We start from the raw sequence: 58,481 nt of genomic DNA, 5'->3' as shown, positions 1-58,481 counted from the left end.
AGATTCTTTTATACATTATTACTTTAACTACTCTATTAGTTAATGCTTGTATTGTTTGTCTTGAATTTTTAATTTTTGCCTGGATTTTAGCTTCTTACAAAGTAAAGATGCCTAAAACAGACTTACAGGCTGCTGTAGGCTATACTTATGCACAAGGCAGATGAACGTTAAGTATATATACAAGTTAGGTTTTGTCCACTTAACATAAATTTATAATTACCTGGAAAGGCAGACGCTCAAGTACAAACTTTCTCATTAGATTGCCCTATCTGTAAGCAGGTAACCCTGGGCTATATAAAAAAGGTAGCTTACAAAAAGAAAAAGAAATAAAAAGAAAGGTAGCTGAAGCAATCCAGAGGAGACAAATCAGCAAGCTGCCTTCTTCCATGGCTTCTGCTTCAGTTCCTGCCTCCAGGTTCCTGCTTGTGTTCCTGCCTTGACTTCCTTCAATAATGAACTGTAAAATGGAAATATAAGCCAAACAAACCTTTTCCTATCCAAATTCCATTTGCTCATGGTGTTGATCACAGCAAGCAAACCTGGCAAGTCTGTTAAGCAAATAATAAAGTTCGCAGAATTCTGAGACTGACTTTAGAAACCCTTTAATTCAAAGGTCCATCCAACTAGAAGGCCAGTTGGAGTGTGTCAGACAAATTTATAGAGACTGTGGTATCCACAAAGTAGTATCACCTTTAAAAATCCTTTGTCTTTTTCTTCCTGTCCTTCCACCACACCATCTGATCTCTTTCTGCTGCTCCTGAAAAATACTGGCTTGGTGGTTGGCCCTTAAAAATGTTCCTTCTAGGAATCAGAGGAAGGACTGGAAGAGCTTGAAGGGGCTCAAGACCCCATATGAACAACAATGCCGAGCAACCAGAGCTTCCAGGGACTAAGCCACTACCCAAAGACTATACATGGACTGACCCTGGGCTCCAACCTCATAAGTAGCAATGAATAGCCTAGTAAGAGCACCAGTGGAAGGGGAAGCCCTTGGTCCTGCCAAGACTGAACCGCCCAGTGAACATGGTTGGGGGGAGGGCGGTAATGGCGGGAGGATGGAAAGGGAAACACCCATATAGAAGGGGAGGGGGAGGGGTTAAGGGGATGTTGGCCTGGAAACCGGGAAGGGGAATAACAATCAAAATGTAAATAAGGAATACTCAAGTTAATAAAGATAAAAAACAATGTTCCTTCTTATCTGAAATCTCCCACTTAGTTCTATTAACAGACAACTCGATTTGATTGACACTGTCTCAGACTTGTCTTTACCACTGGCCCTCTGGTTATCCTGACCAACTATTACATCAACCACTTTTCCTTTTGTCTACAAATTTTGATTTTTAAAAAAGGGACTGGAAGAACGCAAAGGTAGAAGCATTGTGTCATAATTTAGAAATAAGTTCTTGAGCAAGGAAGTAACTGAGGGAGGAAGAAACTTCAAAGGTGTAACACAGCCTCTTAGTGACATGACTTACACGGCTCTCATTAGTCATTTAATGTCTTGTCCTGCACTTCTCTACACGCTTCTACTGCTTCAAAACATCCCCACACTAACAAGTTGAAAGTCCAATGTGCTCCGTGTAGCGTAAAGTGCTCCGTTATATTACACATTCTTAAACAGTTTCTGATTCTCTTCAGAGATCTGCAGTGCCTATCCCTCCTCTGTCAAAAGACGAATTTTATTCATATTTTCAAATCCAGGTCAAATGTTGCCTCCTGTACAAAGCCAATTTCCAACCACTCCTCATCTCCATAGTGATGGTCAGGAGCCTTTGTGAACTGCAATTGCAACATTCTCTGATTACAGTCCACAGAAGACTGGCCGGAAATGGAGAATAATTGGATTGCTGTCTCTCCAAGAAGTCCTGAAGAGGACTTATCTCTGTATATCTAGTGCTAGACCTAGCATCTGGCACTTAAATAGTGAACATGCTTTTATCAACACAAGCTACTCCGCCTCAGAGGCATTAGCAAAGTCACAGGTCGAAACGCAAAGACTCAGGGAGTGCTTGTGAGGCAAGCAGTTCAGCAAAAAAAAAAAATCTCTGGAACAAACATTTCTGCAACTGTGAAAAATTATTAATGACAATTATTCCAAGCTTCTGAAGATTGCCAGAGTGCTTGCAATCATTTATTCATCAAATGTCTAAAAAGCTTTAATAAGGAGAAATTTGTGAGAAACAGAGAACTGACATTTTAGATGGGTCTGTGCCCACCCCTTCCCACCACACTCCACATGCAGGTGACAGTGACAGGTGGGAAGGTGGGAGATTCCTTCTCCATCAGCTCAGTTCTTCACAAGGCATATTCAAGCAGAGCAAGAGCCACGCATGTTTCCACTCAACTCGTATACCGCAGAAATCGTCCTTAGGCCAGTTAATGGAGAGCAAACTCCGAACATCTCACCCTCATCTCCTGCTCTATACACATAAGTATGACCTGGATATATGCTCAAATTCTGTGCCGTCAATAATTAACAATTGATTTTAAAGCATGAGTTATGCTAATCAGAGTGTATTCCCTAAGAAGAGGGGTCTGAAGAAAAGCAATTTTAAAAATCTGAGCAAGAAGCTAGGTGGTGGGGGCACTTGTCTTTAATCCTAGTACTTGGCGGGTTGATGAAGGTGGAGCTCTGTGGGTTCAAAGCCAGCCTGGTCTACAAAGCTAATCCAATACAGCCAGGGTTACACTAGAAAAATTCTGTGTCAGAAAAAAAAATCTGAACACAAGTTAGTAGAGGATTCTTATCACTGGATTAGTAGCATTTCTAACTTTATTCCAGATAAGTCACTAAGCAAAACATGAGCAAACAAGAGAAAATATGAAGACTTGACAATCACCTATTGTAATTGACATGTAGAAGCTTACTGCTGAATAAGCTCACCATTTCTAGTTCTTTGTAAACTCTGACTGGCGGGTTAAACTCAACTGTTCTGGCTCAAACTCCTCTCCAATCTGACTCACTTAATCTGGTATCCCAACATCTCACTAAAATGTTCTGCTTGGCCTGAAACTAACTCTGCAATGTGTATTGCAGAGCAATAGTGATAAAAAAAAAAACTGCCTGGTATTGGTACAGAAACAGACATGTTGATCAATGGAATAGATTCAAAGACCCAGAAATAAACCCACACAACTTTAGACACTTGATTTTTGATAAAGAAGCCAAAACCATAGAAATGAAAAAGGAGTAAAGCATCTTCCACAAATGGTACTGGTCTAACTGTATATCTACATGTAGAAGAATGTAAATAGATTTATCACCCTGCAAAAAACTCAAGTCCAAGTAGATCATGGACCTCAACTTAAAACTGGATGGATACGCAAGATCTAATAGAACAGAAAGTGGGAAATAGCCTTGAACACATTGGTACAGGAGATAGTTTCTTAAATAGAACACCAGTGATTCAGGCTCTAAAACCAACAATTGATAAGTGGGACCTCATGAAACAGAAAAGCTTTTGTAAGGCAAAGGACACTGTCAATAGGGCAAAACAGCAGCCTACAGATTGGGAAAGAATCATCACCAACCCTACATCTGACAGAGGACTAATATTCAAAGTATGCAAAGAATACACAAAGATAGACACCAACAACCCAATTACCTCAATTTAAAAATGGGGTACGGAACTAAACAGAGAATGTTCAACAGATAATCTCAAATGGCTGGGAAACACTTAAGTAATTGTTCTAAGCCCTTAGTCATAAAGGAAATGCAAATCAAAACAACTCTGGGGTTCCATCTTATCCTTATCAAAACAGAGATCAAAAACTCATATGACAGCACATGCAGGCAAGGATGTTGGGCAAAGGAAATACTCCTCCTTTGCTGGTGGGAGTGCAAAATTATATAACCACTTTGGAAATCAATTTAGTGGTTTCTCAAAAGAGTGGGAATCATTCTACTTCAAGACCCAGCTATACTACTCCTGGGTACATACCCAAAAGATGCTCCATTGTCCCACAAAGACACTTGTTCGACTATATTCATAGCAACTTCATTTGTCATATCCAGAAACTAGAAATAGCCCAGATGTCCCTCAACTGAAGAATAGATAAAGAAAATGTGGTATGGAATACTATTCAGCCATTAAAAACATAGACATCATCAATTTTGTAGGCAAATAGACGGAACTTCAGAATTCCATCCTGACTAGAATAAATCAGTCCCCAAAATGACGTACATGGTATATACTCACTTATAAGTGACTATTAGCCAAAAATAGCAACAACAACAGCAACAACAAAAACAGGATACATATGCTACACCCCATAGACCTAAAGAAGCTAAACAAGAAGGAAAGATCCATGTTGTACAGGTCCTGAAAGTACACAGATGCCAGCCTGAAAGAAACCAAGCCAAATTATCAGGCCTTGATAAAACAGATTAAAGAAATACTTCTCGTGCTAAAAACAGACTAATGAAATTTCTGACCACTAAACTAGCTATATAGAGGATAGTTAAAGGAATATTTAAGTCTGAAGAGGAAAAATACGCCTTAGGGAGCACAAAGAACAAATAAAAGATAACACTGATTTGAAGGAGGCCTTAAAAAATGCAACAAAACAATAAAACAACAGGAATTAATAAATACTTTTCAACAATAACTTTTAATACTAATGGACTCAATTTTCTACTAAAAGAGACAGAGACTAAGAGGGTTAGATGGATTAGAAACCAAGATTCATTTTATTTTATTTGTTGCTGTCTCCATAAAACACATCTCTCCACCAATGATAGATACCACCTCATGGTAAAAGGGTGTGAAAATTTGTTCCAAGCAAATAGAACTAAGCAACAAGAAGTCATATCTATACTAAGAGCTAACAAAATAAAATTAAAACCTGATATGAAGAAGTAAAGAGGAATACATCATATTCTTTAAGGAAAACAATCTACCAAGGAGAATATTAGAATTTAAAAATACATGGATCAAATGTATGTGCAGCAACTTCATAAAACAAGCACTATTAAAATCTAAAACCACAGATTAATCCAACATAGTAATAGTGAGCATCTTAATACCTGCTCTCCCCAATAGTCAAGTCAATAAATACAAAAACTAAAGCAGAAAATCATTGAAGCTAAATGACAAAATAAAACAGATGAACTTACCAATTATCTAGAGAACATTTCACCCAAACATTAAAGAATACACATTCATCATCCCATGGAAATTTTTCCAAAACTGACCACATATTATGAGACAAAGAAAGTGTCAACAAATTTAGAAACACTGAGATAACATTTGTCATTTTATCTGACTACACAGAATAAAGCTGGATGTCAACAGCAACAAAATCTACAGAAAGCACACAAACTCATGAATGTTGAAGAACACACTGCTGAAAATTAGGTTCAAGGAAGAGATCAAAATGGAAATTTTAAAACTCCTAGAATATAAATATTTTAAAAAATGAAAACAAAACATCCCAAAAGTTCTGGACATGATGAAGACAGTTCTACAAGAAAAGTTTACAGGCTTAAGTGTCTAGAGTATTAAAATTAGAAATATCAAATTAATAAACTCAATAATACACCTGAAGGCCTTGGATAAACAAGACAAACACTACCCAAAAGAGTAGGCAAGAAGACACAAGGAAAATCAAAGACAAATTATCAATAACAGCAACAAAAAAAAAAAACATGCACACACAAAGAATCAATGAAAAGAGCAGTTGGGTCTTTAAAAGGAGTAACAAAACTGACAAACTGCTATCTACATTAAGAAAAAGAGGGAGAGAAACCCCAAATTAATAAGATTAGAGAGAAATGAGGCACTGTAGCAGAGGAAAATGAGAAAATCAGGATATACTATAAAAAGCTATATTCCATTACTGGAATAACTAAAATAAATGTATGAATACCCAAACATATTTGATATAGTAAAGTTAAATCAGATGAAATAAATAATTTAAGTAGGACAATAACAACTAGTGAGATAAAAATTTCTCAACATAAAAAGCTCAAATGACCAGTTAGATTCAGTGCAGAATTACATCAGAGTTCAAAAAGGATCTGATACTTTATTACTTTAAAGTAATACCAATACTCTTCAAATTACTCAATAAATTAGAAAAAGAGAAAACATATGAATTATTTTATAAAACCAGTATTACTTTGATACTAAACCCAAATAAAAAACTCAACAAAAAGTTATAGGCCAATCTCAATAATGAAAATGGATGCAAAAATTCTCAACAAAAAAACCCTGCAAACCAGCAAGCAGTGGAGCTGACCCTGATGGTGAGCTGGCCCCAAGGATGTGAGCATGGGAGACCTGACCCAGCAACTTTGTACCTAATTTGTACAAAGTAGCGTGTTAGGGAGAGATCCCCTACCCTACCCTTACCCTGAGGGTGTGAGAACAGAAGAGCTGTCCCTGACTCTCACCTGCTGTAGCACTCAGGAAAGTAGGCTCTGCACATTGATCAGGAATTACAGTAGAGATGTCCCTGGACAAAAGGGTTACAGTGCCACCAGATGCATGAGAATGGAAAAACCAATGGATTGACCAACTCAGAAACTTCTCAGGCCCAGATGCAGGACTTTGAATTGGCCTACCCTCATATCTGTCCTATCAATGGATTGCATGAAAGGGCCAGTCCTACAGATCCAAAACTAAAGGATCTTCATGACACAGGGCAACATCAGGATACTCAAGAGGAGTCACAACAAAGTTCCAATATTGATAGAGTAGCAGAAGCCAAAGACATATACCATACCAACAAGTCATTGCAATGAACATTTGCAAGCAAAGATATGTGGACAAAAGGTATACTGTGGGACATACTGTGACACATTACAGCTTCCATAATATGTTTTCTTTGTTGTAGATGGGGAGAAGTTGCAAGGGTGGAGGGCAGTTACAAGTGGAGGAAGAGAGGAGTGGGATTTTAATGCAAAATAAAAAAAGATTTTTAAAAATATCTGTAAGCCAAATTCAAGAACTCATCAAAATGATCATCTACCATGCTCAAGTTGGCTTCATACCAAAGATACATATGTAAATCAATAAATGCAATCCACTACGTAAGACACATTGAGGGACAGAAACCACACCACCATTTCCATCATTTTATTAGATGCAGAAGATTAGATCCAATAACTCTTCATGATAAAAGTCCTGGAGAATCTATGGGTTCAGCAGGTATACTTACCTCAACATAACTCAACATAATAAAGAAAATGAATATCATACTAAAATGGAGAAAGAAAATAATCATTTCCACTAAAATCAGGAACAAAACAAGTTTGTCCGCACTCTCCACTCCTGTTTCATGCTTGAATTCTTAACTAAAGCAATAAGGCAAGTGAATGAGATAAAGTAAATATAAATATGAAAAGAAATCAAACTACCCTTATTTGTAGATGAACTAATTCTATGCACAAAAGACCCTAAAGACTGCTAGGAAACTCCTAATGATGATAAACATATTCAGAAAACAAGATACAAAATTAACACATAAGGAAAATCATGGGGAAGGGGCAAAAAGATTATAAGCACCAGAGGGCTAGGACATTTGTTCTGAGACAACATCTTCTCTGTATGATAGGGAAGTTACACTCATAAAATCTCAACACTATAGTTGACTAAACAAGACCTGTACAATGACCTTAGTTGACATGTGAACATGAGCAGGATAAATCCCACAAGGACCAACTTTGAGGTTTTCCTAACTCTGCCCTTGTGCTCAAATACTGCATTCCAATAACAACTACTGGGAGTGGTTAAAACAAAAAGTCTACTTATATACATACATAATGGAAGGAAATTAGAGAAACAATCCCATTCACAATATCTTCAAAAATTAAAATAGCTAGGAATAAATCCTACCAAGCAAGTGAGTTGTACAACTTTAAGATACTAAAGAAAGAAATAAGATGCTAGAAGAAGGAAAAAGCACCCATGCTCTGGATTGGTAGGATTAATATAGTCAATATGGTCATGACCCAAAAACAGTCTACAAATCCAGTGCAATGATGGTGTTGATGAAGATGAAGATAATGGTGGTGATGATGGTGATGGTGATTATGATGCTGTCAATGCTGTTGATGGTGGTGGTGGTGGTGGTGGTGGTAATGATGGTGATGGAAGCCATCAAAGAGGAGAAGAAGGAAGGAAAGAAATAGGAAACAAAAAGGGGATAAAGAAAAGGAAAAGAGGAGAAAATGGAGGGAAAAGAGGAAGAGTCCTACCAATGTCATCATTTATGGATTCAACCCACTTCAAATATATTTTCTATTACTTTCTCCTCTAGTAACTCATATCCGATCTCATAAACTAATGATCATTTCTCAGCCATCCCAAACAATTTCCCTTGTATTCTTTTATTACTTTGGTTAAAATATATTTATATGTGTAGATGTATCTGAGTATATACATCATTGAAATATGAAATTCACCTTTTACTGTAAATTTTTAGCAGAAACATTATGCAAAGCCTTATTACAGAGCAATAGATATTTACCTTTGTTAAATCAGAGATTTCATTGAAAATCTGATTCTGAGATTGGAGAATATACACATGGTACCCAAGGTCACATTTTTTGTTCAGTTTCAGAAAATTCTCAAAACCACTAAAATGAGTTTCAAAATCTACCAGGAGCCTAACGCTCAGAGTTACCTCTAAAAGTACATTAGGAATTGATCTCTCTGAGACATTGACATCTCCTATTGACATGCCCATTCTGCCAAGTGAGAGAGGCAGGAGACTCCAGAAGGAGATGCCCCTGTTCCTACAACCTTTAACTTTCAATAGCCTATTGGGAGGAAATAAAAACACAGGTGGGTAAAATATGTGTCTTCCACATGCTTTAGTGACTGTGAAAACATATAAGACAAAAGTGAAAAGAGTTGACATGAAGTTAAAATAACTCGAATATCCCCATACTATACAAGTGACTACCCTGATGTATTTTCTAATTCTATCTCACACTGAACATACCCTGAAAGGATTACCTGTTATGTATTGTGTGGAAGCATGCATTGTCAATAAGAACTGATGACATATTAGCAAAAGTCAGGGAGTAGAAGGTCTCTATCAGAGAGAGAGAGAGAGAGAGAGAGAGAGAGAGAGAGAGAGAGAGAGAGAGAGAGAGAGAGAGAGAGAGAAACTCTGGGATAGGGTCAGGCATGGATGGGAAGGTTCACCCCAGACTCTGAGGAGGTTGGACATATGAAACTGAGGAGAGGTAACCAGCCATGTGGTAGACATAAAATAGGATAAACAGGTTAAATAAGTTTCAAGTTAGTAGGGGAATGAGTCTAATTTAAGGCCATAAGCATTCATATAAATAATAAGCCATCAAGTTGTTATTAGGAAACTGGTACGCAGATGAAACAACCTGTGTTATAATACCCAAAATTTGTCTCAATCACATGCATAATGACCTACTCAAGAAAAAAGAATAAGATAAAGACATAGAGGGGCTTATAAGAAAATACATGGCCAAAAGGGACACATGATTTAAAATGCACCATCAGCCTTTCTCTCCCACCCCATGTCAACCTATCTACCCAGAAAAAACACAAGGACATTTGGCAGGTTCGTATCATTGAAAATTATATTTGACATTTACAGTGGACCACTCAAAGCTATTTGCACATAATTAGCCACTCCTGACCCAGTTACCACACAGCCTCCATGGAAGGTAATCATTCTTAAAAGATTTCAAGAGGGAAGAAGAGGACACCTAGGATACAAGTGTCATTTCCTGAGAAGAAAATCTTCTTCATTTTAGTAGCACGGGAACTACAAGGATGATGTGGTTTTAAAAAGATCTGTTGCTTCTGATGTCAGTAAAGTGTTCTCCACCTAAATATATGGTCAGTCAGGATGAGTCCATGGAAGCAAGAGCCTTTCTTTGCTGAAAGTCTTTATTTTCAACCATCAAATGGTAAATCAAACATTTTGAAATACCTAGTAAGGGTCAAATGATGGAACTGAGAGTCTCAGATTGTCCCTGGGATTACTTAACTGAAGTTATTCCTGCCATCATCACTGCTAGGTCTACACCATTCAAAGACAAAAGTCAAATGCTGAAAGGCCAGGAGAAATGAGAGCCAAGAGGACTTTCAGTCACAATGCTCACCCATAAGAATAAGCCATCAAAGTACTACTCAAGAGCTGTTATGTGGCGGTAATGAGCAATAGAGTTGAAATCTTAGCTTCTGCCTTCTGTGGGGAGCTCAAGTAGAAGAATGGCCTAAGTGCTTCAGCCAATTTACAACAAAGCTCTCTATTTTGTCCACTAGAGAGATGTGAAATGCTTGTGAGCAGGAAAAACATCACCCCAGACTAAAGTTCTCTGATGAAATGAGTCAATCTATTAAGAAATCCTCCTGTCCACAACTGGACATTTGGTATCCTTTGCTTCTGTGTATCTAAGTCAGTAAACAATAGAGTGCTAAGCATGTAGGGAGGCCTTGGGTAAAAGGCTCCTTTTATATTTAACTCATCTATTTGGGCTTAATCTAGGCCATAATGACATAGCTATAAAAAACAAGATGAAGGAATAAACACAAATGATGAAATACCTAACGTTATGATTGCAATGTGTGTTGATATAGGAAATGTAAACTAAACCCATAAACTTACTGTGATTACTAGATTTTTTTTTTCTAGAGTAATATTAATACAGGAGAGATTCATGGTAGGATGACACGTGAGTATGTCACTATATAGCACAGAGCATATGTTAATGGAGCATAGATATGATGTAGACAACTGTTATAATCAATATTCAGAAAGTACCACACGCTAGTCTTGTTCCCAAGGTCTATCTCTCATAAATGTCTAGGCAATCACATAGCAGTGAATTTTGTTTCAAAATGACAAAGAACAAGAAAATTGAGAAGGGCTCTCATCTGTGAGAACAAAGAGCACTGCAGAATGCTGCCCAGTGTGCATGGGCTCTGAACTCACCACTATACTTGGTGCTCAGTGGTTTGGGTAATCCACAGTGATGTCATCACTTTCTAGTGAGGATATAGATAATGGCACTCACTTGTGCTAGGGATACCTGACAAGGTGAACCATGCAACTTCTGTGAGGCTCTTGCTTTGTGTTATAATGGGTGGGAAATGGCAATGAAATGGGTCTGTAACATCTGCAGAACCAACCCCAACACTTTTGCTGATGCCAAGAAGTGCTTGCAGAGAGGAGCCGAGTATAGCTGTCCTCTGAGAGGTTCTGCCAGAGACTGACTAAGACATCTGTTGGCAAATATAGCAACCATTGAAATGAAACCAGGGACCCCAATGGAAAAGTTAGAGGATGGACTAAAGGAGCTGAAGGGGATTGCAACCCCATAGAAAAACAGTAATATCAACTAACCAGACACCCCAAAACTCCCAGAGATTAAACCACCAACCAAAGAGTATTTTTGAGTCAGTCCATGGCTCCTACTACATATGTAACAGAGGACTGCCTTATCTGGCATCAGTGGGATGGAAGGCCCTTGGTCTTGTGGAGGCTTTTTGCCCCAGCAAAGGGGGATGCTAGAGGCCAGAGTAGATGGGTGGAGGAGAGCACCCTCTTAGAAGCAAAATGGAGGGGAAGGAGGTAGGGATTTGCAGAGGGGAGATTGGAAAGGAGGACAACATTTGAAATATAAACAAATAAAATATTAATAATGCTAACAATAACAAGAAGAAGAGGAGGAGGAAAAAGAAGAAGAGGAAGAAGAGGGGGAAGAGGGAGAGGAAGGAGAAGAAGAAGAAGAAGAAGAAGAAGAAGAAGAAGAAGAAGAAGAAGAAGAAGAAGAAGAAGAAGAAGAAGAAGAAGAAGAAGAAGAAGAAGAAGAAGAAGAAGAAGTGAATCTGTAGAGTAGGGAAGGTCCTCAGAGGTGAGCTTTTAGTCATGAAGGAAAGATGGCACAAGGGAAAACAGAATAATAAGCATGATACATATTGATACATAACAGGTTTAACCACATCTTCTTCCAGCTGCTTACGTGAAAACTCTGCACCTCCTTCCTCAATACCTTTATTAAGACAAAGACATATATCATTAAAGACAGAGAAATAATTCCTATCAACAGTAAACTTTCTTTTCAACATATTCAACAAGTAGGGATACACTGAGTCCTCACTATTAAAATTTTCTTTTTTTTGCAATTTCCTTCTCTCTTTTTTCTTTTTTTCTTCTTTTCTTTTTCTTCCTTTCTTTCTTTCTTTCTTTTTTTTTTGGAGCTGGGGACCGAACCCAGGGCCCTGTGCTTGCTAGGCAAGCACTCTACCACTGAGCTAAATCCCCAACCCAATTTCCTTCTCTCAAATGTTTGTGTCATGAGAGATCATGAATGGCAAGGAGATTGTTATGACAAGTGACTTCCAATAAAAAGCCAATTTTATTTTTAAAAATTCTATGAGAAATGATGGACAAAAATTCCCTTATAAGGTATGTAGTAAGTACTGTAGTCCTATGGAGCAAATGTGTAGATATTTTTAAACATTTTGCACAATTTTTGCATTTTTACCTGATGTCATTGTTTCTTGTAATAAAACCTTTTCCGATTGAAAACTGCCAGTGTTGTAAACTGATCTGAAGAATGATTTTTGCAAAATTAAAATTTGGTGAAAATTTAAAAAAAGCTAAATTTTATACATAAGAAACTACAAAAATGATCATCTCAAAAATAAACAGGGATGTACAAAAGGAAGGAAAACTCTGAGATGCCTAGAGAATAGTTTCAGTTGAATTCTGAATGTGAATGTAAGATCCTGGTGAGACAACATTGTCTGAATGTCTCACTGAATCCCGGAGTAGAAGAGAGCTAACTCAGCAGGGGTTTTCTTTTATAAATAAAGCCTGAAATTGGGAACAGAGAGTTGAGATCGAGAAAAGAGACTCTGATGCATCAATAGGACCCAGAAAGTGACAGGGCAATTTGAGATGACCTTAGGATTGGGAAAAGAGGGGCTTTACTGTCATCACAGTACCCAGAGCTCAGATTTAGTTTGAAAGAGCCACCTTGGTAAAGAATCTGTCATAATCTTGAGTGTTTTATAGTCTGTTTTGTGCTGTGTAACAGAAAGCCATAAACTGGGTAATTTACAAATAAGAGAATAGAGGGCTTGTCGTTCAAAAGCCCAAAAGTAAAGGACTACATCTGTAAGGGCAAGCTTGCTGTGACTTAGTATGATAGAAGACATCATATAATAAAAGAAAATCTTAAAAGGAGTAAAGGAGGGCCAAATGTGCTTTTATTATATGGTCACTTATACAAAAACACACTAATCCCATAAGGATACATTTCTCATTACCTACCCATATCTTAAATGCATCACCTCTTAACATTGCAACCCTGTGACTAAGTTATTAATACATAAACTCTGATCAATCCATAAACTGTGGAATTCAAGTAATAGAATTCCACAAGCCTTCCAAAATCCACCTTCATCTCACATGTAAAATGTATTCATCTCATTCCATTAGACTCCAAAGACTCCTTCATCTCACATGTAAAATGTATTCATCTCATTCCATTAGACTCCAAAGACTTAACTCACTGCAACATCAACTCAAAAATCCAGAGTCCTTAATCTCTTCAGCACTATAAGCACCTCAGCAAACAACTCAAACAGAAAAATTTTGGTAAGAGTTGAGAACTATATTTAATGTGGGTCTAAGGACAACTATTTAGAACATAGGGATTGTGCTTATTTAGTAGGCATAAAGACGAGCTTAACATGGACATCAACAGAAATGTTAAATTACACAGGAGTAAGCCTGTGAGGACTCAACCATACTGTACTGTAGGTAACTAAGAAATACTGAGTGGAAGAAATAATCACCACTATGGAAGAAAACACTAAAGTTTATTCAATACCATCTACCAAGGATGAATTTTTTCTGCTTTATAAATATTTTTATTTATTCTTTGAGGATTCACACATGCACGTAATATTTTCCAGTATAATTTATCTCCCACTCTTCAATTATGGTTCCTTCTTTAATTTCCCATTACTTCCTCCTCTTACCTTCTTGTCTTCCTTTTACTATAGCCCACTGAGTCCAATTAGTGATACCCACATATGGATGGTTGTGGAATCATATACTGAAGTATGGTTAGCCTATGAAAGACCAAGCCCCCAAAGAAAATGGACTTTCTTCTCTAACAATCTTCAACTGTCAGTGGGTTCTCTGACATTCAATTCCATCTGCAACTTCTTCAAAATGTCATTTGTTGTCTGTGTCTCTACCAGGATTCTGATCACAAATGCTATGTAATCCCTAGACTTTCCCTAAATTGATACCAAAAGGTTATGCCTTTCCCTATTAATCACAGATTCCATCCTCAAATATATCCCCTTTCTAATATCTTACTATAAACAGACAAAAGAAGTCATAGCAACACCTTGGATGCTTAAGTATCCAGACATTTTCTCTGTCAGGTCCCCTAGTTGCTCTTGTGTTCTGCCTTTCATAAATCTTAGTTTATAAACAACAGAAGTTTACTTGACCCACAATTATGGACGTTGAGAAATCTCAGGTCAAGGAGTTCTGCATGTAATGATGGTCTTGCAACATCATAGCCAAAGGTTTCACATGGAAAAGAAGTACACAAGAGGGGGACAGAAGGGATCAAACTCACTTTTATGGCTAACTTGCTCTTGTTTTTTTTTCTTAGGCAGATGTTCCCACTCCTTCTTTTTTTTTTTCTTTTTTTTTATGAACTTGAGTATTTCTTATGTACATTTCGAAAAGTTATTCCTTTCCGGTTTCGACAAACATCCTTCCCTCCCCCCTTCCTTATGGGTGTTCCCTCCCCACCTTCCCCCCCATTGCCGCCCCCCCAAAAGTCTAGTTCACTGGGGGTTCAGTCTTAGCAGGACCCAGGGCTTCCCCTTCCACTGGTGCCCTTACTAGGCTATTCATTGCTACCTATGAGGTCAGAGTCCAGGGTCAGTCCATGTATAGTCTTTAGGTAGTGGCTTAGTCCCTGGAAGCTCTGGTTGGTTGGCATTGTTGTACATATGGGGTCTCAAGCCCCTTCAAGCTCTTCCAGTTCTTTCTCTGATTCCTTCAACGGGGGTCCCGTTCTCAGTTCAGTGGTTTGCTGCTGGCATTCGCCTCTGTATTTGCTGTATTCTGGCTGTGTCTCTCAGGATCGATCTACATCCGGCTCCTGTCGGTCTACACTTCTTTGCTTCATCCATCTTGTCTAATTGGGTGGCTCTATATGTATGGGCCACATGTGGGGCAGGCTCTGAATGGGTGTTCCTTCAGTCTCTGTTTTAGTCTTTGCCTCTCTCTTCACTGCCAAGGGTATTCTTGTTCCCCTTTTAAAGAAGGAGTGAAGCATTCACATTTTGATCATCCGTCTTGAGTTTCATTTGTTCTAGGCATCTAGGGTAATTCAAGCGTTTGGGCTAATAGCCACTTATCAATGAGTGCATACCATGTATGTCTTTCTGTGATTGGGTTAGCTCACTCAGGATGATATTTTCCAGTTCCAACCATTTGCCTACCAATTTCATAAAGTCGTTGTTTTGATAGCTGAGTAATATTCCATTGTGTAGATGTACCACATTTTCTGTATCCATTCCTCTGTTGAAGGGCATCTGGGTTCTTTCCAGCTTCTGGCTATTATAAATAAGGCTGCGATGAACATAGTGGAGCACGTGTCTTTTTTATATGTTGGGGCATCTTTTGGGTATATGCCCAGGAGAGGTATAGCTGGATCCTCAGGCAGTTCAATGTCCAATTTTCTGAGGAACCTCCAGACTGATTTCAGAATGGTTGTAGCAGTCTGCAACCCCACCAACAATGGAGGAGTGTTCCTAACTTGCTCTTGTAATCATGATCTGAATCCATTCATGAGAATAAAGTCTAGTGAGCTTATAGCCATTTAATAAAGTACCAATAGGATGTAGAAAGTAAACAGATAGTTTGTAAGGATGCCAAAACTGGGAGGAAGAGGAGGAGGAGGGGAAGGAGGGGAAGAAGAAGAAGAAGAAGAAGAAGAAGAAGAAGAAGAAGAAGAAGAAGAAGAAGAAGAAGAAGAAGAAGAAGAAGAAGAAGAAGAAGAAGAAGGAGAAGAAGAGGAAGAAGAAGAAGAAGAAGAAGAAGAAGAAGAAGAAGAAGAAGAAGAAGAAGAAGAAGAAGAAGAAGAAGAAGAAGAAGAAGAAGAAGAAGAAGAAGAAGAAGAAGAAGAAGAAGAAGAAGAAGAAGAAGAAGAAGAAGAAGAAGAAGAAGAAGAAGAAGAAGAAGAAGAAGAAGAAGAAGAAGAAGAAGAAATTCAGCAGCCTCCTGGGACCTGGTGTTCAGAGTTGAAAGAACCAGTCTACTAGAAAGGTCAGTCATAATTTCTGGATGAAATATTAGGGCATGAGAAAAAGAGAACAAATCCCCCTGTTAGAAAGAGACAATGTGTAATCTAAGTGGGAAATACACACTGGATTGAGGGCTCCCTGGAAAGGATTTGATCCTTTTCATTTGTCCCTTGTCAGAATTACTGAAACACAGGAAATATCTCTTTTGCTCTTTCAACTATCATCTTGTTAAGGTTGAATTCTGCCATGCCCACTTTATGAAAATTGCTCTAGCAAAGGTCACTGATGACATTTTTATTGCTAAATCCAGCATCCTTTCCACTTAGATCTCTCTGATATACCTAATACCATCAGACACTGCTTTCTGGAAACTTTCACTAGCTTGGTTTCCATGACACTACACATACTGTCCTCCCAGACCCCAACTTTTCTCTTCCCTTCAAATCCATGAAAGTAAGTGTTCCCTCAAATAGTTTTAGCCCCATGATCTTTTCTCTCTTCCCCTGTAAGAGACAATTTCACCTTTCATCGTCGCTTATAGAATAATTCCATATATCTAAACCTAAGTGGCAGCCATAGTTTTCAAATTCACCACCACCTCTTTTTCCCTTAAGCATAGCATCATTTCAGGATTAATACTTTGGACCCAACATATGGCACCCATCTCCTCCCAGTGGGATCTCTAGTATCATATCCACAGCAGAAGCATCTTATTTTTCCAAATGATATGTGTCATATTTTGGATATATCCCCCAAACTATCCAACTTATTCCACCCAAGTCATTAGGCAGTGAAGCCCTTTGAAATGATGAGTTATTTGTAGATTATAACTTACTGGCTTATTTTGGCTGCTGTTGTTATTAAAAGCAAGTTTTCTCTAGCATGCTCACTCTGTTTCACTATTGGTGCCTTTTGTCATAGTGCAGTAAGAATCTTCTCTTGATGCACAGTGTTCTAAGACTTCCCAGAGTCTATAACCATGCTAAATTAGAAATTACCTAGTCCATGGCATTCACTGTAGCAATAGAAAATGATTTAAGATAATAAGAATTAAAAAGTTTAGAATACAGTTTGAGTTTACATCATACAAACTTATTTTCATCTTTTCCCCTTAATTCCTTTTCTGTCATTATGATTGCATTATATTTGATTTTATAATGGGGTGGGCATTACCTACTTTTAATTTTCAACTGTCTTTTTCTATCTAAACGTTTTGTAAATATATAAAGGTCAAGAAGAAGGAAGACCAAAGTGTGGATGCTTCATTCCTTCTTAGAAGGAGGAACGAAAATACTCACAGGAGGAAATATGGAGACAACATGTGGAGCAAAGACTGAAGGAAAGGCCATCCAGAGACTGCCCCATGTTGGGGATCCATCTCATAAACAGACACCAAACCTAGACAATATTGCTGATGCCAAGAAGTGCTTGCTGACAGGAGCCTGATATAGTTGTCTCCTGAGAGGCTCCACCAGAGCCTAACAAATACAGAGACAGATGCTCACAGCCAACCATTGAACTGAAAACAGGATCTCCAATGGAGGAGTTAAAGGACTGAAGTAGCTGAAGGGGTTTGCAACCCATAAGAAAAACAATATCAATCGTCCAGCGCCCCACCCCCGAGCTCCCAGGGATTAAACCATCATCCCAAGAAAACACAGGGCTGGCCCTATGGCTCCATCTGCATATGTCACAGAGGATAGCCTTGTCAGGCATCAATGGGAGGAGAGACCCTTGGTCCTGTCAAGGCTCGATGCCCCAGTGTAGGAGAATGTCAGGGAAGGGAAGTAAAAGGGATGGGTGGGTGGGTGGGTAGGTGAGGGAGCACCCTCATAGAAGCAGGGGGTGGGAGGAAATGGGATAGTGGGTTTCTGGATGGGAAACCAGGGAAGAGGATAACATTTAAAATGTAAAATTTTAAATCCAATAAAAGAAAATAAGGAATTGATGGAAAAAATATTCTTGTGACTAACAGAACCAACCCATGGGAAATAATTGTTTCACAGTACTAAAATAATTTTAGTACTGCCCCTTGTCTACTTCAGTCTCTTCCTCTCTAGTTTTTCCTAACAGTTGTTGTGATTTAGACATGTCACAATCACACAGGACATTAGAATACTAAGGCATTATTGAATCCTTCAGGAAATCTTTTAATTACATCTTACATATCGGCCTCGTTGCAATCATTTCTTTTGGTTCAGAGAGTACCTTCTTCTGTCCTATTTGATGGTGACTAAAGCAGGGTACCTCTACTGTGGCCATACACATCACCATGCTTCTTTGCAATATATCATTGCCCTTTCTTCCTCACAGAAGCCACAGGGACAGAAACTACAGCCTGTACTTGAATGTTCACTGGCAAGACGGCATTTGAAAGTCTCTGGACAATAACATAAATTAGCTCTCTGTGGAAAATACCCTCAGTATGAAGACTAGGGTTTCATTCTCCTACACCTTGAAATAATTGTCTCCATATCTCTGTTACAAATTTCTTGATTTCTGTCTTAATGATTACTGAAGCATGGGTTGCTTTCTTATAAAGCCTAAGAGTCATTCTATGGTGGGGACACTAAAGAAGACCCAATTATCCATTTTACTACCTTCTTCTCATTCTAATTGTGATCGCACTTACTTGTCAACCAAGAGTTCCTCTTTACTGTATTCCCATAGTCAACAATACATGCTGTCACTTGTCCCCAACAGCAATATAAAACTCTATTCTTCCAAGCTCTTTGGGCTGGCTCATATATTCCCCAGGCTGCTTCTATGAATTTATTATCAATTAAAAAGATTCCATGCTACACAGACATCTGAAACCTTTTTGCTGATAGAATAGTAATTAATTTATGATGACAACTATACACAGCTGGTTAACCTAGTGTCTGAATTTTATGGTATTCACTGATTAACACCTAAACCTGGAATTACATAGTCCCTGGGTTCACAGTAAAGGTTTCCTTGGTGCCTATTTGTAGCATTTCCTAGACATTTTACTCAATTACCTTACACTTTGTGTTGTTACTAAACTATATGTAAAGAGAAAATCTTACCCTGGAGCTGCAGTGATGGCTCAGTGGATCAAGTGACTGATGCTCAAGCATAAGAAACTGAGTTCATAACCCCAGCACCCATGTAAAAGCTGGGCACGACAGGCATAGCATTACACTTCTATGACACTTGGGTTGGGTGTAAGATAGAGAAAGGGTTTTCTGCTCAGCCAATTGAGCCATTATCTGTCTGTCTCATGGCTGTGTATCAAGATGGGGCTGTGAGATATTGTCCCAGTGCCAGCATGCAGGCTGTAAGTTCCAAATAATCCTTCCTTCTCTAAGTTGCTTTGGTCGCGTTGTCTTACCAAAGTAAGAGAAAAAAAAAACTAAGATATTTTTAAGAGTCCAAAAAAGTGAGATCATATGTAGTTGGTCCATTAGAAAAGCCTTAGAAAGCAGATCACTTTTGAGATTTATTTTGAAGAACTTTAAGGGTTTGAATAAAAAGAAAAAGATAATAAAGGATTTCAAGGTGATGAATAGAAGTAACAAAGTCAGGATGTAAGTCAGAAGTAAAGAGTAACAAAGAGAGGTGTTTGACTGGAAAATAGGATTTGATTCAGAGAACACGAGCAAGGAAGAGGGATACTGGAGATGGCATAGGCTTCCAAGAAGAAAGATCAGTATTTACTGCATGAAGTAATAGGATGTGTAACTCCAGCTAAGTCTACTCCTCACCCATACTTTGCAAGTTATGAAAGGCTTCACAACCTGAGATTCAGCTTAGATTAGAAAAAAATAGATTTAAAAAAATATTCCCAGAGATGAGGATTTGAAGAATAATGAGAGTAGAGTTGAAGAAGATGATTACCCGTGGTAGTTAATGTGTCATTGAAAAGCCTAATTAACCCAAGGTGAACTGAAAGGAAAGAAAGAAAATAATAATAAGCTAGACACAAAAAAAATGATAATAAAGATTCTATAGGTTTTAGAGGTGAGAAAGAAAATCAAGCAAGCAGAAAGGAGAAAGCCAAGCAGCTTTGAGTGGTGACTAATAAAGGTTGACTTTTAAATTAGCAGGAGAGAACACAGGTATGAAGTTCATTGGCACTGTAAAAGAGTGGGCCCCCACCTCATCTCCACACCTAATGAGTGTGGGAATGAGTGCACAAATCTGAGCACAATGCAACAATGAGTTCATCAGCAAAGATGCACCTGAATGCCCAAGGGCTCAAAGGAAAGAGTGGGAAACAGGAAGACGCTGACTTTCGGCAGGTGTGTATGTCACCAAAACCAATTAGTCACAATGAGAAATGAGATAGTTTAAGATTAAGAAAGCATCATGAGTCATAATATAAGGGGTGGCTGAGTAATCGTTGTAGAAAACTAGTATGCTTCAGGGCAAACAGGAGGTTTGTACTTCAGCTGTCTCTATCCTCTTAGTTATGCCTGGATGTGTTACTCATTATTTGAGGAATCGAAATCAAAGAGACAAATAGATGTTTTAGGCTGCTTGGCAGAAGCTGGAACTCTAGAATGTTCTACACGGAAAAGGCCACTTCGCTTAACTTTAATAGGTATGTAATTGCCCTGTCCCCATATCCCCGTCTAGCAAAGCACGGAGTCATGAGAAAGAGACCCAGCTGCAAAACAGAGCAACTCATGTGGCCAACCTGGCCTCTCGTTCCATCGGTAGGATCTTGAAGTTCTGCATCTCTTCTCTTCCCGGCAATGGAATCTGGGTCACAGGGGTTCGAGCTCTAGCACTGGCTTGTGTCTAATGAATAACTGTCACTGATTTTCCAGCACAGGAGCTAATCATTTACTTTCCAATAACAGCTCTAAATATTGGCAGGACAAAAGAGGATCTGGGAATACCTCACATGGTATTGCTTCTCTCTACCCTTCATTGTCATCAAAGGCACATACAAAACTTAAAATCTGAAGAGCATAGGGGGCCACCACACTTTCGTCCCACACCCAAGCAACAGCTGCTGCTGCTGTCATACCCTGGACCAAGCATGGACAAGCTGCTGCTTTGGATGTCTGTCTTCACCAGGCTTCTTTCAGAAGCCTTTGCTCAGACAGGTAAGAAGTTTAGGCTACTGTCGGGGAGCATAAAATGAGAAAAGTTGATCCTGAGGTATTGTTTCTCTGAATTTGTTGAAATGCATTCTCTTTCTTGCTTTATCTCACAGACCTCAATCAGAAGGTATTTGTGTTCCCCAGAGAATCTGAAACTGATTATGTGAAGCTGATCCCATGGCTAGAGAAACCGCTGCAGAATTTTACACTGTGTTTCCGAGCCTACAGTGACCTTTCCCGCTCTCAGAGTCTTTTCTCCTACAGTGTCAACGGCAGAGACAATGAACTACTAATTTATAAAGACAAAGTTGGACAATATAGCCTATACATTGGAAATTCAAAGGTCACAGTCCGTGGTTTAGAAGAATACCCTTCTCCAATACATTTCTGTACCAGCTGGGAGTCCTCCTCTGGTATTGCTGAATTTTGGGTCAATGGAAAGCCTTGGGTAAAAAAGGGTTTGCAGAAGGGATACACTGTGAAATCCTCACCCAGTATTGTCCTGGGACAGGAGCAGGATACGTATGGAGGAGGGTTTGACAAGACACAGTCCTTTGTGGGAGAGATTGCAGATTTGTACATGTGGGACAGTGTGCTGACCCCAGAGAACATTCATTCTGTGGACAGAGGTTTCCCACCCAATCCTAATATTTTGGATTGGCAGGCTCTGAATTATGAAATAAATGGTTATGTAGTCATCAAGCCCCGTATGTGGAACACCAAAAGCTCATGAAAATGAGATGATCAGTGTGTACGAGGTCAAGGTGGCAGAACTCACTCTATCTGGAGTTTTTTTCTTCTTTATGAATGTCCTGTCTACATATCTGCCAAATAAAAATCCTATCAAATTCTACCTGCATTGTTTTGTTGCTTTATGTAATTTCAAATGCTTTCTCTTGGCTCTACTTCTTTTGATAATTGGTGTTTCAATATCTTAAAAAATCCAGTTATAAAGCAGGGGGAACTTAAGCAACTGGAATGCCAAAGCAATCCACAAGGAGGAAAGTGGCAACACGTATAAGCTACTGGTGGTCAGTTTAAAACTAACTCAAAATATGTGTAAAATTGCAGTAGAAATCCTTCTGCTTACTTTTCAAAGTACAAGTCAATAAATGATGTTGCTCAAGGGACACAATGATAAAGATAAGTGGCGGTTAAAAACTGGACAGCAAATGAGATTGAGAGATTAGAATAAAAATGAAAATTAAAAATATATAAGAAACTGAGATCAATTTGTATGAAAACAAACATGTATGATGTCTCAAAAGCTCCAGTGGTGATCTAGAACACCTGGCTTTTGCAATGCCACTCAGATGTTATCACAGACAGATTCTACGTCTGAGGAACATGTAATAAATATTGCTAACAGAAATGTCTTCTTTACACTCCTCCCATGCTTCCTTCCTCTCACAAGATACAGTTCAAATCTCAACAAGTGACTTTTGCCCTCTGTAAGTAACCTAGTCCTATGTCTCTGTGTACACTGAAGCTACAACTCACCACAGCAAGAATCATACTGGCTACAGCACTCCAAAACAGCGTCCAGATATTATTAATGGTAGTCATTGATATGATTACAAAGAGAATAAAACACAGCACCTAGAACATTCTTTAAACACCAGGATAACCTTCCAAAAGAAGATGCAGTTTGGGCTGCATATGGACAAAAAATACAGGTCTAGCTCAAAGATAATGGAGAACAAGGCCCAGGAAGGTCACAATGAGAGCATCCAGAACAATAAACAAAGCAATTGTTTCTGAAATTAATTACTTAGGAAGCACAAAGAAGCAGGTACCAGATCAAAGCTGGTGGAACAGTATAAGGGAGCAGTGAGCTCAGGTGAGAAGGAGCAGGAAGAGCACAGAGATACCTGCTATCTGAATATCAAGTGATTTTGGATGGAGATTTTAGAGATGTGGAAATCATTTTCAACTTCCATCTTCTTTAAAACAATTTTTTCATACGCTATGTTCTGATTAAAACTTTCCCTTCCAAAAGAAAAAAAACTTTCCCTTTCACACACCTGCTTTCCTTCTCTTTAAACAAGGCAAAAAAAGGAATTTTAAAAAAGAAAAAGCACAAGAAACACACACACAATTATAAAAATACAAAATTGGAAACTGTACTATACAAGCAAACAGCAATAAGTTTAAAAAAAAAAAGCCAACCAAAGCAATATAAGCCAAAAACCATCTCCCAAAAAAAAATCATCATTAGGTTAGTTTGGTGTTGCCATCTACTGCTAGATATGGTGCCTACATATAAGTGAGGTTCATATGCCCAGTGAGACTCCATAGGAGAAAACTGTCAATTGGAGATAGCTGTTAGGGCTGGAGAGATGGCTCAGCAGTTAAGAGCACCAACTGCTTTTCCAGAGGTCCTGAGTTCAATTCCCAGCAAGCACATGGTGGCTCACAACCATCTGTAATGGGATCCAATGCCCTCTTCCGGTGTGTCTGAGGAGAGCGACAGTGTACTCATACATGAAATAAGAGCACCAGTGGAAGGGGAAGCCCTGGGTCCTGCTAAGACTGAACCCCCAGTGAACTAGACTGTTGGGGGGAGGGGCGGCAATGGGGGAGGGTGGAGGGGAACACCCATAAGGAAGGGAGGGAGGGGATGTTTGCCCGGAAACCGGGAAAGGGAATAACACTCGAAATGTAGAAATGTATATAAGAAATACTCAAGTTAATAAAAAAAAAAAAGAGAGAGAGAGACAGTGGAGATAGCTGTTTAGTTAGGGATAGGAACTCATGGGCACTTCCGCCTCTCCGTTCTTGTACCCCATTTGACTTGCACTCATGCAGGCCCTATGCATGCTACCACAGTACGTCTCTGCGAGTTCATATGTAGTTCAATCCTGTTGTGTCTGGAAGGTCATTTCCTCCAACTCCAAAGGTTCCTAAGACCTTACCTTCTCCTCTTTTGCAAGAGTTTCCTGAGTCATGAGGTAAGGGATCTCATGAAAATATCCCATTTAAAATTAAATGTTACAAGAACAGCCATTCTCTTCACATTGCCCAGGTGTGAGAGTCTGTATTGGTCCTGATCTACTGAAAGAGGAAGAGTCCCCAGTGATGGCTAAATTGAATAATTATCTTGTAAGTTCAGGTTTGCTTTATGATAAGTTAATACTAGGAAATATGTCTAGGGCTTTAGAGGTGGGGTCCATAAGAGAGCAGGAAGACCTGAGTTCAGGTCCCCAGTACCCACATCTAAGGCCAGATGTGGCCACATAGACCTGTAACCCCAGAGGTGGGCCTAGTAGGAGAGACAAAGGTTGACTGGAACTCATTGATGAGAAGTTTCATCTGATAAAATGATGAGTTCCAGGTTAGGTTAGAAAACCTGCTTCACTTGCAACTCCATAAGAACAACAATGCCAACCAATCAGAGCTTCCAGGGACTAAAGCACTACAGGAAGGCTATACATGGACTGACCCTGAGCTCCAACTGCATATGTAGCAGAGAATAGCCTTGTTGGGGCACCTGTGGAAGGGGAAGTCCTTGATCCTGCCAAGGTTGGACCCCCAGTGCAGGGGAATATGGGGGGGGGGGCAGTAAGGGGAATGTATAGGGTGAATACCCGAATGGGGGAGGAGGAGGGGAAGGAATGGGGGCCTATGGACAGGAAACTGGGAAGGGGAATAAAATTTGAAATGTAAGTAAAGAAATGTATCTAATAAAAAATTTTAAAAAAAAAGAAAAAAAGAAAACCTGCTTCACAATACCACTAATACAGGGATTAGACAAGGCTGCCTACTCTCTCCCTACATATTCAATATAGTATTCAAAGTTCTAGTCAGAGCAATCAGACAACAAAAGAAGGTCAAAGGGATACAAATTGGAAAGGAAGAAGTCAAAATATCACTATTTGCAGATGATATGATAGTATACTTAAGTGACCCCAAAATTTCCACCAGAGAAATCCCAAACCTAATAAACAACTTCAGCAAAGTGACTGGATATAAAATTAACTCAATGGTAATGGGGGGAGGATGGGGAGGGGAACACCCACAGAGAAGGGAGGGGGAGGTGTTAGGGGAATGTTGGCCTGGAAACCAGGAAAGGGAATAACAATCGAAATGTAAATAAGAAATACCCAAGTTAATAAAGATGAAAAAAAAAAAAATACCCAAGTTAATGAAGATGAAAAAAAAGAAATACCCAAGTTAATAAAGATGAAAAAAAAATAATAAAAGCATCCTTCATTTGTGCAAAAAAAAAATTAACTCAAACAAATCAGTAGCTTTCCTCTACTCAAAGGATAAACAGGCTGAGAAAGAAATTAGAGAAATGACATCCTTCACAATAGTCACAGATAATATAAAATACCTCAGTGTGACTCTAACCAATCAAGTGAAAGATCTGTATGACAAGAACTTCAAGCCTCTGAAGAAAGAAATTGAAGAGGATCTTGAAAGAGTGTACCCCAAAATGGGGAACTGCGTCTCTCGCTCAGATCGAGGGGTGGGGTGCCCCCAGGAATCACCAGTAGCCATTCTTGATGTAAAAGCATGAGGTAGCTTTATTAACGAGATCCCGGGTCTTAGCGGGATCCCGGGTCGACACGTATCTCACACAGGAGACAGAGGAATCGACCCTGAGCCTCCAAACTCGGGGTTTATATAGGGAGGTTAGGGGCATTCAGAGGTTACACATGATTGATCAATTCAAATGGTGCACAGTTACTTTCGGCGTGAAATTACATCAGCAAGGAGTACGTGCTCTCTAGCAGCTAGGCAGGCAAGTAGGGTGGCTCATCTCACTCAGGGGGGGTGAAGGAAGGGGAGGGGGTGGCTACAGATGGTCAATGTCCTTGGGGCTGATAGCTGGTTTGGCAAGTCCTATCTCTGGCTCTCCCTCAGGCACGTCCGGCCCTGCACATCCGGACTCTGACAATGAGTAACCTTTTTAAAACTCTAGTCCTACAATCTCAGAAGATAGAAAGGTCTTCCATGCTCATGGATTGACAGGATTAACATTGTAAAAGTGGCCATCTTGCTGAAAGCAATCTACAGATTCAATGCAATCCCCATCAAAATTACAACTCAATTCTTTATAGAGTTAGAAAGAGCAATTTGCAAATTCATTTGGAATAACAGAAACCCAGGATAGTGAAAACTATCCTCAACAATAAGAGAACTTCTGGGGGAATCACCATCCCTGGCCTCCAGCTGTAGGAGAGCAATAGTGATAAAAACTGTAAGGTATTAGTACAGAGACAGGCAGATAGATCAATGGAATAGAATTAAAAAACCAGAAATAAACCCACGCAACTATGATCTTTGACAAAGGAGCTAAAACCATCCAATGGAAAAAAGACTGCATTTTCAACAAATCAACATGTGGAAGAATGCAAATGGATGCATTCTTTTTTTTTTTTTCTTTTCTCTTTTTTTCAGAACTGGGGACCGAACCCAGGGCCTTGTGCTTGCTAGGCAAGCGCTCTACCACTGAGCTAAATCCCCAACCCCAAATGGATGCATTCTTATTGCCCTGTACAAACCTTAAGTCAAAGTGGATCAAGGACCTCCACATCAAACCAGATACACTCAAACTAATAGAAGAAAAAATAGGGAATAGCCTGGAACACATGGGCACAAGGAAAATTTCCTGAACAGAACATCAATGGCTTATGCTCTAAGATCAAGCAAGAATTGACAAATGGAACCTCATAAAATTGAAAAGCTTCTGTAAGGCAAAGGACACTGTCATTACAGCAAAATGGCAACCAACAGATTGGGAAAAGATCTTTACCAATCCTACATCTGATAGAGGGCTAATATCCAATATATACAAAGAACTCAAGAAGGTAGACTCCAGAGAATCAAATACCCCTATTAAAAATTGAGTAGAGAGCTAAACAAAAAATTCTCAACTGAAGAATATTGAATGGCCAAGAAGCACCTAAAGAAATATTCAACATTCTTAGTCATCAGGAAAATGCAAATCAAAACAACCCTGAGATTCCACCCCACAACAGTCAGAATAGCTAAGATCAAAAACTCAGGTGACAGCAGATGCTGGATAAAGAGGAATACTCTTCCATTGTTGGTAGGATTGCAAACTTGTACATCCACCCTGGTAATCAGTCTGGAAGTGCCTCAGAAAATTGGACATAGTAATACCTGAGGACCCAGCTATACCACTCCTGGGCATATACCCAAAAGATGTTCCAACATACAACAAGGACATATGCTCTATTGTGTTCATAGCAGCCTTATTTATAATAGCCAGAAGCTGGAAAGAACCCAGTTGTCCCTCAACAGAGGAATGGATACAGAAAATCTGGTACATTTACACAATGGAGTACTACTCAGCTACTAAAAACAACGACTTCATGAAATTCTTAGGCAAATAGATGGAACTCGAAAATATCATCCTGAGCGAGGTAACCCAATCACAAAAAAACACACATGGTATACACTCACTGATAAGTGGATATTAGCCCAAAAGCTTGGATTACCCAAGATACAATCCACAGACCACATGAAGTTCAAGAAGGATGACCAAAGTGCAGATGCTTCAGTTCTTCCTAGAAGGGGAAACAAAAATATTCATAGGAAGAGATATGGAGATAAAGTTTGGAGCAAAAAGTGAAGGAAAGGCCATCCAGAGACTGCCCCACCTGGGGATTCAGCCCATATACATATAGCCACCAAACCCAGAAAATATTTCTGATGCCAAGAAGTGCATGCTGACAGGAGCTTGATATAGCTGTCTCTATGAGAGGCTCTGCCAGAGCATTGACAAATACAGAGGCAGATGCTCACAGCCAACCACTGAACTGAGAACGAGGTCCTCATTTAAGGAGTTAAAGAATTGAAGAAGCTGAAGGGTAAGTACCACAATACCAACCAATCAGAGCTCCCAGGGACTAAACCACCATCCAAAGAGTACACATGAAGAGACCCATGGCTCCAGCTGCATATGTAGCAGAGGAAGGCCTTGTTGGGCACCAATGGAAGGAGAAGCCCTTGGTCCTGCCAAGGCTCGATGCCCCAATGTAGGGTAATGTCAGGGCGGGGTGGTGGGAAGGTGTTGGTGGGTGGGGGAACACCCTCATAGAAGAAGGGGAGGGGAGATGATATAAGGCGGTTATGGACAGGAAACCAGGAAAATCCTGGTTTAAAAATCCAATTAAAAAGAAAAGAAAACCTGCTTCAAGGAGATATGACAGATAATGACAAAGCAGGACACTTGACATCTTTCCTTGCCTCCTCTCAAGTACTCACAAATGCATGCACCCACACACATACAAGAATACACATTCACATACTCTATGTACACATAGACACACAGAGAGAAATCTTCCCATAAACATTCACTAACAATGACTATCTAGAGTAATCAGTATTTCCACTAAGAGCATATGAACACATTGTTTGCCTTAGCATTGCATCTCCATAGTAGACTGTTTTCGCTTAGCATTCCCTTTGCAAGTGACATAAAACAAATTTCAGAAATGAATCCCATATAGGCAAATAGTAGCAACCATTTGTTCAATATTTATTGAGCCACTATTCTATTCCAGGCACAATGCCAGCTACCAAAAATGTTATACTGGTGAGATAATCGTGCTATGTGCCTTTTTTGGAGTTTATATTTTAATAAGTCTATGTTGTCTAAATATGGGCTCCTCCTAACGACTCTCAGCCTGTGCTACAATCCATCCTTCATATCTTCATGTTTATCTCCAGGGCCATGTGCTTCTCTTCCCCTCCCAACTCCACCTAAGTTAGAGGAATCATTTATTCTCCTCTTTATTTGTATCTGTGTCTGTGTGCTAGAATCTAGGTGTTTCTACCCAGTTTCTTGCACTTGAAAACCCTCTGCCTCATAGAATGGCTCTTTTTTGGTAGAATCCAAGATAACTATACATCCGTTCTTTCTGCTATGTGGCAAATACTTTATTCAAGAGAAACACTCATGCATCCTTTTAGCCCTGTAAATTCTAGGAGTCCACAATGATCTTAATTCAGACAATACTTCCCTGTTTTTACTGTGGCCCTGGCCTTCTCAAGTTCTGTGAGTCTGAATAGCAAAAAGCATGTTGCAGCTTTGTGTTCCCATGGGAACCCTCTCGCTAAGCCTGAAGTGAAAGAAACTGAAAGACCAACAACCATCTTCTCAAGAAACTTAAGTACATGACCCATGACTCCATCAAGTAACAACTCAAAGCAGAATCTCTCTCCAAACAAGGTCTTGCCTTTTCCTGAAGTCCATCACACCTTGTTCTGGTCGAGGAACACAAGCATCACAGATTCTCAATCATCTCCTTTGTCAATTCTTAGATGCAGGATTGTGTATGCTATGCTGTTATTGTTACTATCATTTACAATGTTAATTGTTCATTTGAAGAAAAATTTTACCTCTAAAAAGAAAGAAAGAAAGAAAGATAAAAAGAAAGAAAGAAAGAAAGAAAGAAAGAAAGGAAGGAAGGAAGAAAGACCTACTAAGCACAAGCTTTCTTTTAAATTGTTTGTCCGACTTGTCCAAGAAACTCTCAAAACATTACAGGCCATTGCCTTTGGTTGTCCTTAGAGCTAGAAGTCAAGTCCCTAGTGTTGAAGAAACCGTGTACTTCAGACAGAGGGCCGAGAAGCCCCTGAGCTAGAACTGATATGAATGTCTCTTTTCGGAGGATTAGCTTTCATGGTAACAGAGATTCCATGCAAGCTTCCAAAGATAGGAAGCCACTGGCAGCTATGAACCAAAATAATCAGAATAACACAATAACACTAAAGTTGCGGTGGTGGTATGGATACCTTGGCAGGAACCAACAGCTCTCTAATTGGGCTTAAGACCACTTGCAACAAGAAGGAAATGATGCCTGGTACTAGTTCCTAGCACACTACCCATGGCTAGCAAAGGAAAAGAACCTACAATCACAACTTTACTAACCAGTACAATCCCTCACTACAGTCTACATAGTAGTATTTATAGCTACAGAAAACTGCAGTTCTCACCCCACATCAAGAAAATTTATCTTTGTAACAGATGGAGGCTAAAGGTTAAAGATAACCACAACCAATCAAAATTCTGAGTTGTGGAGCCCAGTCCCCGTAGACACATCTATAACATCCACATCTAAACTCAGGAATCATTGTAGAAAAGGGGGCATAAAGAGTATAGGAGCCTTAGGTGCAAGAAATTCGCTATGAGATTGTGCCTCCGAGGAATGTCGGTAACTACATCCATGAAGTCTCAACCTGGCTGCCTAAACTTGAGCTGAAACAAGAATGACAGACTTCTCATGGGTCTTCGACCATACACAAAGATCTACAGGCAACTGAGGAACACTGAGAGTGGAAGATACAGTCTTCCAAAGGGAAGAGCACACCAATTAGCTACTCAGTACCAAATGTTCAGCCATGAAAACATACATACAGACCAACCATGTTGAATTTATGTATTTAGGAGTGTGTGTATGTGTGTGTGTGTGTGTGTGTGTATGGTGTGTGTGTGTATGGTGTGTGTGTGTGTGTGTGTGTGTGTGTGTGTGTGTGTGTGTGTGTGTGTGTGTGTGTGTGTGTGTGTGTGTGTGTGTGTGTGTGTGTGTGTGTGTGTGTGTGTGTGTAACAACAACTAAGGGACCATCGATTTTCAAAAAGAATAAGGAAGGGTATATGGGAGGGTTTTGAGAGAAGAAAGGGAAAAGCAAAATGATGCTATGATATTATATTCTCAAAATAGTTTTCAAAAAGAAAGGTCAGTTCCATGGAAGTGTATTTAAGAATAGAATAACTGGAAGTTGAAGAATTGAGTGTTCTTCTCAAGTGCAGTTGAAACACCAAAAAGTCACTGTGATGACTTGAGTGATTTGGAACCAATAAGGAATATAGAAATATTGGAAGGTTGCAATAATCTAAACAATTGATTGCCTACTCATTCCAAAATTGCCTGACATTTTAACATTCCCATTGCTTGTCATAGGAAACAGGCAAAACGCTGCCGTGTAATGAGGGGCGTACTAACCGTCTCTCCTAAAACTTTTGAGTCTCTTCGTTGTACGAGTAAGGATCTGATTCTTATGTGGCTACAAAAAGAACAGGTAAAAGCATTTTCCGGGCTCCAGGACTGATGTTTTTACCGGAGTAGTCCATAATGAATTTCTAGAAGAGAGACCTTGAATTTAGTTCTCTGTGGTTTCATAGGGAAATGGTGAGGGAACGCCTGTAGCCAAATCTATGTCTCTTTGACTTGAAGTACGCCCTAGCTGGAACTGACTTGGAATGGGTATGTAAAGGGTATATTGTGAACATTAGGGAAAACCAACGGTAGTCACATTTGGAAAACATGGAAGATTTTTAAAGTATTTGCTATACTCTCTGTTGTTGGAAAGAATGCTTGTATAAGACCACTCGAAGAACAAGAACAGGAAATTATTTAAAACTCACCCTTAGTCTTTGCCAGGACATGGCTACATGTATGACAACATTATACAGTAACCTAGATTTATAGGCCAGGAGCTGAGGAGATGACTCAGTTGGAAAAATGCTTGCTGCTCAAACTTGAGGAGCTGAGCTTGGATTCCCAGCACCCATATAGAAACTGAGCACGACAGCATTTGATTGTAATTCCAGCAGTAGGAAGATAGATCCCTCTCGCTGCACAGTTTAGACAAATCGCCAAGCTCTGGATGTAATTAAAAAACCTATCTAAAAGTTTATGGTAGAGGGCAATTAAAGAAACCTTTCATCAACCTCTGGTCTTCACACACACACACACACACACACACACACACACACACACACACACACAAACACATGTAGGCATACTTACACACTTGTACATAAAAATGTTTTAAAATAAAAATAAATAAAATACCAAAACAAATGAGTTTGGATTCCAGGGTTGCTGTCCACGTTTTGTCTATGGCCGTCCTTTCTCAGATCAGCATGAGAAGTTCCAAGAAGCATCCCCACGCAGAGGCGGTTAAGGTGCCTGTGGGCAGTAGTATATAGCCACAGGATCCAAAAGGAAAGTACATCCTATTTTATCAGTACCTACTTACACCACACATCCTCAGAATGAGAGCCAAGGGCCAATGTAAAGCCCCGCACTCATTGATCCAGGAGCTGCAGCAACTTACCCAAATTGTTCTAATAGGCTCGAGCTGCATATGTAGCAGAGGATGGCCTTGTTGGACACCAATGGGAGGGGAAGCCCTTGGTCTTGCCAAGGCTGGACACCTGCTCCCCAGTATAGGGGAATATCATAGCGGGGAGGTAAGAAGGGGTGGGTGGGTGGTGAGGGGGAACACCCTCATAGAAGAAGGGGAGAGGGGGATCAGATAGAGGGCTTATGGACAGGAAACCGGGAAAGGGAATAACATGTAAACAAAAAATCCAATAAAAAATTAAAGAAATCTTGCTAGGACTAGATGTGGAGATGCATGAAAGACCTCCTGGATACATGTTGTGACATGGTGCGTGTCCTCAGTGTTCCAATGGTGGCAATGAGGAGAATGCCTCCCTGAAACATAAAACTGCTTGCTTTAACTTCTTGTTATGTTGGCCCATGTTGCCTCTGCTATTGTCACCATCTGGATCCTATGGCTATTCACAACTTCTCACAAATGCCTTTACCAGCACTGTGTGGTAATGTAAGTAACCTGCTAAATGTCATCATGCTGACCTAGTGACTAACTAGGCTGGGCCTTGAAAGGTACCAGAATTCTCTTACTTGTTTTAACAAAAATGGCGGTCAGATGTCCTAGCATGGCAGCAATCTTTCAGAAATGAACCACAATTGTTTGGTAATCTCTAAAATGAGAAAAGAACAGAGTCATATCCCCTAAGTAGGGCAGGGTAGAGGCTTTGAGATCTAAGAAAGCTTCTGTACAAACACAGGCCATCCTTCTCTTGTGTATTTTAATGCGTCATCATCATCTGCTTCTTGTGAAGTCAGCCCTGGCTCCTTAGACCTGTTTTATGTAGAAAGCAGAGAGGATAGAAAAACAAGAAAAGGGAGAGAGGTAAACATTGCTGTCTTTCTTTTAATTTCACTATTCTTTCACACACAAAACTTAATTATGAAGACTTAATCTGGCTTGAATATTTTAATTTTTAAAAAAGCAGACTCTGTTTCTAGGCACCACTTTGGTTTATAAAGATTGAAATGTTTTGGAAGGTCCATAATGTCTGTAAAACTATCTTCCCTTTTTCAAATGATATTTCCTTTTTCACCCTCAAATTACGCTTCCCCCTCCGCTTTCTTTTCCTTCCGTCTCTGGAAGGAACATTGGCTTCATGGCTAAGATTTTGATGTATGAGCACATTTCAGTGTTCTCACTCTCCCACAGGGTTTTTATCCTTCTGGAATGTATAAATCATTTTGAAAGCTCCTTTCTGTGCTATATTGTGCTTTTGAGATTATCCACTGGTGTGTTCCTTACACAGAAACACCCGCAGGCTCAGCCACAGACAGGGCCTGGTCTTGGGTGGTAGAAGAACGGCAGCTACTGTGCACAGCTGCACTCGCTCTGGCTGGGTGGACTCACATAGCAGTCACTGGGGGTGGGAGAGCCCTGTTAAGATAGTCATTATGTTCACGTTCGCTGACAGGCACTCCAACCACTAAGACTCAACCAGCCAACCTCAAGGAATGGAACCAACCCATGCCTTTAACTCTGGGCCCTTTCTGACCTCTTCTCCTTCCCAAAGAGAGACTCTGCTGCTCTTTGATTCCCTGTATCTTATTTGCAGGCCTCTAAGAAGACCAGAGAGAGCTAAATGGTTCACCCCAACATCCCACACTCCCCTTCTCTTCTCCATCACCTTCCCTTCTGGGAATAGGAAGTGCCCTGTATTTACCATTTACACGCTCCTTCATGCTCGCTTTGAATTGAGAACTCATGACAGACAGGTTGAAAGTGAGACACGTTGTAATGAAAGACTCTAAAATCTCCCAAATATAGAACAAAATAAACACAGAGCACATGCTGGAAAGTGCATACGAAAGCCAGGGCTGCCATGAGAGTCCTCTTTCAATGCAAATCAATTCATTTGTAAGTGGCACACACATCTCTACCTGAAGTATGCGGCTCCTTGTTTTCAAAGATGGAGTCTTTTCTGAAACACGGGATTCCCAGATTGCATTTCCCAGACTCCCAGAAATCTATATCACTTCCTAGATTCCTAGTAACAGTTACCTAAATATGGTGCCAGCTAATGTTTTCTTGCCCTTTAAGTAAAATCATCTGAAACAACCACTTGATATATGGTAGCAATCTCAGAGTCCCCCACCTAATTTTTACAAAATATTGTGTATGGTGCAAGAGAGAAAGCTGGACAGCAGAAGGCTTTGGGTTTCTTTTCTACCTTCTTCTGAATTTCACTCTGCCTATTTGATGCCCTTTTCTTGTACCAAGCCATCATCAATTCTCTCTACTTTCAAAATGGCTCGAAGTGATGGCCACACTCATAACAGCATTAAATGGAGGCTCCAGGCCTTCTCCGAAAAAAAAATGTTAGTTTGCCTCCCACCCTTGGCTTTATTGAAGGTCTAATATTCTGTTGCCATTACTGGGCCTCGCTTCTCTTCCCAGTACAGTCCCTTCTCTCCCTAGTTACTTGTTCTGAAACCCTTTAAGTCCCCGTGGACACTTTTACAGTAGAGTGATATTTGCCTGTGATTCGTCTCACTGAAACCAATCTGGCTAGCAGTAGAGATACAACATTTGCACTCCTACTGCGTTCCTGAAGGTCAGCTCTCCCACAGGCTAATTCTGTTCTCAAAACAATGCTACTAGGAGTTTCTTTTGAGCAAGACTACCCGCCCATGAGTCTAAGTCAGCCTCAGGTCATTGTCCCAAAGATATGCAGCAGCCTCATGTTGTGGTGCTTTGGAGACCAGGGGAAAAGGAAGACTAAGGAAAGAGCAAGGCTGACGGGGATGGCATGACATAGGTGACCATGTGAACCAATGGGTTCTGATTAGAGCCACAAAGATGCTGTTCCTCTTCCTTCCTTCTTTTCTCTTCTCCATTCCTTTCTCTTGTCTCTTCCTTCTTCCCAATATCCTCCTCCCTTCCTCTTTCCCTTCCCCTTCCTCTTCCCCTTTCCCTTCTTACCCTTCCTCTTACCCTCACCTCCCTTACCCTTCCCCTCCTCCCTCCCCTCCTCCCCTCTCCCCTCCTCCTCCCCTCCTCCTCCTCCTCCTCCTCCTCCTCCTCCTCCTCCTCCTCTTCCTTCCTCCTCCTCCTTCCTTCCTTCTTCTTCTTCTTCTTCTTCTTCTTCTTCTTCTTCTTCTCACCACTCCTCTCCCTCTCTTCCCTAAACCCATTTCTCAAACTCTATCCTAGAATCCCTGTTATGATGAAAATATCTCTGTGTTGACATCTCATGTTGCTTTCAGACATAGCAACTGAAGAACGACAAAGAACAAACCTGTGAACCATGTGAAATCATGGTCTGCTCACATCCTGCCAGAGGTGACAGAGGCTTTCATGCTGTTTTCCTGAAACTTTCCAGGCTTCCCTAGAGATGTTTTGTCATCCTGTACAGTTGATCTCCACTGACAGTGCTATGGTATCATTGTGACTTTATTTCTGACCATCACTTCCATAGCTCCAGGTACATGTGAACATTCTGGCTAGATCAGAGCCAGGTGGTTCTTCAGCAGATGCCCACTGGCCTTGTATCCCAGAACCAGTCTAGCAGGCTCTGCTATACAAGCATTCCTCTTCGTTACTTTAGCTGTCACCAACTGCTTCTTCACAGAGATGTTATGATTGCTACATGCTTGCCTACAAACCCACAAGAGGCAGTCATCATGAAGATTAGCAGACATGCTGCTTAAAAAAAATGAAGCTTTGCAATTATCCTGATTATGGCATCTGTCCAGGTGATACCTTTATTTTCCTTACCATTTCATCATATGGTGGCCACTCATCATTTTGTGTGCGACATATTCCCTGTCATGAAACACTCCTGTATTGATTCTACTGTTGATAGGAAAATGATTTTGTTGTCAGTTTGCTTACTATCTGATCCTTATAGATCATCAACTTCTATGCTTTCATTCTTGCTCCTGTCTCAAAGATTGCCCAGCTAAGAGCTGAATAAAAAGCCTTTGTCACCAGTCCCTCACCACTTACTCTGAGTATTGGTAATTATGACTGTGCTTCTATTGCCTACCTCAATCCTGAGTCAGATAATGCAGTAGAACAAGACCTCCTTCCCCAAGTCACCTACACTTTCAACAGTCCTATACTTAACTATGCTGTTTAGAGGTCAAGATACAGAATAGTCAACTGTGCTATAGATAGAAATCTGGACAGACTTCTCAGTTAACCTATTCTAAGAAGACAGAACTCATGTCTTTATTGCATCCATTGTAAACAACTTAATAATTCTAATGTGTGAATTCTGTTCTGCAGTGGGATGTTCACATTGTGTATCTCCATTTAAAAATCTTACTTTTGTTTCCACACATTTCAAAGCTTTGCCCAGCCATTTTCAAATGAATACTTAATGTATTAGAGAGAATGGGCATGATTAAAAACACAGCACTTCTGATTTCAGAGATGGAGTAAGGGACATATTTGTTAAAATTTTCATACATATTTACAATATACCTTAAGCATAACCAAATCCTTATCCCTCTATCCATGCCTTCCCAATCTCCCTCCACCCCCCCCCCAAAATATCTATATCTCCCTCCTAACTTCCTATCCTTTTGTAAGTCTTCTAAGTCTGATGAGAGCTTCCCAAATAGTTTTGTGAATAGGATCATCCACTGCGGCATTGATAACCTACATGACCTCATACCTTCACATACACCAATCTTCATCCTCATCCAGAAGAGAGGCATCAGAAGCTCCTCCATGATCACTTTTTAATCCTCTTTATCATGTGAAGGTCTGAGTTCATGTATGTAACAGCAATGTCATGTTCAAAGGCCATTCTTTTACCGAATTCTTCCCCCCACTGCAGCTCTGACACTTGTCCCACCCTCCTCTCCTGTAATGTGCCCTGAGTGGGGCAATGGGTGACATAAGTGTTTCATCTGTGACTGAGCACTCACACTTGCCTTTTCTCAGATCTTTGAAGTTATGAGTCTCTGCATTGACCACTACCCACTACCCAGAAGCTTTTCTGACTCAGAGCAGCACGAATCTATGAATATAAACATAAATATTTAGAGGAGAGTTTGACACATGGCCATTTACAAAAATAACATCAGTAGGCACTCCCCCTAGGGCCTATGGCCTCCCTGACCATGTGTTTCTGGCCGTGCTTTAATAACTTACATTTTTTCCATAAAGTATCTTCACACACTTATAGATGTAGTTAAGTCATTCGTATTCCTTCTTTCCCCACTGCTTACCCCATCCCCACCTAAACCTTTTAGCCCAGCATTTCCACTCTTGCGCTTTCATATCAGAGATATAGTAATAAAAAACAGCATAGTACTGTCACAAAGAGACGTACACATCAGGGAAATAGAGCAGCAGATCCAGATATAAGGCTGCAGCTGTAGTCCCAACTCAAGCCCCAAGAGACAAACTCTACATGCTCTCTCTCTCATACGTGGGTGTGAGCTTCTAATTCTGTATTTGTGTGTTTGACCTAGAGTACATGTGAAAGTAAGGAAATGGGTACATTGAAGAAGAAGGGGTAGTAAATTATAGGTGAGATGAAAGTATAAAGGGGAACTACTTAAAATTATTTAGAATCGATTGTTTGGATCTGGGGATATGGCCACATTGGTAAAGCATTTGCCAGGCAAGAACAAAGACCTGAGTTCAGATCCCCAGAGCCGGTTTAAGGCCATGGTAGCATACATCTGTAATCCCAGTGTTCTTACAGCAACATGGGAGGTGGAAGCAGGAGAATCCCTGAAGGTGACAGGGCAGCAGCAGCTAGTTTGGTTTACTAGCAACAAAGGAGCCTGTTTCAAGCAACATAGAAGGTAAACACCAACATACAAAGTTATGCTATGACCTCCATATGTGCACCATAGTATACACATGCAAGTGTGCACACATGCAGATGCACACACACACACTCACTGAAAGAGAAAGAGATTAAAACATGATTGTTTTACATTTTATCAACAAAAATTACTTTCACAATACAATGCACAGAAGTTAGAAATGGGCAGCTGGATGAGAAAAGTTACTAGTGAAGGAGTCCCCCAAAAGAAAATTCTGCCAGACTCCTGAATGGAAAGTGATAGCTATGTATTTTTTAAAAACTAAAGCCCATTAGTCAAAATATACTGGCCTAGCAATTGAAAATATAGTCTTTATTATTCAATTTACACTATAGTCTTTCCTTCCATTATATATGGTCTTCACTATACTGCGCATGGTCATAGATCATGCATAATTCTCACCTTGCTAATCTAGGTGTGCTGATCCAATTCTCTGTGGTTTCTGGCTCTCTCCATGAAACCAGCTCCTCTCTAATTGCTATGATGAGAAAATGAGTTGGTCAAAAAGATTTATGCACTGTTTGGAGGACGAACCATAAAAATATTCTTCATTTCCACGTTCCATGACAACTGCTAGATAATGCCATAAAGGAGAAAAATAGAAAAATGAGGAGAAAAAATAGGACAGCAGCAGAAGCCATTCAGAGACGTTGGTTTTCCAATCATTTAAGTCACAAAATAATGTATAGGGAAAACGTCTTACCATATGCAGCTCCTTTGAAAGAAATAATTTGCATGAGTCTCTTTTGTGTTGCTATGACAGAATACCACTTACTGTTGTTTATTTTAAAAAAAAAAGAGCTCATGGTCCTGGAGACTGATAAGTCCAGGAACTTGGTATCAGTACCTGGCGAGGACCTTCATGTTGTATCATCACACATGGGAAAAAAGAGAGGGGGGTATAGGAACATTACTACAAGAGGGGACTAAAGTAATCAGGCCTCAATTTCCAATATTACATTAAGCATTAAGTTTCCAACTTGAGGACCCAGAGGCCCTAAGCTGGATCTGATCTGAAAGTCTCCTCCCTGAAGACTAGCTTTTATGTTTCCAGAAGGTGCCAGGCACACCTTCGAGTGATGAGAGCAGCCAACAATCTTATCTAGCTATGATGCCTGTCGACTAGAAAAGCCAGCATGGCATGGTAACCCTGAGCGTGCAATATGGCACACATGCCTTGGTGGTAACCAAAATCTCTCTAACTAGACTTAAGACCCATTGTCAACAAGAAAAAAATCATGAATGATACAGAAAACCCAACCAGTCTAGCGCTAGTGAAGTCATGGATCTTGGAGAACCTAAAATTTCCCCTTTACTAACCCAGTATAATCTGTAAGTACAGCCCAAATATTTGTCCTTATAGCCACAGGTAAATGTAATTTTCGCTCCATATCAAGGAACTTCTCTTTGCAGCACAGATCGTCACAGGAAACCACAAATGATCAAAACGTGGAGTTGTAGATTCCGGCCCAACTGAAACATCTACATCACAATTCCTACACCTAAGGCATAGTGAAATAGATTAAAAAGCGTTGTCAGAAAAAACTCAAGAAGAATGACCAAAATGTGAATGCTTCACTCCTTCTTTAAAAGAGGAACAAGAATACCCTTGGCAGGGAATAGAGAGGCAAAGTTTAGAGCAGAGGCAGAAGGAACACCCTTTCAGAGCCTGCCCCACATGTGGCCCATACATATACAGCCACCAAACTAGATAAGATAGATGAAGCAAAGAAGTGCAGGCCAACAGGAACCGAATGTAGATCTCTCCTGAGAGACACAACCAGAATACAGTAAATACATAGGCAAATGCCAGCAGCAAACCACTGAACTGAGAACGGGACCCCCATTGAAGGAATCAGAGAAAGGACTGGAAGAGCTTGAAGGGGCTCGAGACCCCATATGAACAACAATGTCAACCAACCAGAGCTTCCAGGGACTAAGCCACTACCCAAAGACTATATGGGACTGACCCTGGGCTCCAACCTCATAGGTAGCAATGAATAGCCTAGTAAGAGCACCAGTGGAAGGGGAAGCCCTTGGTCCTACCAAGACTGAACCCCCAGTGAACGTGATTGTTGGGCGGAGGGTGGTAATGGGGGGAGGATGGGGAGGGGAAACCTATTTAGAAGGGGAAGGGGGAGGGGCTGGGGGGATGTTGGCCGGAAACCAGGAAGGGGAATAACAATTGAAATGTAAATAAGAAATACTCAAGTTAATAAAGATAAAAAAAAAAGCGTTGTCTGTGAGATTGTGTCTTCTATAAATATTAGGAGCTCCACCTATCAAGTCTCACCAGCATGGATGCCTAAAAGTGATCTGATCAAGGCCAACACAACTAGACATGCTAAAGTAAATGTGGGAAACCTCAGGAGGTTTCAACCCTAAGCAAAGAATTACAGGCATCTACGGACTGCTAATGGTGGGAAAGACTGTCTTCCCAAGGAAAGCAAAACGATGTAATTAATTAGAAGCTCAAAAACTTTTTAAAAAATTCCATTGGTTTTTGTTTGTTTTCAAACAGGAGCTCTCTATATAGTCCTGGATGTCCTAGATCTCACTGCCTAGACCAGGACGACTTTAAACTCACAAAGATTCTTCTGACTCTGCCTCCAAAGTATGAGATTAAAGGCATGCACAACCATACTTGGCCAAATACATACATATTCTTTTTTTTTAAGTTTTCCATTTGAATTATGACATATATTCAAATTATATATCCTAACTTTTAAATTTTCTAGGAAGTTCTTTTCTGTTTTTTTTTTAACATGAATACATTTTTATATACTGCTGTCTTGGGTAGTTTTTCTAGTTTCTTTCTCTTGCTGTAATAAAACATTAAGCAAAATTAATCTAGAGAGAAGGCGGTTTATTTCAGCTTACCTTTATCATTGAGGAAGCCAAGGCAGGAACTCAAGGAAATAACTTGGAGACAGGAACTGAAACAGAGATCATGGAGAAACACTGCTTACTGACTTGTTCCCCAGACCCACATGCAGCTACCCTTTTTGTACAGCCCAGACCAAACTGCCCAGGGATAACAACCCACCATGGTTGAGCCCTCCTACATCAATTAGTAGTCAATAAAATGCCTCTAACAGATATGCCATAGGACAATCTGATAAAAGCAATTTCTCTATTGAGGTTCCCTCTTCCTAGATGTGTCAAGGTGACAACCAAGATTAGTCATCATAGAAATGATAGAGTTTAAGATTGTTTTGTTTCGTGACTTTACTAAAAAATATTCTGTCTCAGAAAAGCAATCTTTCATAAATATCATACCAAAAGCAACATACGGATTCAATAAAATCCACACCAAAATTTCAATGTTGTTCTTTAGTCTCAGTGTGTGTGTCTGTCTGTCTGTGCATCTCTGTATGTCTGTATGTCTGTGTGTGTATGATCTTGATGTTTATATGGAAATTTAAATGACTTCAAAAATAAAACAGTATATGCACAAAAACAGATATATCAATCAATGGGATAAATAAAATGCTCAGAAAATAGGCCTGCATAACTATAGCCACCTGATTTTGACGAAGACCAAAAATATACATTGGAGAAAAGATGGTCTCTTCAGATGATGCTGTGGAAACAGGATATTCACACAGAGACAAATGAAACTAGATCCCTATCTCTCATCCTATCCAAAAAGTGAACTCCCAAGGGGTCAAAGACCTTACTACAAGATATGAAATGTTTAGAGGAAAAAAAAGTAGGGGAAAAAACCTTCAAGATATAAACATAGGTAAGGATTTTGTGGAAAAAAGACCCTAGTCACTTGGGAAAGTAATGCCAACAATTGACAAATTAGACTTTGTGAAATTAAAAGCTTCTACACAAGCAAAGATGATACCTAAGAGCAGGGACAGCCGACAGACTGAGAGAAAATCATTGCTAACTACATGTGCATCTAAGAGAGAATTAGCTAAAATATAATGAGAAACCTGCAGGCTTAAATTTTTCTTTACTTTTAATAAGGATTCTTAAATGCTTTAATCTCCCTTCTAGCTCACCACCCACCAGAAGTAGTGGAAAATAAAGGTTAGTAGGACATGGGGCAGTGGACCTATTAGAAATTGTTCTTTGGAGCAAATCCCATTTGCGTTGTCAGGAAATCAGCAGTTCGGTTCACAGGAATCAGCAGTGGCAGCTAGATCCACTGGATTATACCAGTAGTCCAGCTCAGTAATGTTACAATAGCAAACAGGAGTCAGCAGTAGTGGCACGACCTAGCAGAGACAGCCAGGTCTCAGCTTAGTCAGCATGAGTTAGCAGGAGCAACCAGGACCAGCAGGGATGCCGAGAGAAGTTCTCTTCTGTGCCTCTGTCAATGAAGTGAAGATCAGTAAAAAGGAAGATGAGACCAAGAAGCTTTGCAAAGCTAGCTATGCACTCTCCATTGGGTCCTATTTATACTCTCTCCAAACATCACCTGTCCCCCCATAGGACTTGCCTCACCATGCGAGTCTGTCTCAGCCAAACTCCACTTGAGTCTTTATCAGCTGATATCACTCTGTCAATCAGCCAGAGTCCACAGAAGCAGCAAAAGCTACAGGAACCTCAGGAGAAGATCTTTGGCAAGTTTCTCTCTATGGTGTCACCACAAGTGGAACTCAGCAGTGCAATGTAAGTCGAACCAAATACATAGGTGTCATTGGCAAAGTCTCCTTCATCACATGTCCTTTCACATGCCTGCTTTCACCTGTGTCTGCTTCAGTGAAATATTTCTTCACATGTCTGCTTCAGTGAAAATATCACTTGATGTAACTGACTTTCCAAAAAGATGAAACAGAAGTTTCTACTTTAGAAATCAAAGAACTCAATCAATAAAAGGGCTAGCAAAGGAACACATTGTTCTCAATGGATGAAATTCTAATGTCCATATGAAAAAGTGTTTGCCTCACTAGCTATCAGAGAACATGCAAATTACAACTAAACTGAGATTCTACCTGATACCAGTCAGAAAGTAAGTCATTAAGGAAAAAAACTATTTTGGCAAGAATGTAAAAAAGGAAAACTTCTGTAGGAACATAAAGTCAGTATGTAAGTGTCTCAAAAGCAATAAAAGAAAGAAAAAAAGGAGTGAAGAAAGGAAGGAAGGAAGGAAGAAAGAAAAAAGAAAGAAAGAAAAAAGAAAGAAAGAAAGAAAGGCAGACAGGAAGGCAGGAAGGCAGGAAGGCAGGAAGGCAGGAAGGCAGGAAGGCAGGAAGGCAGGAAGGCAGGAAGGCAGGAAGGAAGGAAGGAAGGAAGGAAGAAAGGAAGGAAGAAAGTTTGTTGATCTACACTGAGACCCAGCTTTATTAATCCTCCTGAGTATTTATGGAAAAGACTCCCTATCCACACATCACAGAGTATATGGCTGCACTCTTCACAATAGATAAGTTATGGAATGAACTTATGTGTGTCAACAGAAGAATGCATAAAGAAAACATGGTCCATAGTTAAACGTGCAGGGTAGAACTGTATTCAACCCTAAAGGCCGTATCACTATACTGTCATCTGCAAGAAAATGGATGCAAATGGAGGCTACTTTTTTAAGCAAATTAAGTCAGCCGCAGCAAGGCATGTGTCCTCTCTTATGTGTAGATCCTAGATTTTGTACAGAAACATAAGCCCTGTCAGACTGTGTGTCGTGAAACTAGAAAATAAACTGTCTAGTGAGATGAAGGCGACCAACATGGGGAAAAAGGAGGAAAGGGAGGAGAGCAGGAAAAGGAAAGGAGAGATGGAGAAAGAAGGAATAGAGAGGAGGAGGAAGAGTAGGTGGGGGATATGTTCAAAGAACATTGTATACTTGTGTGAAAATGTCTTTATGGGACCTAGGACAATGTTCAGTCAATATATACTGATTAAAAGGCAAGAGCACTAGTTGTCAGATGTATTTTCTCTGCTTATTCCTTAATGCCATTTGCATTTAGGGGAATGATTTCTTTTCCTCTGCTTGGATGGGGGAGAGGTAATATTCTAAGAGCTTTAGCCAGAGCACAGAGTATCATTAGGAACTTCTGAGACTTTTAGGCTGGGATGGCCAGGCTTCCTTCAGTATCTGCTATCTCTTCTTAATTGCTGCAATGTATCGTTGCCCTTTCTGCATCAAAGCACCCCAAAGCTTTGGACCTGGGAGTCTTGGGCACATTGTGAGGTTTCAAAAGCACTTTCAGAGTCCTGCCATCAAGGTCCATACCTGCCAACCTGAGGGTGGAAGTCCCTGATACATGGGGCATTCCTTCCTCCAGGATGAGAGTCTCTCCTGAATATGAAAGATGGCTCCCCTTACCATCAAGGCATCTAGTCCTGTGAGCTCATAACCCTTGGGTCCCCTATGGACCATTATGTTAGTTAGAGTTTTCCAGAGAAATAGAACCAATGAGGTATATATAATTATAACAAGAGATTTATTAGTTTGGTTCACACAGTCTGCGGCTGAACAGTCCCATAATGGCCGTCTGTAGGCTAGGGAAAGGAAAATCTGTAGCTGCTTGGTCCAAGAAGTTGAAAACCTCAGAATGAGGAATAGGGAGTGATATAGGACAGGTCAGGCCCAAAGGCCAAAGAACCTCTTTCACAGCATGGAGAAATACACACATGGGAAGGGAAAGAGAGAGAGAGAGAGAGAGAGAGAGAGAGAGAGAGAGAGAGAGAGAGAGAGAGAACATGTTTCTTCTTTCTTTTCTCTCAGAGCTCAGCTCTGAGCTTGCTTCATGGTACTGACCACATCTGCATGTGTATCCCCCACACTCCACTGCTCATCAGCATTACAATCTTACAGACACACTGTGGTGGCTAGTCTTATGCCAACGACAGTTACCGGAAAGGATAGCAGTGCTGTGTACCCTAACTCCTGCCACATGGATGGCTGTTCTTTCTGTGTCCCCAGAAAGTTCTTTATGAGAAAATATGCTTCTAGTCTCATTTTGGTGATAAAAACACCCTGACCAAAAGCATCTGCAGGGAGGAAAGGCATTACTGAATTTGCAATTCCAGGTTACGGTCCATTGTTGCAGCAGAAGTAAGAGGGGCAGCAGATTGAAACATCTGGTCAACGTCACATCCACTCAAGAGCAGAGAAAAACTGACGTGACTGTAATGTCTGCCTGCTTGCTGTCACCTAGTTTTCTACCACGCCCAGACTGTCAAGGAGCAGACCATGTAATAGTGCTGCTCCAATTCAGGGTCTTCCCAATTAGCAATCTAGAAAATCCTCCACAACCTGACCTAGATAACGCCACATTATGACTCCCTTCCCAGGTGATTCTGGGCTGTATTAGGTAGACATTTCAAACTAACAGGCACACAGCTTTAGAACATTATCTCCTTGGGCTTTGGTTCCTCATTCTATCCTTGAGTCACCTCTGGAAATTGGGAACTGATTTTCCCACTACTGTTCACTATGCCTGGACCACTGCTTTGAAGAAAAAGAGCCCAAGAATCTCTTACCTTGTGATTGTTGACTTCCTAGTACAAAACTCTGTTTTTGGAGTTCTTGGCATGTTTTCTATAACTAGACATACTTACTCTCTTAAACCATTGGTGCTGTTGAAAGAAAAGACCTGAGACTGAGCAATTGGAAACAATAGAGGTTTATTTCTCATAGTGTTGGAGACTAAGAAGTCCAAAAATCAAAGCAGGTTATGGCCACTCAGCTTCTACATCCAGGGTAGTGCTTTGCTCTCCACACTCCAGGGAGAACAAAAGGCTGTGTCCTTGTGGGGCACAAGAGATGGAAAGGCTACAAGGGTCCTAGCTGGTTGCCTTTTATTAGTAGCCCTTTTATGAGGCTACTAATCCCATGTATGAGGACTCAGTCTTCAAGACGTAATCACCTCCTTACGAATCCATCATTTAATACATTCCCATAGCGGCTAGAGCCACAATGTGGATTTTGGAAGGGCAAGCATCTAAACCACAGCACCTGCTGTGTTTTTTCTCCATGCCCTTTGCATTTGGCCCTCCCTAAAGACAAGTGTGCAGTATTAAGCAAATCCACAGCAGCAAGCCCACATGAGTCTGTTTCTGCTTTACCCAGGTTTCCTGCGAGCTAACTTCTCAGCTGCCTTAAGACCTCTCTTGGCCCCAGTGTTGATTTAGTCATTTGCACTGATTAATCCCTTAGCAACACGGAATCAGAAGCAGTGGAGATTTTCACAAAAGGGCATGGAGTGATACAGAAAAGCATCCTTCCTCTTACTTGAATGCAGTCTTTGAAACTTAAAGAAAAACATTTTTATATAAAAACACAGAGTGATGTGCCATATTCAATTAACAATCAGGACATTTCTTAATTACCATTTTGGCTAAGTGACAAGTAAACCCACTCAAGGGCTAGAAACTCCTTGTGGATTTAGATTTTCAATTGTAATGGGGTAAAAGCTTGGCTTCCTTTGTGCTGGGCTCCAAATATCCAAATTTCTTACAGCCTAGTTAGTCAACTCCTATTTTGCCTCCAATGGAGATGAGTACATGAGATAAAGAAGACATGAAAATACCAAATGCTGGCAAAATAAAAATGAACTCTTAAAATGAGAGAACAAAGCAGGGATGACTTGGAAATCTAAGTAAGGAATAGAAATCAGATGAATCAAGTGCCCAAAGAAATTCATCTTTGAAAGGAAGAGGAATTCCAAACAATATAGAACTATGGTCTACAGACAATGATGGAAGCATTTTCTCAATTAAGATCCCTTCTTCCCAGACATGTGACAAAACGAACCAGCATACCCTCTAAAGTTTAAGCATTAAATGAAGTAATTCTCACCACTATTGAGTAGCACAGTGTCCTCCTCTTCAGTGAGTCTTTGAGGAATGATATTGCCTTCTGTATCATTCTCATTAGATTGTCCTGTAGCCAAGTCTGTAGTGTATCTTTCTGATTGATTGACTTGGGAAAGTCCAGCCCACCAGATGATGAATTGCCTCTGGACAGTGGTCCTGAGTTCTATAAGAAAGCAGGCCGAGTAAGCCATGAAACAGGAGCCATACATTAGCATAGTTCCATGGTCTCTGCTTGACTCCCTGCCCTGACATCTCTCAGCCACTGAATAGGACCTGGAAGTTGTAAACTGAAATAAACCTTTCCTTCCCCAAGTTGACGTTGCTTATTTCTGATTTATCACAGCAATAGGAAACCCAAGAGAAGGAATGTGTCACCTCACAACAGTCTTCAGATTTGATCTTTAAAGCCACGATGCATCTGTAGTGGGTAGGTGGAACTATGCATACAAATGCATGTGCGTGTGCATGTTCATGAGTGGAGGGAAATTTGAGTGAGCGTGGGTGCATGTGTGCAGATACAACATAGACATCCGTTATCATCATCAATCTTTCCCCTCCTTTTTATCTGAAGTCTTTCTCACTGAATCTGCAGCTCATCAGTTCTTCTGTTCTACTCCCTGGGCTTAGCACCAAAAACACACATTGACACATCTGTTGTTTTTGTTTTTGTTTTGTTTTTATGAGTGCTTGGGATCTGAATTCAAGACCTCTAGCTTGAGTAGCAAGCACTTTACCCACGGAGTTTTCATCCTAGCACCTAATCTCTGCCTTTTTCTCTCAGCTTTTGGGGTTAATGGTTGGCCATTGACAAGTCTAGAACTGACAGTAAGATCCACCAGTTAACTTTAAACTGTCTCACAGTCGTCTCTTCCTCCTTAATCTTGTTAAACCCCATACTGTGCTTCACTGTGAGTCACTCTGGTCTCTTCCCAGATATCCTTTCTGTGAAAGGATTTTCCTTAAATAACATATTGATATGCCTCACATAAAGTCCCAAATTCTAAGTTCATCTCTATCTTGGAAATATACCAGAATTTCCCATTTCCTAGACTGGGATATAACCAACCCTTCTGCAAGAGGACTGCTGCTTCTGTACCCCTAGCACAGTTCTTAGTATAAGCCGTATCTCAATGAGCTACTTATCAAACTGAAACATAGACTGAGTACATTTGTAGCTGCTCCTTCATGGCTTGGTGCGTTCACAGTGAGTGTCTACTGCTCTCCAGTCCTGTGAAGTATCCAAGCTCTTATGTGGCAGGCTTTGGTTCTGGCTAAGGAGCTCCTACTCTCATTCTTTATGAAGTTTCTATTTCCCTGTATGATCCTTATCTTTTCTTTATTCCCCCTAGGTTTGAGCTGTCAAATGAGAAAGTTTTCAATGTGCCGGACTACAGTCACTCTCCTCCTTTCTTATACAACATTTTCAAATAGCAGTAGTGCAGAAAAAAACAGAACAATGTATAGAATCACCTGTGAAGGCACACTCTTGAAAGAGGGTTAACTGAGAGAGAGTCATTGCTTGGAGATCAGAAACATTTAGACTACCAGTTGTAATCGTGCCTGTGCCTGTCCTACTCTAATGATATTCTAACCTCTCAATGTATCTCTTTCCAAGATGGAGAAATGGGATAGTAGAGGTATCTATGGAGGAAAGTGGTATTTTCTGCTATTGTTATGCATTTTAGAGAGGTTAAGTAAATTGCCTTAGAGTTAATAAACAGTAAGACTATCTGCTTGGCATTGAATCCTATCATTTCTCTATTTCGTGGGATAATAGAAAAGACAGATCATGTGTGCCTTTGTAAGTGTGTATGCACAAATGTATACTTTTAAGTTTATACAATCATCTATTATCAAAATTTGGTTTCTTGGGGCTGGTGAGATAGCACTGTGAGCAAAGGCATTTACCACATAAGTCTGGTCACCTAAGTGTAATCCCCAGAACCCACATAAAGCAGTAGAAAGAGAAAACTAGCTGCTCCACATAGTTTTCCTCTGATCTACACACACACACACACACACACACACACACACACACACACACACCATCACACATATGCCCTCTCACAAACACATCATCACAATAAAAATTTTAAACTTCAATTCTCTAAGGCATATTACATGCAGACATCATAACAGGCAATGGACTAAGAAATGACTAAGAAATCCCAATCCTGGCCTAGAAGTAGATGAGTTCAATAATTATCCACATGTTTACCATGAATTATGATCAAATTTGTGGGAAAATAAGTGTGAAATGCTATAGTGATATACATTGGTGGGTTCTAAGTATTACTAGAAGAAGTGAAGTTAAAGCTTAATATCTTAAAACACAAAAGAATGGACTCCCATTTGCAGGACTAAATGCAAGGCTGCTAAAGACTTTGGGAGAAGAAGACAGAAGGTATATCGCAGGCAGGAGAAGCAGCAATGGTTAAGTAATAGTATAATTTGGGCTACAAAATATTTAATAGCGCTAAGACTTAAAATTCACAGGACTTTGACAGAAGAGCAAAGTGGAAAGACAATGTTAATCACATGATAAATGGCTTTATAATCCATTCTGAAGGATGTGTATCCTAAGAATGATGAAGAGTGCTCATGTGTCTTCAAGTAATGTGATGGCAATGACTTAATTCCTCATTCAGAAAGCTCACCTACTAGCATAGGGGTTGGTAGGGAATAAAGGGAGAAGAGTGGCTGGGAAGGCACTGCGGGGCTGCAGAAGACAGGTAATGGTGGACTAGGCTGGAAGAAGAATGAGCTGATAGGGAGAAACTGAGGGATCTGAAAAAATCGCGGGAGGACAGATTGACAATTTGTGGTGATGGATTAAGTGTGAGAGCTGAGAGAATCAAAGATCCCGAAGTGTTTAGCTTAGGATGAATGCTTAACCAGTGCAAGGAATACTGCAAGAAGTGACTGCAGCGTGAGAAAAGAGACAATGATTTGGATTTGAGCCTTTTAAGGTTAAAATACCTAGGCGTTATTCAAATGGAGCTAACCTGGAAGCAGATAGACTTGTGGGTGTAGAATTGAGAAGAGCGATATGAGTTCATGGAGGAGAAGTCATAAATATATAGGAGTCAGTTTTCAAAATAGAAACGAATTGTGTTCATCCAGAGAGAATGTGCTGGAAAGAAATCTCCCTGTGGTGAAGTGCTGAGAGGAGCTGACAAGCTGGGATACTGTACAGGGATGTGAAGGGAATCCTGACAACGAAATGAGCTATCATGAGACTAAGGGATGGGAGAAGGCGGATCTCGGTGCCTGTTTCTGGTTTTTGTTGATTGGCAGATCCTAATGTCCCCTTGTAGATGGAAACAGGCACAGAAAACTATTAAGATCCCCTAGTTTAACTGAAAGTAGACGAGGATCTTGCAGCTGCCTTAAAGAGGGGAAGGTGAGTGTTCCACTCATTCAGCCTTCTCTTTCATGCCTTAGAGACACACAGAGATTGTGTCAGGATGTTTGGTAGCCCGCATCCATCATAAGAAGCTGCTGCCCAAGGGCATAGCTGTGAGTCTCTTCACTCAGCCAGTTTCCTCTCGTGCCCATCATCTTTATAAATCTCTCTCCAAACTAAAGGATGGAAGCGAAGGGTACTGAAGGAGTATGGAGGGCATCCTAGGTCTATGTGAGCTGCACAGATGTGAACCTTCATGTCAATTCTCGTGTAGCATGGATAGATAGCAGACTCAGTGAGTCCCAGGTTTGCTGTCATCAGAACCCTAAAGTATCATCATACATACTTGCATCAACAGCCTGAGTATCTTAGCATTGGGAATTTAAACATAGCACACTCAGTTATTACAATACAAAATAAAGGCTGATGCCTTAATCTCAAAGTGACATCAGAAAGCCTGAAGACCCTCAGCCCTGCTAGCTATTTCTTTCCTGAACTCAGCTGTCTTTAGGGTTATCTTGCCAGGAAAAGTCATACCTTCAGAGGACATGGGTAAAATAGTGTCCAGTGGCATTCTTGATATTCTTACACCACTGACCCATCTGAGAAGAAGACATATTTTTGAAGATGGTCACTAATATTTCTGTCTTAACATCTCTCTCAGAGTTTGATAAGACTCATCTTTCCTACTCCCAATTAAACAGAACTATGGCATCCTTCTCTTTACTCCCCTGGGATCTATAGAGCGTCACAACAGGAGCTTCTAGGGGCAGCCTTGGAATTTATTATGATTTGTATGAGTCCTCCAGGGACTCATATACTGCAGGCTTGACTCTCTCAGCCTGTGAAAAGTGGTGGAACGTTTCAGAGATAAAGCCTAGTTGGAAGTCTTTTAGTACCAGGGTGGGCATATGTCTTTGATCTTCATCCCACCTTGTCCCTTTCTCTTTCCCTTTCCCCTTCACAGCCATCACATAGTGAGCAGTTTGCTCTATCATAAGCTCCATATCATGATTTACTGTCTTTCTGAAGCCAGAAATCTACTCATCAATAGATAAGAGACAATGCTATGAAAAGAACTTGCTGGGATCTCATCTCCATGTTGAATAATTTGTGGTTAATAGACTCAGAAAACCAACCCTGAGCCTAAAACCAGAGGAAGAAAAAAATCAGAGAGAGAGAGAGAGAGAGAGAGAGAGAGAGAGAGAGAGAGAGAGAGAGAGAGACTAAATCCTAACATTCCAGCTCTGGATTTGCATCTTTGAACATCATGGAGCCACAGAAACCTTACCAGGAGTATATTTAGCTGGTTCACCCCTTACCTGGGCCACCTGCAAGAGGGACTTGAAAGAGCAACTCATGAATATCTTCTTGGAGGAGAACTTGAGAAAAGCAGGGATGTTCTTTCTCATGCCAAGACACTGTCTAGAAGGTTTAGAAGGGCCCTCCATAGAACCCACAAATATACATAGGTTAACATTAAAATACCTTCCCAGACAAAAATCACACCTTTGTCAATAACAATGTCAATATGTCAATGCCAGCGTTCGTGTACCAATGTATCAGAGTCAAAGTGTCAATGACAGCAAGGGAAAATGTGATGACCATTCCTGGAAGACTCTAACGAGCTTGTCAGCCTAGTATCAGACATGTCCCACTCTCTCTATCACCCTCAAGAAGGTTAAATAATAGACTCCATCTTCCTTATTGTCATCCCCAATCCCAACAGCTGGAACAAAAAGAAAATCAATAGCATGATACCGCCTGAGGTAGCAGGCAGAGTTAGGAAAAGGAAACCAAAACCTTCAATAATTGAAAGAAAAAGACACATGGCAACTGTCCAATATAGCAGCAAGACACAGGAAATAGAAATTCTACTGAGCCTAGTTGGAAACAGAAGTTGGAGAGTGAAAATCAAACTGTTTATACCCATCCAACTGGGTTAAAAGTGATCAATAAGCTGATTACATGGAAATCGGATTTGTAAAAATTGTTTAGTTCTCTACGGGTTCATCTAATAACACATGGGATTTATTTTTCAACCTTCAAAAGCGAGGGCTTTATGCACATTTTCAAAACTGTGTTAGGCACCCATGCAGGGGGCTCGCTGGCCCTACCAACTTATAGGTCTCAAAAAGTGTCTGTTGGGTATGAACTGAGGTGTGGATGAGGCTAAGCCTTGGCTGCAAAGAAGAGCAAGCTCTGAGTGAGGCCTGGGTCTCAATTAACGTGAAACAAAGTTTTTCCTGTATATGCACAGCTCCATCCCTAGGTGAGGAAAGAGTGGCCCCTCTACCTCTGTAGCAAAGAGGCAGACATGGAGGGAACAATAAACTTATCTGATTACTCCAAGACTTGTTGTTTTTCTCTGACACCCGTATGAACAGAATAGTGAACCACTTACCCAGGCACAGTATTTGACATGCCCTTTCCATTCATTTTTAAAATTATTTTATTCTTTAAGAATGCAATACAATATATTTTGATCATGGCCACTCTATTTCCTCCAAGACCAGACCCACCACCATTTCCCTACATGTGCCCCCCTCCAACAACTTTGCATTTTTTATTGTTCCAGTAACTCATGACTTACTCCATGTTGTGCTGTCTCTATACTTCTAGGTATTGGATCATCCACTGGACCATGATTAACTTACCAGGAGCCATAGCCTTTAAGAAAACTGAGTAACCCTTCCCAAGAAGTCACCAATTGTCCCATAGCTTCTCGGTTAGCTTCTCACTCCATGCTAGAATGTTCACTGTCTTGATCTAGCGTAGGCAACTACAGCTATGAGTACATGAGGGCAGTGGTCCTGTCAGAGCAAGAAGACACTCTTTAGTCTTTTCATTCTGTGTATTTCCTATCTTGAGCCTGGTGTTAGTCCCATTTTCAGGCACCTGGAGACATTTGAAAATCTCTAAACCCTCTACCTCTGAGAAGCGTTTAAGAATCCAATTTCACAATCCGGAGGGTAAATAATGAAACACCCATTGAGGCCTAAGAAGGGCGTTGGAATCATCACATCAGGGGCAAAAATGTGGCTTTCCCCATACACCATCCCCCAGCCTCATATTTTTCATCTCCTAATACAGAAGCTACATCTATTGGGCTCTTTAAGTATTTGTGAGAGAGTGGCTTGACAGCTTCCTACATAACTTAATTAACATTCACAGTAAAAAAGCAAATTTGGACTTCTAAATTTAGAAGGGTAGCTCATATGCAGCTGAGATAATGGGACCCTGAGGACCTAGGGAAGTGTTGACTTCCTGTTCATATCAAATTACAAGATGACCACAGTTTGCTTGGAGATGGGAGCTATCACGTGGTTATGGAGTGGCTTATCTTCCCTGAGCTTAAATCTCAAATCACTCCTCTCTTGGCTCTTATTCTTCTTGGCGGGTCAGGGTGGAGGAAGAATATGGGGCAGAGAACACAAAGATAAACAAAATATGACAGCATATAATTATTTAACCATACATGCATATATTTAGCTCTTTCTTTATTTTCTGTAATGGAAAGATTGGCCTATAAAAAATCTAAATTTCTTCTCTATTATTAATGACTTGGCATCTGCTTTACAGGCTTGTGGAGTTCTGCTCTATGGGACAAAAATTGTTCGAAGTGGGAAAGTCAGGAAAGACTCAAAGGCAAATAGGCTGTGAATATTGTGATGCAGAGAAGGGGGAGTCAACTGTTGAGGCTGGACTCTCATTAGCTGAAGCGTTCTCTGATGCCATGATGTATGGAGGACCATAGCTCCTTTTCAAAACAAAGAGCATGCTTAGCAGAGCCAGAAACAGCCTGGGGCCAGTGTCTTGGTAGTTTTTCCCTGATCCTGGTGTATAAAGAAGGGATACAGCTCCATGTCTAAAGTCAGGGATATGTTTGGCAAAGATGGCAATGGCCTGGGACCAGGGCATTAAAGCAGCTGTGGCCTTAGATCCTGAGAACCCAACTCTTTCCACCCTAGGAGGCTGTGGTTATCAGTCCCAAGACTGCCATATGTTCTGTCTGTACTGTTTTTAAGACACACTGCGTTCTCCTGGAGCAACATTGTTTGATTAGCTTCCTGGTGACTTAGTCCTATTGTATGATAGATTCTGTTGACTTTGTCCTATTTCTCCTCTAGTAATAGCGTATAAGATGCCGTACTTCTTAATAAACTTGTTTGGCATAAGACATAGCTTATTCAAGACCTCCCGATTCCAGGGTTTCTTATCTTCTCTATCTTCTGTACTCTTGATCTTCTGACCTCCTGGTCCTTTCCCTCAGGATTCTGTCACTGAAGAACAGCCTGCTGGTCCAGGGCACCAACCTGGTCCATAGAAAGATAGCAAAGAATGAGATGTATGGTTTGATCACAATGTTGGACCAAGGAACCTTCTGCCAGAGGGGAAAATTCACATGCCTCATACAGAGGGGTCAGCCAAGTGATCTTTCAGGCCTGAGATAGAAAGGAGCTTTGATAGCTCAGCACCTGTTGGCACCTGCTGCCCAGCAACAAGGTCTAGTTTATGGTTTATATTTGCAGAAGAGTATTCTATTATAGCCACTTCACATGTCCTCTGTTAATAGCCATTTAGCTTGACATTGATATTTTTTCTATCACCAACCACAATGAAGTAAATAAACTTCTTTATGCTAGCCCATATATGTGCATGTATAAAACGAAGTAAATGTATCCAAAAACACAATGTCCAGAGAAAACATGAGGCACAACTATGTATAAAACATAACCTCGTGAACCTGAAAAATTCATGCATATGAAACCAACACATTTTAAGACTACATGTGAAGTAGATGTGCAGTAGCTACAACAGAATGGTTATGGACTGGTGTGAGGAGACTAAATCAACTGTATTACAATGGGAAGTTGATGGATTACTTAGATTCAACAAATCAAGATAAGAAACAGAGCAGAAATAAGAAGTAAATATGAGAAGACAAAGCCAAATAAATTTCCTCTAAGAAGCAGATCCCAAAGATAAGAAGGACTAGAGCGTGAAGCCCACTTGTTCCTCAGAAACCCTTTAATACTCTATGGAATGTGCTGTCTTAGTAAGAACAAAATTTAGAAGTAAAAAGCAATAAAAATTCAAAGCTAAATAAATACCCCTAAGGGGGAAATGTGGAAAATAATGTATTAATATTTTGAATTTCAAACCTGAAGGAAAATTTAAAGAATGTGTATTTATAATTAAATGTTCTTCTGGGTGAATTACATTACCACAGGTAATAAGTGAGACCATCCTTCTCCTCATATCCTCACCAATATTACATTAAATTTTTTCAAGATTTTCATGGGGAGTGATTGAAGAAAGCCAGAGAATGATTGCTTCTCCTTATGGTACTATCCTCAGGTATAATATAACCAAACACGTTCACAAAAAGGAAAGCCGGGTTGGGGATTTAGCTCAGTGGTTAGAGCGCTTGCTTAGGAAGCGCAAGGCCCTGGGTTCGGTCCCCAGCTCCGAAAAAAAAAAAGGAAAGCCACTGGGAAAACCCACACAATCTGGAAAGTCAATACAAGATGAAAATATCAAGCTCATTGTTCAACATTATTCAACTATTATACAACTGTGCAGCGAGCATGGGCACAAGCTCATCAAATGTAGACCTTCTGAACACAGTACCGAGTGTCTCACAGACCCCAGGTCAATGAAGTCAGCCTAGAACATGTGTGAACATGCGTGGACCCTCTATTATTGAATTTCTACATGTAAAGAACCTAAAGTCTTAACTTTTCAGAAAGAAAGAAAGAAAGAAAGAAAGAAAGAAAGAAAGAAAGAAAGAAAGAAAGAGAAAGACAGACAGAAAGGAAGGAAGGAAGGAAGGAAGGAAGGAAGGAAGGAAGGAAGGAAGGAAGGAAGGAAGAAAGGAAGGCCTCAAATGTTTTCCATCAGAGTTCCTAAGAAGCTTACCTAGGGAAACTTTGGCCTAAACCTATTGGAAGCATAGAAGCACTGAAGGCTAGAAATTGACCACAATGTGTGTGTGTGTGTGTGTGTGTGTGTGTGTGTGTGTGTGTGTGTGTGCGTGCGCGTGCGCGCGCATGCAACTGGGAAGATGGCTAGGTGGGAATAGAGCTTGTCACAAAAGCATAGAGACCTGAGTTCAGAATCCATGTAAAAGCCAGGTTACACTCTTTCCTGTAACCACAGTGCTGAAGGGACAGCAAAATGAGGATCCCTGGAGCTTGCATTCCAGCCCCTCTAGCCATAGTGACAACCTCTACACTCAGCAGAAAACTATGTCCCGAAAGCTAAGGTAAAGAGCAAAAAAGATGCCCAACATCAACCTCTGGCTTCTGAAACATATCCATCCACATGTGCGCACACACACACACACACACACACACACACACACACACACACACATACATACACCACCACCACCACCACCACCACCCACACAGACATTAACACCAACAACATACAAAATTTTTTAAAGCTCAACATGTTTAGGAAAAAATGTGACTAACAGCTTTGTCGTTTTTATTCTTAATTCAATGGTGACACAGATGAAAAAGACAGTTTACACACCAAGCTCATCCCACAAAGGAGAGGCTTTGTTTAGCTTCCTGGATAAGGCTTAAATGGCACCAAGGTGGGCAAGGCTGCAAGTAGAAGAGTCCAAGGGTCTACCTCCGTGGAAGAAAAGGCTTCACCAATCAAGTGAACTCAAGCAGCGAGGGAAAGCTGAGAGCGGGGTCTTTTATTCCCTCCTTTCTGTCGTATGTAGTAAAAGGAAACTTTAGGCAAAGTGAATTTAACATCATCAGTGTGGCAAAATATAACTCAAGAGTTGGGCAACGACCACACTGGAAGAAGTATAGTGAGATGCCCCATTGCAATGTGAGCAACTGGCTTTTATAAACCGAGTGTAAAAGCCAGCTATGGAACCCACTGGAGTGGCATTTGGCTGATTTGGGTATAGCTGGATAAGAGATCCACAGTTACAATTGACTGACGTGTTAGCTAGGTATGGCATGTGTTCAAGTCAATCCTAAACCACCAGAGAAACTTGAGGATAAATTCTGATAAGGATGCATGGAAGAGAAAAAGCTTAGCCACTCTGTGTGGGATTATAAACTAGTATAGTCTTTATGGAAATCAATTGTAGATTTCTCAAAAAAGAACCACCGTATGACCCAGCTGCACCACTTCTGGGCATACACGCAAAGAACTCTATCCTGTCACAGAGGTGCTAGCAGAACCGTGTTTATTGCTGCTCTGGTCACAATGAAAAGGAAGTGGAACCTGCCTAACTATCCATCAACGGAAAATGGGTGAATGGAAAATGAAAATAGGGTGCACATATACTATGAACTGTTATTCAACTTTAAAGAAAAATATGGGTCTGAAAATTATCATATTAAACAGGGTGATCCAAACTCAAAATCAAAAAACACACTTTCTCTTATAGGCAGAGTCTAGTTTATAATGTATACATGTATATACATAAATGGGTATGATGCAGATAAAGCTTAAGAAAACCAAAAAGAGACGAAGAGAGGGTAAGAAAGGAGAGGGAGGGCAAAAGGACACATGGGACATTGAAAGAAAAGACTAGGAGTGGGTTCCAAGGAAGGGCAAGGAGCCAGGGAGGTGGGAGAGAAGAATCTACTAAAATTGAAAACGCAATCATGAAATTTGATATGGTGCATAAGTCTGTACTAAAACAAAATTTTCTTTATTGTTGGTTTTTATTTTTGAGAGTATAATATGACTACATCATCCTCCACTTCCCTTTCCTCCCTCCAATTACTCATGTACCCTACCTTGCCCCTTCTCAAATTCATGGGACCCTTTTTTCCATAAATGTATAAATACAGCCTACTCAGTAATTATATATACATATATACGTATATGTATATGTGTATATATATGTATATGTATATATATATATGTGTGTGTGTGTGTGTGTGTGTGTGTGTGTGTGTGTGTGTGTGTATACCATTGTTGTATCTTTGGTTGCCTCCCAGAGATGGAAGAAA

The 58,481-nt window shown here is 40.3% G+C and overlaps 1 protein-coding gene across 1 annotated transcript; it reads left to right on the top strand.

The window, feature by feature from the left end:
• The first annotated feature begins 21,180 nt into the window (after positions 1 to 21,180).
• Positions 21,181 to 22,215, top strand: Apcs (amyloid P component, serum). The gene is made up of 2 exons (XM_032915387.1): positions 21,181 to 21,361; positions 21,472 to 22,215. Exons 1-2 carry the CDS (start codon positions 21,295 to 21,297, stop codon positions 22,089 to 22,091), a joined length of 687 nt encoding a protein of 228 aa, XP_032771278.1. The 5' UTR covers positions 21,181 to 21,294; the 3' UTR covers positions 22,092 to 22,215.
• The last annotated feature ends 36,266 nt before the right edge of the window (positions 22,216 to 58,481 follow it).

This window comes from Rattus rattus, chromosome 10 (genome assembly GCF_011064425.1).
Source record: "Rattus rattus isolate New Zealand chromosome 10, Rrattus_CSIRO_v1, whole genome shotgun sequence".
In the NCBI taxonomy this organism is placed as follows: Eukaryota; Metazoa; Chordata; class Mammalia; order Rodentia; family Muridae; genus Rattus; species Rattus rattus.
This window is presented reverse-complemented; position numbering and strand designations above follow the sequence as displayed.

Bases quoted from the DNA above. Each gene is read 5' to 3' on its own strand.
- Apcs (XM_032915387.1), top strand. From the start codon at position 21,295: ATGGACAAGCTGCTGCTTTGGATGTCTGTCTTCACCAGGCTTCTTTCA. The intron at 21,362-21,471 runs GTAAGAAGTTTA...TTTATCTCACAG, and splicing joins AGAAGCCTTTGCTCAGACAG to ACCTCAATCAGAAGGTATTT.